Consider the following 72,089-nt stretch of genomic DNA (forward strand, 5'->3'; position numbering starts at 1 on the left):
GATCGAATTTCATCTTTCGTTAATATACTAATGGGTGTACTATTTCTATGTCCGTTTACATGGGGGGTCCAAGATCTCTATATAAGATATTTCTTTTAGATTTTTCTTATGTATTTAATTTTTGAAAATTGTCATTTCCCATAGTATTGGGGGAAAGCTCTCTTGGACCAAAATCCCCAATATAATCTATGTTACCACCATCTAACTGACCATAAACGATTTCTTGCTCCTTAATTCTATCTGGTTGGTCAGCAATTGTATGTCAATCGATTTCGCTACATCTCCGCAGTGGCACATATCTATTGTACAGTAGCATAGACTGAGGCAAATTAGATCTAACATTTGCCATATTACTATCATAATTTGGTCTGTAGAAAAAAAAACAAGGGAACGGCCATTATAAAATTTGTAGCATCTAGACATTCTCCATTTTCACGATGCCAAAGATTTTTTAATATCTCACCCACTAGTTTTTGACTTTGAAAGCTCACCACTATTCAATCTCCGTGACATGATTTCCTAGATGTACCCAGCCAATCAGTTCTCCTTAACATAATTATATCCTGGTATAAAGTATGTGCCCTAACATCAGTATTTATAGAAAACCAATGAACCACTTGTCTCTTCATGGTGTCGTATGTTTCCCTCTGGTTTCTCAGTAGTTTGGGCACATTATTAAAAACTATAACATAAGGTGTCGCTTTGGGCGGGAGATTTAATGTCCCCTTGTCAAAGTCATGTAGTCTTCTATAGCGCAACATATCACCGTTTGGTCTCAGGGCGCTTGCAGACACAGTGAGGCTCAACAGGTCGCTATTAGTTGGGAAATAGCCAGGTTTTTAATTCCTTACGAAAGGACATATGATCTGAGATGGACGAGATATGTGAGGGAAGCTTGTTCCAAAGATGGGGAGAGAGATGAGAAAAAGACCGTCAACCCTGTCTCGCAATGCGCACTCTCAATGGTGTTAAGAGAAATTTAGAGCTAGATCTCAAGGTTCTGGTTGGTTGGTATTTACGCAGTTTATTGCATAGGTACCCTCGGCCAGAGTAGTAGAGGCTCTTATGTATGAGGCAAAGAGCCTTAAATCTGCCTCTCAGCCTGATTGGTAGCCAATGTAGGGATTTCAAATTGGCGCAGGAAGATGCTCTCCTGGGTAGATCCAGAATAAGTCTGGCAGCAGTGTTTTGGAGGGTTTGTAACTTGGCATAGAGATCGTTATTTATGGAAGCCAATAGGGCATTACCATAATCTACTCGACTCATAATTAGGCCCTGGATCAATGGTTTGTGAGATGCGATTGGTAGCCACTTAAAGATCCTACGCAGATTGCATAATAATCCATAGCAAGTGCCCACTACCTGGTTTACATGAGCTTTCATCGACAATTTATTGTCGATCGTGATCCCCAGATTGCAAATAGTTGATTTAGGAGGTGGGCAGGGGCCCAGTGATTGGGGCCACTAGTCACTGGACCAGCTCTGCCAAACAGAATTATCTCAGTTTTGCTCTTGTTCAGTTGCAATTTATTTGGACCCATCCAGTTGTCAATGTAAGTCTTACATTTCTTGAACCGGATAATAGTGTCCATGTTCCTATCCCGCTGCCATAGATTGTGGTCACTATCCCACTGCAGGCTCTAGCAAATTTGGGTTTTCTTTCGCTCTTTTAACCTCTATATGTAGCAATGTACATTGAGTCCACTTTATTACTTTTCGTTTCCATTTAATTAGCCTTGGTCCATATGTTGCCTTCCAACTCATTGCAATGTGTCCTTTCACTAATTCTAATGCTAAGCCAAATCAATAAATTTGCTAGTGACTTTTTTACCCCTTGGGTGTGCATAAACACCCAATATGCTAGTTCCTGCTTTATGTTCTGTGTTTCTGTTAGTAGTTTCAATAACAAACCTCGTGAAACTCTTCCAGTATGCTAACAGTCCAGGGTAGTTCCAGACCATGTGATACTGGTCTGCATCTTCATCTCCACATCCAGGACATTTTGTCTGGGTGCCCAGGTAAAATCTAGTCATCGTCTTCCATATGATGTAAGCTCTGTGTGTGTAAAAATGTACTAAACTAAATCTGGCATTTCAGGAAACGTCTGAGAGATAACTCAGTGTGTCCACAGTCTTCATCTTTCATGGGCTTATCCACGTCATTGCCGATCTGTCTATCAAACTATTTCTCAAACATTTGGACCGGTCACGAAGTGTGCTACACTCAAGTGTTACTGGTTTACTTCTCCCATTAGTTACACATATCATCCTGAACCCTTTGTGTACAGGCTTTCAATTTTTTCTCATTTTCCATATCTTCCGTATTACAGCACTGATTGACCAATATACTCAGAAATACCCCTCACTTATCTAGTAGTCCTTTAATATTTTTATAGATTCCTCGAGGGTGTGCCCCTTTATAGGTCCCTTATCTTCTCTATCTTTTTGTCTATGCATAATAAAGCTCCCCTCCAGTCAACCTTGTGTGGTATGGCCTGGAGCTCCACTAGCTGACATTCAGGGGCATAGGGTACTTGTGTGTGTCCTTTGCAAACTTTGTGCCCTACAAAATCTAAGTACTCTTAATACCCTTGGTGAGTCCTGAGTCCCTACCCTATCTTTCCCTTAGGTTTAAACATATGTTATAGCTCTGGTAAAGTGGGGATTTCAGTGCTTCCCCTTGTTGTGTTAGTCATTTTCTCATCTGGCTGCCCACCAATGGTCACTGGCTTATTAGCTAGTGAGAGAGTAGTCCAGTCCCAGCTGTGTCTGCTGCCTTGTCTGATCCCCTAAAACTCATTTACATTGACACTTATCGGGCCATATTGGCAAAAGTAAACTTACACTTTTGATGTAAGTTTACTATTCATTTTGCTATTCACAAACTATGAGGGTAGTTTTACGTGTTGTATTTTTACGACTACAGAAGCTGTCCTATCTTTTAATGTGCAGAGTTCTCCACACTCATCAAGATACTTCACATGAAACTACACTCATAGTTTGTGAACAGCATAAAAATAGTAAGCTTACACCAAAACAGTAAGTTTACCTTTGTAAATTAGCCCAATTGTGTCTGGTGTAGTCAGGCCCTTTGCCCTGTGAGGTCATCAGCGTGTCTCTTGTTTAAGGGTTTGATGTGCCTCGTTCTTTAACAGTAGATCATCTGCAGTGCTTGGTGTCACCTTAGGTATTAGCAGCTCTTCCCTGCAGCATTGCGACTGGTCTGAATCTGAGTTTGTTCCTTGTCCTGCTGTTTCTATAGACTGGAGAGCTGTTGTCATTCACTACCACAGCTCATTCTGTTGTGTTTTGCTTGTTGGTGCGCTGTACACTTGGGAAGACTTTCCTTCTTCTGGGCCACTTGCAACATTGTGTTTGATATCTAATCTACTTCTCTTATGTTAGGTGTCCATCATCCATACACAGTATTACTCAGCCCAGTTCCACTCTTCTTGAAGATCCATGAAGATGCACCTGTTATAATCTGCCATCACTTTTTTTTAAACCATTTTTATTATTTTTAGAGCTATACAGCCAGGAAAAACATATAACAAGCATGTCAGTATCGAGCAATATCCACACATCCCCCCTCCCCACCCTTTCCACCCCCCTCGTAGTTCAGGATCCACACATGATCATCCCATTGGTCAGCCATCACAGTCCTCTGAGTCCATTTGGGTAACATTCCCTGTTCCTGCAGGCCCATCCCTTCCATGACTATTGCACAGTCCAATGTTTGCATCCTTTTAGAGCCCCCCCCATCCAATCCATGGTACTGTCGCCATTTGCCCCACAACCAGTGAAACTTCCTAGGGCATCCTCTTGCTTTGTAGGTGACCCTTTCGGCTGCCATGTATAGGTCCATCCCCCTCCTCCATTCCTCTAGTTGCGGTATGTCCGCCGCCCCCCATTTCCTAGCGACATCCCGTTTGGCCACTACCAGTGCCAGCCCCAGAAAAATCAGCAAGGGGCGTGTCAAATCCACAGCATTGGTCATCCCCAGGAGTATTAGCTTCGGGTCCAAGGGGATGTCCGTCTCCAGGACCTCTCCCAGTTCAGCGAGGACCGCCCCCAGTACTTTTGAATGTTGGGACAGGACCAAATCGTGTGAAAGAAATCTCCTCTCTCGTGGCTGCAACATAGGCAGCGGGGGTCGGGTACCCTCCCCATTTTATGCAGCCTCACCCTATCGAAGTAGGACCTATGTAAGATCTTGAATTGGATCAAGCGGAGGCGTGATTTAATCGCAACCTCCCTATGGTGCATCAGTACCACACCCCAGTATACCTCATCCATCTCCCCAACTTCCTGCTCCCAAGCGGCCCTGAGGCCCTCTAATTTGTTCGGTCTATTATTCATGATAGTTTTATATGTTAGGGAGACTGCCTTCCCGGGGATCTGTTCCTGTAGCAGACGGCCTTCCAGAGGGGCGTATTCAGGGAGTGCCTCCAACTGCGCCCCTTCTGCCCTCCACGCGTGCCGCAGCTGCATATATTTAAAGAATTGGGAACGGTGGAGGCCAAACTCTTTGTAGTGACGGAAAGGATTGCAGCGCCCCTTTTTTAATGACATCTCCTAACGTGAAGATGCCTATGGCATCCCATCCCTGAAACCCTTTCAGCTTACTAAGTTCCTTCAGCCAAGTGCACTTCCATATTGGAGTTTGCTTTGTTGGTTTGTGCTCCCACTGAATTGCCTTTGTTGCCCTTTTCCATGCTCCCAGCGTGATCCTAGTAGCCGGCAGTAATCTGGTCTGCCCCTTTCCTTCGTTGATGTAGTATGTGCATGTGTGAGTACCCATCTTGTGTCTTTCTAATGCATAGGTGGGGTGTGTGGCAGGTGCATGTCATGTATCCATTCATTAATGGGTGCCAAGTGTTCCGCCCAGTAGTAGGCCTCGAGGTCGGGCAATGAAATGCCTCCATCATATTGGTTACGCTGTAGGGTCGATAGCGCTATTCTAGGTTGTTTACCCAGCCATAGGTAGGACCTTAATTCCGCATGAACATCCCGGAAGACCTTACATTTCAGTAGGAAGTATTCATTCTGGAATGCATATAAGAATCTTGGGAGCGAGACCATTTTAAACATGGCTGCCCACCCAAGGTTTGTCAAAGGGAGCGATTGCCATCTGCTTGCGTCTTCAGTAAAACTACAGAGGGCGCGAAGAATGTTGCGTTCGTAGGAGAGATTGCCGTCTGTTGTGACAAATATCCCCAGATACATAAATCCCTGTCGAGTTGTCTGAAGTCTCTCAGGTAGATTGGGCCATTCATCCCTGCCTTGGAGGTCATAGAGCGTTGATTTGTGCCAGTTGATCTGGTACCCAGATTTGGCTACGTACCTACCTAGTGCGGCAAACAGGGCCAGTATGGTACTGGTTGGTTGTGTAATATAAAGCAGGACATCATCTGCGTATAGGGACAGTTTTTCATCGCTTTCATCCGCTTGCCCTATCCGAAATCCCGTAATCCCTATGTCCTGTCTAACCGCACAAGCCATTACTTCAATAGAGAGGGCAAACAAGAGGGGTGACAGGGGGCATCCCTGCCTGGTTCCCCGCTGTATTGGGAAGGCCTCTGATAGTGTGCCGTTAACCCTGACTCTAGCACTAGGGCCGTTGTATAGTAGACCAACTTTACTCCTATATTTGGGCCCAAATACCATGCGTTCTAGTACTCCTTCCAGAAAAGGCCAATGGACAGCATCGAACGCTTTTTCTGCGTCCAAAGATAAAAACCAAGGCGGTTCCGTCCGGTTCTCCACCTCTTTGAGCCAGTTATGGGTCCGTCTTAAGTTATATCTAGTTGCCCTTTCCGGGATGAACCCCGTTTGGTCCAAGTGGGCCAGCCCTGGTATGACCCGTCTCATGCGAAGAGCCAGAATTGTTGCGTACAGTTTCGCCTCCACAATTAGCAGGGAGATGGGGCGGTAAGACGAGCAGTCATCAGCCGGTTCCCCTGCTTGTGGATTGGGACAATTGTGGCCTGTCTAAGGTCCAGCGGGAACTGCCCCTCCACCTCAGCATCTAGGAAGAGGCGCAGGAAGTGACGGGTCAGTAGATCTGCCGTTTTCTTGAAAAATTCCGCCGGGAAGCCATTGGGTCCCGGGGCCTTCCCCGTGCGGAGCCTGGCCAGAGCTACCCTAATTTCTTCCTCAGTTATATCGGCCTCCAAATCTCTTTGGTCAGCCTCCTCCAGCTCTGGAAGGTTGATATCCGCCATGTATTGCAGTGCATCGTCCTTTGACCCTAAGTCTCGTGCGGCATAGAAGGCCTTATAAAACTCAGCGAAAGTATTTGCTATTCTGTCATCTGTACGGGCCCATCTACCTTGACTATCTTTCACCGTTTCCACCCACCGTTCTTCTCTCTCCTTCCTGCTTAGCCACGCCAAGAGCCTCCCAGATTTGTTCCCTACATCGTATAGCCGGTGCAGAGTCGCTAGCGCCTGCGATTTCACCTCACCCGTCACTAGTTGCCTATACTGAACTTGCAGATCGGAGAGGCACTGAAGTTTTCCCGGGTTAACAGTTGTTCATTTTCAATCGTCAGTATCCGCGTTTCCAGTTCCCTAATCTCGGTCTGGACTTTTTTCTTTTCCTCTGCCAGTCTACATTGTGCCCTGTCTCTGAGAACCACTTTAAGTGCCTCCCATAGGACTACTCGCGAGTCCACCGAGCCTATATTTTCAGCGAGGTACACCTTCACGTCCACTCTCAGGCCCCTCGAAGTTCCATATTCTGCAGGTCCCCTGCCAACAATCTAAGTGTCTTGGGCCCCTCCTTCGTCTTCCTTCCTACCTCTAACAACAGTGGAGAGTGGTCAGACACGCCGCAAGCACAGTATTCAGCTGTGTCTGATACCTGTAGTGTCTGTCATGCCATAAAAATGTAGTCTAGGCGGGAATAGACTTTGTGCGCGCCGGAAAAGAAGGAATATTTCTTGGTGTCCGGGTGGAGCCATCTCCAGACATCAAGGAGACCGAGCGCGGCCATGGATTTGGCTAGAGGTGTCACACTTCGCGGCCTATCACGGTCCCCTGTCCTATCTAGTTGGGGGTTCATTACGTCATTGAAGTCTCCCCCAAGGATTTGTATCGTATCTGCCGGGTTAAGGATAATGTCAGATACTCCCTTTAGTGTGCCTGCCTGAAGTGTAGGTGGGGCATAAGCGGAAATAAACGTGTATTCCTTCCGTCCTCACTTCCCGCGCACTCCTACATACGTTCCCTGTGGGTCTGTCCATACCTGTGCTACAGTCATAGGTGGGTATTTTCTAATCATTATCGCCACTCCTCTGGAGCCGGAGGTAAACCCTGCGTGTGCCAGGACTCTGTATTGCCCCCTCGCCAGAAAGGCACATCTATTGCCCTGCAGGTGTGTTTCCTGAAGTAGTATGACATCCACCTGGACCTTTTCACATAGTTGTTAACCAGTCCCCGTTTGATCCTACAGCCCAATCCATTTACATTCCAAGTCAGGACCTTGAGGCTATCTCTAGACACTAGTGCTCTTTCTGGGGCACCCATGAGTGTATCGTGTGATGAGGTCTGAGGATGACTTGCGTCCTATGGTGGGAATCCCCGTGAGGTGCGTGCGTGTGCTCGACATGACATGATAAAAACAAACTTTTCTTCCCTTCCCCCCTACCATCCCCTCCCAAATAAACGTATTCAACTCCCCAACTGCCCCCCACCCCACCGCCCTCCCCTTTCAGTCCCATCAGCTACCCAATCTGACTCTAGGACTTTCTGGTGAAGGAAGGTCTGTCGCCCTCCCACTCGCACCCCCCCCGTAAAGTACTCCAACAATCTAGGGATAGAACTCAGCCTCCTCCCTAGTAAAACAGTAGAAAACGGAGGTTGTTTATAACTTGCATGCTGTCCGGACATGAGCTGGAATCTTCGTAACCTTTGTCTTCCCGGGTCATGAGTGTGAGTCTTGGGTATCATCCTGCGTGCTCCTAGGTCGACTGGCTTTGTCCTGTTCCATCTCGTGGATGGCTAGTACCAAAGGATGCCGAGACGGAGCATCCAACGCTTCGTCACCAGACGTTTGGTCCTGTAAGTCTTCTTCTCCTTCAGATCTCGTCGTCCTCTCCAAGCAGCGGAATCTGGACCCTCCTGCGCAGTCTCTGTCTAGCGATACCGAGTAATTCCGTTGTCTGTTCGCCGTATCCCGCTGAGGATATGGTGTCAACTGCAGGTGCTTTCCAGTTCTCAAACCTCTTCGCCTTTGAGTATTAGGTTGTCCCCATTGGGACCCGCTAGCGGGAGGTGGGGCAGCCACCACGTGTGTCGTGCCATCTGTTCTCTGGGGTGGAGGGCGTTCTTCCAGCCATTGCCAGGCATCGTCTGGGTGTGTGAAGAAGTGTGCCTTTTCTTCGTAGATTACTTTGAGTTTCGCTGGGGAAAGGAGCATATATTGAAGGTGAAGTTCCCGTAGCTTGGCTTTCACCGGGTCGAAGGAGCGCCTCTGCTTTTGTACCTCTTGACTGTAGTCTGGGAATATCATTATGTGTGCATTCTCAAACCGTATTTCCCCTAGCTTCCTAGCCTCTCTCAGAAGTAAGTCTCGGTCAGCAAAGTTCAAGGATCTTGAGATAACTGGACGTGGCCGTGCCCCCTCCGGTGGTTTTACCAACAGTGCACGTGGGCTCTTTCAATCAGGAAGCAGGTGGAAAATTGCGTCGTTGGGAAGGTTGATTTGATCCACGAGTAAAGGAATGTCACCATGTCGTCCTTCTCGAGCCCTTCTCGAAGCCCACAAAGCGTAAGTTGTTCCGCCGGGCCCTATTCTCCGCATCATCCACCTTCCATTGTAGTTGGCAATGAGAAGCTTGTAGTTCCGCCATGCCCCTCTTGAAGGTAGAGAGAGAGTCCTCGGTCTCACTTACTCTGTTCTCTACCGTAGTCACCCGTTCGGTCCGATTACGAAAGTCTTGTCGAAGCAACGTGACTACGGAGCCCACTTCCCCAATTTCGGGGCTGGCCTCACGCTCCAGCAGCGCCCAGGCCGTGCGGTACCCCCGGGGCGCAGCCAGTACCTCCTTCTCCGTGTGCGGCTCTCAGGCGGGAGCCTCAGCCCTTCCGTCCTTGTTCCGAGGCCCCGGCAGTGTCCTGTCGGCGGACAGTGCGGTCCGGTCCGCTCCGGGAAGGGCGCAGTGAAATACGGGCCGAGCCCGGGGCTTCGCTATGCTTTAGCGTCCCGCCGCCATCTGTGTCCACCAGCGGCAGCTGAGTCGAGAGTCAAGTTGCCTGTTTCTCTCTACCCGCAGACTCGGGGGCTCCAGCAACGATCGCCAGATGGTGTCCGGATCTTCCGCTTCCCGGTAGGCGAGGAATCGGAGTAGTTTTCGGTGATGTAGAAGTCTGATTACGATCAGCACTTCGGAGCTGCGGAGGAATGCATCCTAACCGGCCATACTGTTGGCCACACCCCCCTATCTTCCATCACTTTTAATTTGTTGGGTAGTAGGAGTAGTTATTTTATGCCCATTTCTAAGAGTCCTTATTTCGCATCAATGAAGAAGACTCTCTGCTGCTGGACAGTGCTGTGAAGTCAGGGATTTCATCACTCCTGTTCTCGACTTCAATGTGACTTATCTCTTCTGCCTTCTACAGTAAGATGTCTTGAACGTGTAAATGCAATACCCTTGCCACGGCTAGGTTAGAAGATGGCCTTGGAAGTGGCGATCATGTTGGGGCCCTGGGTTCTCTCCAAAGTGTAAACTAATGGAGAGAATGTAAACTAATGGCAGAGCTTTAGTGGCTACTTCCTGACCTAAATAAATGTGGTTGTGCACACCTCTCTGCAAACCTGTACTCCAATATATAAAACAAACTAAACTAGTATGCAAGTATACCAGAGAGAGGTCGAGGGCCACTTGAATTACACAATGTATGCGAGTGTTAAGGTTTTATTCCAAACTCTCAGGATCGTGCGTTGCTCAATTGGGTCCACCTCTCAATCGCTCCACCCTCTGATACGGTAACAGCACAGAGGGTAAGAATGATTAAGCAAAGGAAGGAAAGGATGGGGACAACGGGGAGGGAGATCTACAACACACAAAAAAAACACAATTAATGGCCTGTTCTACTTCCTAAAAATACATGTACAAAACTCATATACTATACTGAGCAATAACTACCTTAAAGGAAAAAAGAACGTACATTCTTGATGAGGATATCATACATATGATGGCTCTTTTATGCAAAACAAATGAGAAAAAACAATCAACCTCAAGGGTAAATGCACTAGGTGATTATACAACTCACATACTATCACTCACACTGTACCCACCACAATGATTATCGGTACTTACATCACAGAGGGGGTTGAGCAACTCACACCAAAGCCCCTGCTATGAAGAGAAATCACAAGAGCAGATAAAGTAGTTAGGGATACCCATCATCATAATGTAATAATTGATTCCAGTATTAACCTCATGCCAAGCATTCCACTGCTGTTTCAGCACAGCTTACAACATGCACACAATTCCAATGGGAAGGTATGCACTAAGCAAAACATAATATAACCAATACACGTTGGAGGTATAGCTTCTACCTCTATAGTTAGGGCAGCTGTTTGAGACTGAGCACATAGAGCGGTGACAACGTTACTCTTAAGATTGAGCCAATAGTTCCACATCACATCCTTGTGAAGATATCAAGTATGCCCCCAGAGCGGTGACAACGTCACCCTTACCGCCCTTCTAGTAAATGTCCCAATCATTAAGTATCTCTGAGCGGGGTTCGTCCTCAATCCAGCGTCCCAACCGAACGGAATTCGCAGCACTGATCGCCGCTGCCGCCCAGCATAAATGCATTTAAGATGGTGGGTGCTAGACTTCAGAGACCTGGAGGGATGATAAGGAGTAAATTTTTCTGCCAAATATCCGGGCCGAGGTTAAATAGCGCTTTATGAATGATACAGCAGATCTTGAATTTTATCCGCTGGCGTATTGGTAGCCAGTGGAGTTTTAGGAGAAGAGGACTGGAGGGCGATCTAGGGGGCATATTCAGAACCAGACAAACCGCTGTGTTCTGAATCACCTGTAGTTTATTAATTGATGCTTCATTAGCCGAGAGCAGTAGACTATTACAATAGTCTAAGCGACTCAGTTAAGAGCTTGAGTTAAAGTCTTTCCTACAGAGTCTGGAAGAAGAGGAAAGACACGTCACAGTAAGCCCAAAGTGTTGAAGCAGATACCAGCTGTCTGGCCAACATGTTCTTTAAGAGTGAAAGCAGGATCTAGCCGGACTCCCAGGTTTTTGACTGAATTTTTGGGAATGGGAGTTTTGCCAAGATTAATAGGCCACCAATTAGGGGACCATAGCCTGGGGGCATCTCCAAAGAGAAGAAGTTCGGTCTTCCCAACATTACACTGCAAAAAGTTGTTCCTCATCCTTTGCGATATAGTATTCATGCCTGAAGAGAAGGTCTCCTGGATAGCAGGAGTTAGTTTATCAAAAGGGAAGAGTAGCTGCGTGTCGTCTGCATAAGATATTGGAATAAACCCATATTACCTTAGAACATTTGCCAAGGGAGCCACATAGATATTGAATATAGTAGGGCTCAAACAGGAGCCCTGTGGGACTCCCTTGGTAAGTTCAATGGGTGCCGAACAATACGGGTCCAGATTTACTGTCTGAGTGCGACCAGATAGAAAACTTGCCATCCAACGGAAGGCAGAATCTCTTAATCCTACTTCCGTCAGCCATCTGAGTAATATCTGATGGGAAACAGTGTTGAATGCGGCAGATAGATCTAATAGCACCAGAATCATTGAGTGTCGTTTGTCTAGGGTCATTCTGATGTTGTCTGTGACCACTAGCAAGGCTGATTTGGTGCTATATTTAGGCCTAAAACCTGATTGAGAGAGGTCTAGGTTGCCTGACAATTCGACATAACTAGAGAAGTGTGTGTTGACATGCCTCTCTAGTATTTTACTCAGGAATGGCAAAAGTGATATAGGCCGAAGATTGGTCAGCTCAGTCAGAGGGGCCTTCGTGTTTTTCTGAATAGGCATTATCTGAGCTGCTTTCCATTCCGATGGAACATAACCTCCTTCCAAGGAAAGATTCAAAAGGTATCCAATCAATGGAGCAAGTTGAGGAATGAGAGTCTTAACTATTTTTGCAGGAATGATATCACAAGGGGAGCCGGTCTTCACTTGATGCATTAAGGCTTCTACTTCTGTGATAGTAAGTGATGGAAAATTTCCAAGCAACATAGAAGAAGTCAAATCTGCTGTATCTGCTACCACAGTTTGCATCAAAGAAGAGTTCCCTGAAGAAACAATATTATTATAGATAGACTCAATTTTTTGGGTAAGCCCGTCATCGGAATGCTCGCGCGCCTACCCTGAATCAGGAAGCATGGGAATTGTAGTCCGGCTTCAGGACGTGGGCGAACGCTGACTTCGTGCACGCCTTGCTGTTGCTGTGCTCGAGGTGAGTGTAACAGTACATCCCCCTCCCTACAGGGGCCGACGAAGACGCGGTTTATCGGAAAACCGCATATGGAAAGCGTGTATCAATCTGGGAGCATGAACGCTCCTCGCTGGTTCCCAAGAATTTTCCTTCATGCTATAGCCTTTCCAGGAAATTATATACCACAACGAAGATCCCCTCATTTTGCAGTCCAGTATCTTGGAAACCTCATATTCCGGTTCACCATCCACCAACACAGGAGGGGGAGATTTCTTCACCAGTGTTTAGGAGGGTTTCAGCATGGATACATGAAACACTGGGTGTATTCTCATGGCCTTTGGCAAGGCTAAATGGACTGAGACGGGGTTGATGCACTTTAACACCTTGTAGGGCCCCAAGTAGCGAGGGTTAAAGGTACTGTATCTACGAAACCTGATATTCCTCGTGGATAATCAGACCACATCGCCTGGCTTGTATGGGGGACTCTCCCTATGGCGTACATCCGCATGTCTTTTGTAGCTTGTTTTAGCTGTCTGAAGATTCAACTGTGACATTTTTATAGTGTGTTGTATTTGCTTCCCTCTGTCCTGCACTTCAGGTAAGTTACGATCCATCCCAGGGTGGACCAAAGGCAAGAGTCTAGGATGAAACCCATAGTTTCTGTAGTAAGGGATGTGCTTGGTAGACTGGTGGGTCGCACTTTTGTAGGCTGTTTCTTCCACCCACAACAGATCCACCCATTCATCAGTGTTTTCTTTGACATAGCACCGCAGGTATTGTTTTAACATTTGATTTAAACGCTCAGTCTGCCCATCCGTTTGGGGATGGAAACTTGTGAATTTTGCAGATTTTATTTGCGGCGCCTCACACCACACTTTCCAGAAGTGTGCCCTGAATTGGGATCCACGATTGGATAGAATAGTGGAGGGCATGCCATGTAATCGCTCTATCTGGCTACGGTAAGTAGCGCTTTGCAGGCTATAAAATGCCTCATTTTTGTGAGACTGTCAACCACTGCGAAGATCACAGTCTGCCCTTGATCTTTAGGTAACCCTACTATGAAATCTATGGAGTAGTGTTCCATGGGATCGAGGGTCGGGGTAAGGATTGCAACAACCCTTGAGCTTTTCTGTGATCAGTTTTCGCTTTTCCGCACGTTTCACATTTCTGTACAAAAAGTAACACGTCGGACTTTACTGAGGGCCACCAAAAGTATCTCAACATTTTGGCTAGTGTCTTGTCGATGCCATTGTGACCTGCACTAGGAACCATATGGCACCAATAAAGCACGCTTGCTTGTAATGCTTTTGAAGCGATTAACATTTGTTGATTTCTGATTGACACTCCTTGTTTCATCTTTCATTGAGGATGTTCTTTGAGCCATTTCCTCCATTGATAAAGGAGCCCTAATTGTCCCTATCTCCATACGTTCAGCCATCCAGCCATGCTAGGTTTAGAAAACCTTGGTTTCTCGTATCTAGAGAAAACCCTGTCTGGTCTTCTCCTATGAGCCCTATGATCGTTCATTCTATTATCTAACCTCAAGGCCAAATTAATGAGATCAGTGCACACGAATGGTTGGGGATCTACCTGGGCTATCACGTCTTTGAGCTTATCCCATAATCCCTGATGAAACAAAGCTGCTCTCTTATCCTCAGGCCAGTCTCTGATATTAACCACTGAAAGGTATTCAAATACACAACTAGATCTTTATTGCCCTGCCTCAGTTCCAGCAACTCCCTATCTGCTGTGAGACTCTGAGCTCGTCTATCAAAAATATTCTCAAACTCTTTTCTAAAACATCCCAATCATACAATAGCGGATCATCATTTCGAACCAACGGGACAGCCCACAATGCGGCATCTCCAGCCAGGTATGAAATAAGGAAAGCCACCTTCGCTTGATTGGTAGGAAATGCCTTAGGTTTACAGGTAAAGTGCAACAACACCTGTGTCATAAAACCCTGTACCTTGCTCTCATCCCCTGTAAACCTTTCAGGGGCCGCCAAAGGTATAGAAGTAGGAAAGTCCATCGAAAATGGTGGTGCCACTCCAGTAAAGGAACCTGAGGACCACATGACACCGCTACCTCTAACTGTGCCCACATCAAACGGGTTCCTCTGTAACTCGACACGGTCTTGTAAAACAGCGGTTCCTGCCCTAGAGGCAGATAATTCCTGTTAAACCATAACCAAGGTGCCATATTATCTTCTAAGGTGGCCATCATCAACCAAACACTGATCAGGAAAGAATAAATTCTTGGGCTGCGAATTCTGTCAAGGTTTTATTCCAAACTCCCAGGATCGGTGCATTGCTCAATTGGGTCTACCTCTCAATCGCTTCACCCTCTGATGCTATAACAGTGCAAAGGGTAAGAGTGATTAAGCGAGGTAAGGTAAGGATGGGGACAGCGGGGAGGGAAATCTACAACACACAAAAAAAACACAATTAATGGCCTGTTCTACTTCCTAAAAATACATGTACAAAACTCATATACTATACTGAGCAATAACTACCTGTAAAAGAAAAAAGAACATACTTTCTTGTAACCAAGTTCTTGATGAGGATATTATACATATGATGGCGCTTATATGCAAAACAAATGAGAACAAACAATCAATGTCAAGGGTCAATGCACTAGGTGATTACACAACTCACACACTATACACTTACACTGTACCCACCCCAATGATTATCGGTACTTGCAACACAGAGAGGGTTGAGCAACTCACACCAAAGCCCCTGCTATGAAGAGAAATCACAAGAGCATATAAAGTAGTTAGGGATACCCATCATCATAATGTAATAACCGATATCGGACTTTACCTCATGCCAAGCATTCCACTGCTATTTCAGCACAGCTTTCAACATGCACACAATTCCAAGGAGTAGGTATGCACTAGGCGAAACATAATATAACCAATACAAGTTGGAGGTATAGCTTCTACCACTATAGATAGGTCAGCTGTATGAGACTGAGCACATAGAGCGGTGACGGCGTCACCCTTAAGATTGAGCCAATAGTTCCACATCACATCCTTGTGAAGATATCAAGTATGCCCCCAGAGCGGTGACTACGTCACCCTTACCGCCCTTCTAGTAAATGTCCCAATTGTTAAGTATCCCTGAGCGGGGTTTGTCCTCAATCCAGCATCCCAGCCAAACAGAATTCGCAGCACTGATCGCGCTGCCGCCCAGCATAAATGCATTCTGGGTAGGCGCGTCATCAGAATGCTCGCGCGCCTACCCGGAAACAGGAAACATGGGAATTGTAGTCCGACCTCAGGACACGAGCGAACGCTGACTTCGCGCCCTGCTGCTGCTATGCTCCAGGTGAGTGTGACAGCGAGTGACTCTTCACTCGATATTTGGTTGCACAGCGTGAATATGACTAATCACATTATCAAGGTCATGGAAACATACACAATGGGTACACAATTATTTAACCAATCAAAAATTGAATTTAAACATTCATCAATTATTTTAGCAATCTGTTACAAAACTGTGTGTACTGAATCCTAATAGAGGTTCAAGATATCAAACATGATTACAAACAACGAAATGTTCCATCTGACAAACACCATTTCAAAAAGAGAAGAGAAAAGAGAGAAAAGGAGAAAAAAGGGTTAAAGAACATGTACAATTAAATACAAAAGTATAACAAATGTATTCAGTTCTTTAAATATTAAAACATACAGGACAATGGCACTCAAAACAATACACTGGTAACAAAGAAAAAATTTGATGAACAATAAAGTGCATAACCAGACAAGTGGCTGACTGAAGTAATTATACAAACAAGGGGAGTTCTGGACAAAACTGAAACAACACAAAGCAAAACAATGCGTCCTTCTTCAATTTCAGCCACATATGTGCGTTGACGACGTTTCAACCATTGTAAAAATACATGGTCGTCATCAGGACAAAAAAATGAGCATCCAAGAAATCTGTGTACAGTCTCTAAAAATAAGAAAGACATATGTATATACATGTGCATCAAAATGTAAGAATATACATACATTTTGTCAGAAAGAAAAGAAGGAAAGGAAAAAGAGGAGAAAATTGCATTAAAAGAAGATTAGAAATAGAATTGAAAAAAGAGATTAGAAGAAGATTGGAAATTAAATTTAATTAAAAGAAAAAAAGAAAGAAATTAGAAGGACAAAAAATGTCACCACACCCATCGTGTAAAACACAGAAAACAATAGTAACCATCACCGTAATGCAAAATAAGTTATTTTGGTTCACTGTTTCAGTGTTACCATGTTTGTGTGTATTCGTGATGATCAGATAGCTATCCCTGTATATTAAAATGTGACATTGTGTTTTATCAAGAGTATTTCATTTTTTTTTTACAGTGGCCCTCGTGAAGATATCAAGTATGCCCCCAGAGCGGTGACTACGTCACCCTTACCGCCTTTCTAGTAAATGTCCCAATTGTTAAGTATCCCTGAGCGGGGTTTGTCCTCAATCCAGCATCCCAGCCAAACAGAATTCGCAGCACTGATCGCGCTGCCGCCCAGCATAAATGCATTCTGGGTAGGCGCGTCATCAGAATGCTCGCGCGCCTACCCGGAAACAGGAAACATGGGAATTGTAGTCCGACCTCAGGACACGAGCGAACGCTGACTTCGCGCCCTGCTGCTGCTACGCTCCAGGTGAGTGTGACAGCGAGTGACTCTTCACTCGATATTTGGTTGCACAGCGTGAATATGACTAATCACATTATCAAGGTCATGGAAACATACACAATGGGTACACAATTATTTAACCAATCAAAAATTGAAATTAAACAGTCATCAATTATTTTAGCAATCTGTTACAAAACTGTGTGTACTGAATCCTAATAGAGGTTCAAGATATCAAACATGATTACAAACAACGAAATGTTCCATCTGACAAACACCATTTCAAAAAGAGAAGAGAAAAGAGAGAAAAGGAGAAAAAAGGGTTAAAGAACATGTACAAATAAATACAAAAGTCTTACAAATGTATTCAGTTCTTTAAATATTAAAACATACAGGACAATGGCACTCAAAACAATACACTGGTAACAAAGAAAAAATTTGATGAACAATAAAGTGCATAACCAGACAAGTGGCTGACTGAAGTAATTATACAAACAAGGGGAGTTCTGGACAAAACTGAAACAACACAAAGCAAAACAATGCGTCCTTCTTCAATTTCAGCCACATATGTGCGTTGACGACGTTTCAACCATTGTAAAAATACATGGTCGTCATCAGGACAAAAAAATGAGCATCCAAGAAATCTGTGTACAGTCTCTAAAAATAAGAAAGAAATATGTATATACATGTGCATCAAAATGTAAGAATATACATACATTTGGTCAGAAAGAAAAGAAGGAAAGGAAAAAGAGGAGAAAATTGCATTAAAAGAAGATTAGAAATAGAATTGAAAAAAGAGATTAGAAGAAGATTGGAAATTAAATTGAATTAAAAGAAAAAAAGAAAGAAATTAGAAGGACAAAAAATGTCACCACACCCATCGTGTAAAACACAGAAAACAATAGTAACCATCACCGTAATGCAAAATAAGTTATTTTGGTTCACTGTTTCAGTGTTACCATGTTTGTGTGTATTCGTGATGATCAGATAGCTATCCCTGTATATTAAAATGTGACATTGTGTTTTATCAAGAGTATTTAATTTTTTTTTTTACAGTGGCCCTCGAGGAAAGGATTTGACAATCCCAAAATGCATTGGGCATCAGGTTCATGTCACATACAGTTTTGTAACAGATTGCTAAAAGAATTGACAACTGTTTAATTTCAATTTTTGAATGGTTAAATAAATGTTTGAGGATATGCAAAAATGAGCAACTCAACAATTGTATACAAATTGTAACCCATTGTGTATGTTACCGTGTGACCTTGATAATGTGATTAGTCATTATCACGCTTTGCAACCAGATATCAACTGAAGAGTACTTCCTGATTTAGCCAAAACTGTTCTAGAAAGTTAACAATACTATTTCCCTCAGCCATCTCTGGTAGCCTGACCACTCAAATATAGTTCCTCCTAGCTCGCCATATGGAGCCTATGGCTGTATATTCCAAGTAATGTACTTATTTATAGAGGTCCTTCTCTGGCTCCTGAAAGTCTTCTGTTAATTTTTCAGATCTGTTAGCGTGGTCACTGTTCTACTGATTTGATTCACAATTTTCTTCCGGTCATCATGGCAAAAGTCCAGATCTATCACCAACGTACCTATGCTACGTTCCAAAGCACCTTTAGTGGAAGGTATTACTGCAAATATTGTTTCCAATTCATCAATTTCCTCAGTTTTCCCACTATCAATTTGGGGAGCTGTGGAGATTTTCATGAGAATCATGTCTGTCTCTGTGCACTGATCCGTTGTTGTGGTTTCTTTCATTCTGGTGTGCCTCCTCGTCCTGGACAATTCAGGTGAGTCTCACTTGAGTGAAGTTTATGCTCCGGGAACATATGGATAAATCCAGCAGTGGCTGGGTGCACTGAACTAGTTTGGTTCTGCCACTTGTATCTTAATTAGGCAAATGATCCATTTCGCCTACTCAGTTCTCTAGTACACCCTTCTTGGAAATGCAGTTTTCTTGCTTGTTCAGTAGGGTAATATTGGCAGTGTGCTTCCAGTTCTATTCATTGATGCCAGTTCTTTAATTAATGTTCCCACCTTGTGGGCTTAAGCTTCCAGGTGGTAATTAGTGGTCCAATGTCATCCTAGCACTCTTATTCACTTTTTTTTGATTATTTCTTTTAAGGAACTCACAGGTTTCCACATAGCAGAGACTTCATTTATCATTTTCCTTGTAATGAGCCCCCTGGCATGACTGGTACTGTCACTCCTTCTCAATTCTTCTTCCCCCTTGGGTTTCAGTCTGCTTCTTTATTCTGTCCCCAGGTCTCTGAGGTCATGTTGCTGCGTTCTCATTTTATTCCTTGCCTAGATATCTTTGTGTCACCTACAAATAAAGGGGGAATAAAGAAGTTCAGGAGTTTGACTTCCTTTTCCTTCTCATACATTCAACAGAAGAAAACAATGTTGCTGACAAAGCAACAGTCAAAATATCCTGTTCTGCTCCTGCTTCAGGAAACTTTTGCAGTAGACGTGTGTTCCTGTCTGGTTTGCTGGAATGGTATTGTTTGCTGGGATAATCCCCCAGTAAAAGAGGAGCACCAGATTGAAAATTGTGAGCACTGATAAAAAGGGGAGCAGAGAAAACAAAAGCAGCCAGTGTGCATGTATCCTCAAACACAAGAACATATCTCAATCTTCCATCAGTGAAAATGGCAAAAAGCTGATTACAATTAAATGTAACTATGGCCTGCAGACTAACACCAGACTCCATAAATAATAACAGAACATTGAGAAAAAGTCTGTAAAGTGAACAATAATACATGAGGAGCATAATAATTGGCTTACAATTCAAGACATATGACTAGCATGAAAGAATTACAAAGAATGGCACAATTGATGTATATTAAGAACAATTACCATATTTTGGAGACTATCACTGGCCCGAAATAAAGTAGCAATATAATCTGTTAAATGAGTAATAACTTTGCGTGAGACACCCAAGACTCTTGGGACCCCTACTAAAGAAAACAGGAGACTGGAAAAATGAATTAATATTAGAAATAATAACCACCAGCTTCAAACTGCCACTAGGCCTCAAACACATGAGCAGAAAATTTAGAAAAACAAATCAGTTACAATGGGCAATAATATATAGAGGCCATCCATTTCCCGTAGTAGAGCATTGAGTAGTTTGGAAGAATTTTATTCAAATGAATTTTTTTTAATGAAAACACATTTTCCTAACTCCTGTTCCTCTAGGACTACCATAGTAATAAGGGGCAACATACCTACATGAAAAGGTAACATATTAAATTCTAACTTATTTTCATTTTACATTTTTATTTAAATTATTTAAAATTATATTAAAGTATAATTTTCCTGCCACATCCCTCAGAGTATCATTTGCATTGAATGTGGTACATTCATGGATGTAAGTTATATATTGTTTTATTTGTAATTTCATTGCTTAAGAAAGAATATTTAAATGTTTTATTAAAAATGAGAACACAAACTTTTGTTTTTATGAAGTATTACATATTCAACAATAAGCTTAAAATAATTTAAATAAAAAAGAATTTAAAATGCTATTTAATTTAGTTTTTTACATGTTGCTATACGTGTTAGTGTTATTTGCCTGCCTCCACTGTTTTATATGGGTGTGTGTTGTCTTACTCCAAGGCTGGGCTGGAGTACATTTGCACTGTTTGGTCAGTAGCACTACTGTAGTAGATTTAGATGTGGATGTGCTTTTATTATTAGAATGAACCTCACTATCCCCTCCTTCAAATTCTCCTAACCCCACCTTTGTTGGAGTAATTAGTCCCCATTTTTAACCACTACCCCTTTTCCCCCTGACATCTACTACTAAATTCTAGTTGCAGTGGAGATCTCTGAATATAGAATATAAGTGATGAAGACATCCTCGGACAGACATCCATTGAATTAGCCCTTAAACATGTATCGGGCCTGCCACTGCAGAACGTGGGTGTGCAGTTTACACTGCAACATCAACTTGGCATTTAAAACACCATACCAAGCCTGAAACTTCCCTTTTAATATGCATACGTCACCCCTAAGGTAGGCCCTAGGTAGCCCATAGAGCAGGGTGCAGTGTGTAATCAAAAGGTGGGGCAATACATTTTTGCATAGCCTAGTAGTGAAAAACTCCACACTTGTTTATTACTACTGAGAGGCCTGCCCTTCTCATAGGTTAACATTGGTCATTCCTTATTACATTTAATAAGCTGTAATTCCTAATTGAGGGAAGGTAGCGTTATCATAATTAGGACCTCTGGAATGGTAATGACAAATCCCCTTTAATGGTAAAGTTGCAGTTACCATTATGAAAAGCCACTTTTATAAAGGTGGACATTTTCCTGCTTTTAGCCATTTGGTGTCTGCTGCCTAAGACCCTCCCGGGTTAGTAGCCGCACTATACAAACTCCTGGTGACAGTTCACTTTGTGTATTCCCTCTAGACAGTCCCACACAAAGGAAGACTGGGTGTGACTTCATGCATCTTCCTGGGAAGAAGGGAGGGTAGAGCTGGGCACAGCCTCCCAATTATACCTGAATAGCCTGTGCTCTGTCCAAACACAAATGGCTACATACCCCCTTGTAGTGAATTAGGAGCCAGGGTAGGAAGAAAGGACCTATGTGCACTTCAAATACCCTTCTTTGAAGTCACCCCCACTTCAAAGGCACAACTGAGTATAAATACTGGACTTCTGACCCACCAACTCAGTACAGTTCTGGACCTGAAAACCAATATGCCAAGGAGATGAACAGCTGTGCTAAGGGCTGCAACACTGCTGGACAGCTGCCCTGGAAGACTGCGGCATTGCCGTGCTTTCTGCTGCTATCTCTCTGTGACTTCACAGGCTAGCTGACTAGCATCCTGTTCTTCAAAGACTCTGGGACAGCAAAGTTTTTAATCCTGCTTCCTGGCCTGGTCTCCTCTGCCCGGTCTGACCTCTCTCTCAGCAAAAAAAACAGTCCTCTGTTCCAGGCAGGTTGCTCCCCACGCTGCACAGCACCACCTATGTGCCCTTGTCCCTACTGCTGATCGCTGCTGCTGCCGCAAGTTCAAGGCCCTCCTCCACTCACAGGCTGCAACCGGCACCTCATCCATGGTGGCCCAGTATTGCGTGGTCGCTCTGCCCCTTTTTGCCATCTTTCTGTTTTACATCTGTCAGCTGTTTTTTATTCCTGAGTGTACTGTACTCTGTACCATTTTATATTCTGTATTTCCACCCGTTTTTGCCCTTGTGTTTTGTATTCCCACCCGTCCTGCTCTCCCCTTCCTGCTGCTGCGTCCCCTGCGGCCCTGCCCCGCTCGCCCATTCGTTCCGCTCCCGCCCCCAGCTGCTCCTCCCTCCCATCTCCCCTTCTTATGGCGGCCGCGCCGGTCCATGCCTGGACAGACCCCAGCGCCAGACCCCCTGCCCCCGCATACGCCACGACAACCAATGCCACTACGATGCCAGCACCCTCCACGCACTCAACGCCGGCCGATCTCACACCTGCTTCCTGGCCACCCTGAAGCGCACCCAAGGGCCCTTCTCCTGCCAGAGCTACAGCTTCACCAGCCTCTGAGCCACCAAATCGCCCACTGAGACAAGACGCAACCACCTCATATGCATACTTCTCAACACACGCTCTGCCCGCAAGCACGCCATAGAATTCTGGGACCTACTCGACTCCTCCTCCTCCTCCCCGGACGTCGCCTTACTGACGGAGACCTGGATGAACCCATCCTCGGCACCCGACATCACCATAGCCATCCCTAACGGCTACAAGATCACCTGCAGGAACCGCACCAATGTAGCTGGAGGAGGAATTGCCATCGTCCACAAAAACACCCTCAGAATCTCGACCAGCACCGACGACACCCTCAGCGCCACCGAACACCTGCACTTCCAGATCCACATCGATTCCAACGCCACCCTCAGAGGAACCCTCATCTACAGACCCCCCGGCCACAATTCAGTGACTCCATCGCCAACTTCGTCAGCACGCCCTTGCATCCACGGACTACATCCTCCTCGGAGACCTGAACTTCCACCTTGAGAACTCCACCACCCTAGTTGACAACCTCGCCAACCTCGGACTCAAACGTTCGACCCCATCTTCTCCACCAACAACCATGTCACCTTTAGCCACACCACCGAACTCCACTGGACCAACCACCGCTGCATCCACTTCACCTTTGAGAAGCCCACTACACACCACCAGGTACAATGGGCCACCCACCGCAGCCGGAGCAAAGTCACCACAGACCAGCTAATCACCACCCTCGCCCGAAACCTACCAACTGACACCACTGACACCGCCACCCACAACCTCAGGCATTGGATTGACGACTGCGTCAACACTCACCCCGATCAAGAAACCCTCTAACAGATGCACTGACAAAAAAGCCACCTGGTTCACCTCTGACCTCCAAGCATCCAAGCAGGCCTGCCGTAGGCTCGAGAACAAGTGGCACCCCGAACAGACACTGGACAGCAATGCAGCCTACAAGAGCGCCATCCGCAGACACCACCAACTCATCCGTTCTGCCAAAGGAACCTCCTTCAAAGAATGCATCAACAACAACGCACACAACTGCAAAGAGCTCTTCAACATTGTGAAGGAACTATCTAACCCCAGCTCCAACGACATCCTGTCATCGCAAGACCTCTGCGACTCCCTACCCACTTTTTTCCACTGCATGATCGCAGACATCCACGACAGCTTCAACAACCAGTCCCCCACCGACAGCCACCGACAACTCAGACTCACCGCCCCCAGCCACACCGAATCCCTACTCTCCTGCACCCACGTCAACGACAACATCAAAATCATGAACACCACCCACTCCGGCTCACCATCAGACCCCTGCCTGCACCACATCTTCAACAAAGCAAGCTCCACCATCGCACCCCTTCTCCGCAAGATCATGAACAGCTTCTTCAAGACCGCCACCTTTCTGGAGAGCTGGAAGCACGCCGAGATCAACGCCTTACTCAGGAAACCCAAGGCGGACCCCAAGGACCTCAAAAACTTACGAACCCATCTCCCTATACCCGTTCCCAGCGAAAGTCATAAAGAAGATTGTCAACAGGCAACTGACCACCTTCCTCGAAGAGAGCAACATCCTGGACACATCCCAATCCGGATTCCGCAGCAACCACAGCACCGAAACAGCCCTTATCGCCGCAACCGACGACATCAGGGCCCTACTGGACAACGGAGAAACTGCGGCCCTCATCCTCCTGGACCTTTCGGCCGCCTTCGACACCGTCTGTCACTACACCCTACGCACACGCCTCCACAATGCAGGTATCCACTGCAACACCCTCGACTGGATCACCTCCTTCCTCACCGGCAGAACCCAGAGTGTTCGCCTCCCTCCATTCTGATCTAAAGACACCAAGATCATCTGCGGCATACCCCAAGGATCCTCCCTCAGTCCGACACTCTTCAACGTCTACATGGTACCGCTCGCCAACATCGTCTGATCGCATGACCTCAACATCATCTCAGACGCCGACAACACCCAGCTGATCCTCTCCCTCACCAAGGCCCCCACCACCGTCAAAACCAACCTCCACGAAGGAATGAAGGCCATCGTCGAATGGAGGAAGATCAGCCACCTGAAACTGAACTCGGACAAGACGATGGTCCTCATCATCGGATCCACCCCCTCCGCCTAAGACTATTCATGGTGGCCAGCCACGCTGGGAGCTGCACCGATGCCCACTGACCACGCACGCAACCTGGGGGTCATCCTGGACTCATCACGGTCTATGACCCAGCAAGTCAACGCCGTCTCCTACTCCTGCTTCAACACCCTCTGCATGCTCCGCAAGAGCCACAGATGGATCCCATTGGAACCAGAAGGTCGGTCACCCAGGCCCTTGTCAACAGCAGGCTGGACTACGGCAACGCCCTCTATGCGGGAACCTCAGCCAAACTCCAGAATGGACTGCAACGCATACAGAACGCCTCTGCACGCCTCATCCTCGACATCCCCTGCCAAAGCCTCATCACAGCCCACCTGAAAGACCTGCACTGGCTCCCTGTCAACAAGAGGATCACCTTTAAGCTCCTCACCCACGCTCACAAAGCACTCCACACGCCGGACCAGCATACCTCAACGAACGCCTCACCTTCTACATCCTGAACCGCCAGCTTTGCTCAGCTGACCTCACCCTCGCCACTGTCCCCTGCATCTGACGAGCAACCGCCAGCGGCAGATCATTCTCCCACCTTGCCGCCAAGACTTGGAACACCCTCCCCATCTGCCTGCGACAGACCCAGGACCTGCTGACGTTTAGAAGACTTCTCAAGACCTGGCTGTCCGAGCTGTAGCAGCACCCCCACGCCTTGAGGCCCTCACGGGTGAGTAGTGCACTCTACAAATGGATTGATTGATTGATTGTAAGTGCTGTGATATAATGCATGACCGGGGGATTCTGGGCCTCGGTCTAGGAGATTGCAGACAAAGCACCGGGCCCCGGTCAATGCCCAGGGTCTCTCCCCTTTACACAGGGGTGTCTCTCTGTTCACCCCCAACAGCATGCTTCCAAATCGCTCGGGCCTCTGCCATGCCAGTCGGTGTCCACAGTTCAAAGCGGGCCCAGGCGCGAAAGCTCTGGACCAGGCCCACACGCTGTTTCTATAATGTCCAGCAAAGGAATTTACAGGGGCGCAGCTCTCACCCCCGATTGGAAGCCAGAAACTACACCTACCTGGCTGAGTGCGTCTTGCAGGGCCAGGTTCTGCCTCGCACTGTTGGCCCGCTGCTGCTTGCTGGAGTCCGTCTTAGGTATGTCTGGGCCCCCTTCACTCCCCCCAACTCCAGCGATCTCTCTCTGCTCCAGCTGCCAGCAGATCTGTCTGGTTCCTCTGGGTGGACAGCAGGGGGATTGAGTAGGCTGTTCTCCTCTGTATCATTCCAGAGTGCTCCCCCCAATTCACCCGTCTGTTCATTGACCCTACTGGCCGTAATTCGCTCCACCATTCCACTCGGCATCGGGTCTCTGCCTATCGCTGCATAGAGGTATTGGGGACTGTTTTGCTCGTTTTTCTTTCGTGTTGGCGCCCACCTTGTCTGGTGCCTGTGTTTCATCTTCAAAAAGGTGAGGATCTGGGCCCGATAAAACAGGATAAAGAATGGGTCAGCTTGTAGCGGCAGGGACTCGCCTATGCCATCCTGGGCGGTCAAGCCACACACACCCATCTTGAATTCTACTTATTGGAATTTTTTTAGTTTTGGTCTCTTTTTTTCTAAACTGTTGTGGAGTGTTTTTGTGGTACTTTCACAGTGTTACTATTTGAAGTGATGCACAAATACTTTACACACTGCCTTTTCAGTTAAGCCTGCCTGCTATGCTCCAAACTTCACTAGGGTGCACATGTTAATTTTTGGTGTGTATCTGGCTTACCCTGACCAGGATTGTGGTTTCTGTTTGGACAGGGTGCATACCTCTGCCAACCAGGACCCCCATTTCAACAGTGTGCAAAGAGCAACATTTTGTGCAGGGACACAGAATAAAGTGCAATTCATTGGCGGTTTTCAATCTGTATCTGTATTGATTTTAGCAGTAGAAACCTCTAAGACTGTGTGTCCACGCTGTGCCCAGATTTAAGATGGCAAACTCGGATTTGTTATCCTTACCACTGTGGTGTAGAGGATGAGACATTCACATCCTCTGAGCTAGTTTTAAAATGCTGAGGACATGAGTGTCTCATCCTCTCACTGAGCGAGAAAATCCCTCTGGTGCTTACATGAGAGGGATTTCCCATGAATAATTGTGAAAAGAGCTCCCTTAGATGCCTCAGATTGTTTTGGGTGAGCAGTAATGTTCAGCATGCCAGACATAGGTCCATCAACACAAGTGTGGTTCTGGTTTTATCTTGAGAAGCATAGAAACACAGAATAGTATAAAATGTGTTACTATCAATTGAATTTAAGTCCATTTTTGTCCTCCACGTGTATGCCAATTCACAAAAAAGAAAAACTTTTGCAAAATGCCCTCTGAATGACATGATAATATGGATAAACGTCAAACTCACGATTGTACAAATAACCAATATTCCTAAACTCGCAATTTGAGGCACATTTCAGAAATGCTAAGGTTTCCTTAAAATCAATTTCATTCGTTGGAGATTTTACCATATGAATTCATGAATGGTAGGTACAGAGTGAAAAATCATTATAAGCTGTAGCTCAGTTGAAGGCTCCGAGTATCAAGCATTTTTGGACACTCAGCAAGCACTATATATCCCGGTGAACAGAGGAACCTGGCGGAATAATATTATATTTGTTGGTAGATTAACCACCAGTGCAAACAATTGCAGTTATAATCATGGTCACCTACTTTCATTTTTTCCAACTTATTTTCAAACGTTCTTTGGGGGAAAAACAAGAGCGAGCTACACAAATGACCCCTTGCTGAATTAAGATTTTTTTTTAGTTTTAGAAATGTACAGCATGTGGACTCACCCATTAGTGTCATGCCTCTTTTCTCCCACAAAATGCAAGTAGGTATAAACCCGATATGTAGGAAAAATTGACCACCACCAATGTTCCCTCTAATTTTTTTCCTTTATGTGCGGCAGAGTAAGGTCTCTGTGCACTGCAACCAAGGCTAAGTGCGCCGAAAACCAGACCACGCGTTTGCGCCGCAATTAACATGAATACCCCAGCCCTGCCAAGTAGTACGTATTAGGCGTGGTCCACAACACTGCACTAAAATGCATTAATCACTCATTTTAGCACCTTGACAATGCCTGTGTAATAGGAGTCAGTGACCGCGAGTGTTGGAGCTGAATTTACAGAAGTGAGGCAAGTGTTGGCCATGTGGTGCTAAAGAACGATGATGGATTAAACCCAGATCTTTTGACTGGGTGTGAGTGTTTGATTGATTCAGATGCTCCGTCCATCACCACCCCCTTTTGTACCGCATGTAGTGCTATAGGCAGGACACTGGAGAATTGAACGAGGTGCTTCCTGCTTGCGTCATTGTTTCAAGTAAGCATTTTACGTACTGTCCGATTACGCAGCTCTGGTGTCGTGAGGCTGAGCGTGGGAAGCGCTGAACTGCGCATGTCTGCCTTGGAGAGGGTTCCTGGTAAATGCTGCACTCACTCACAGGTAAAAGCATGTGATTTGCACACGAGCCCCCGGTAGCCCTTGAAGTACTGAAATTTACAAACCCCAATGGATTATACTCACAATTACCAAATATCATTCATCAATAATCAGTCGATTGGCAGTGTATAAAGTTCAAGCGTTTATTAAACAAATAATACTCTGCCAGAGGAGCTCCCTACGACCTCACACCCCGAGGACCGCAGAGAGACTGCTGGCACATTGTCAGGTCTTCACAGATATACCATCACAATTTGCAACCGTTACCTAAGATGGAAAAGTACAAGTTGGTACAGGAGGTGGCAAAGGATATGCCCATATATGGCACACAAAGCGTCTATCTGAGCTCAGTATAGCAAGGTCACGCTGATCGACTCCCTTCAGCTTGCAAGAATGTACTTATCTGGCCGGCCCCCTCCTACAACCTTGACGGGCCCAAAAGCAGAAGCAGCTGCTCGCTACATGTGTCTAGCTATTTCTCATGAGGACGGGGAGATGCGAAAATGCAGGGCCATGGAGGGTTTTCTACGATTTGGCTAAACAAAATGGCGCCGGTCCTGCTGACCGACACTAACCTATTTACAAGGAGAGCTGAGAAAATGATTATAAGGAGAAAGGACAGAATGTAACGAAAAGGGTGTCTTATGCCATAGGGGCGTTCTCAGTATGTTAATTAGTTGCATCGCGCTGAACACTGACGGAGAAATTACAGTCTATTTCCCCGTGCGAGGCCTAATGTAATTCTAGTTCTTCAAACCCTACTTTTAGCGTGATGAAGCTAATAACTGAGGTCACTAATCATCAAAGAGATCTTCGTCCATTCTCATGAGTTCACGGACCTCCTGCTGGAGCATCTGGGCTTTGGTGGGGGTTGCTGAAGGGGTGACTGCCGCTGTTAATCTAGAGGCACAATATGAACAGCACGCAGGACCGCACTGCAGACAGAGACAGCAGACAAAAACGATACCTGCCGCTCCACCCAAAATCAGTAATATCTTCCAACCCCAAGTACCCAGGAGACCCCAGAACCACCCAGACAGTGACCAGGACCCATTATCTACATGCATTTCTGCAGCTATGCGATGGAGCTTCTGGATGGCCAAATGAACAGTAGGGGCGGAGTCTTGAATGTAAACGCAGCAAGAACTGCCGATCACCCGGCATTCTCCGCCTCGATCGGCCAAGATAATGTCCAAAACCATACGGTTCTGAAGCGCCTCGAGTCTGGTCACCTGAAGCTCAACCGTTAGATTGGCCATGATGTCAGTAGTGATGTTAATCACATTTTCTACTATTCTAGACAACCGTCTTATTGCTCTGCTGTTAAAGATCGGTGCCTAGAATGGGACCAAGCCTTTGCTGAAGTCTGTGAACTGTTCCAGGGAGGTATCAGTCTGATCAACTTCGGTTGCTATGAGCTGCCTACGTGGCCTATTGGGCACTGTTCTCGTTGAGTGCAACTGGTGGGTTCTCTGATAATCAGACGGTGCTATATATACAGGCGGGTACAGAAAGGACAGATAGCAGTGCCCGGCCCAACCACGGGGTAACCAAGTGTAAGCATTTTCCCCACATACGAAATACACATTGGGTGGCGTCAGCAAAGGTGGACTGCTGAGTATATTCATCTGATAGGTATAATTACAAACACTGTCACCAACCTGTACATGCCCCATTCCCTGTACACAGAAATCAGAAGAAGTATTCAAAATAGGAATAGGTACAATGCGTTCACTTGTATCATTTCGATCAACAAAAAGCTGGAAATATTGCGTGGAATTAAATTGATTAAAATCATAGAGTTCATCCTGCAGCCAAGTACTATTCCGAACTTCCATATACATGTTCATGCAAGCCTGACGGTCTAAAGATCCCCGTCCCCAATTGCCTTGCGGATCAAACCCCTGATGAGCCCTAATGTACGCCAAAATCATATTATAGTCTTTATCAGTGTAAACGAACTGCTTGTAATTTTCTATATAATGATTGTACATGGCGGAAAACAGTTTGAACCAAGCCTCACAACTTCCTAAATAGGAGAGGGGTAATGAGAGGAACGGATCATGATTGTGTACCACAGAGGGCAGAAGTCCACAGGCCCAGCAGTCAGTGGCGTTGGTGGTGCTGTGCGTTTGGTGCAGCATTTCTACAAATAAATTTTTCGCATAGGTCTGGCGATGTCGTTCTTTGTGGGGTGCTAAAGTATACATAAAATGCTCAGGGGGAAACAGTCGACATCATCATTGATTGCATTGGGTGTTTATATTCTAAGTATATAAAAACCCCCATAAAGATGGCTAAAATGACTGCAATTGTAACTACAAAAGCTATTTTCACACGCATGGTCCAACTGGAAAACATTGGTTCGTAAAAAGGCAAATACCTAGGAGCAAAAGGTAATTCTTCCTCAAGTACAAGACGACCAAAAGGGTACATTCCTAGCTAAAAGTCCAGATTAAATATGTGGGGTCAGAACAACCTTCCTGAAGATTTTGCTCAAACAACCTGGCCGGTGATAAGAACAGAGTCTTTCTTTCTGAACAGAGCACAATATCAATGTTCCAGCTCTCAACTAGTTAAGTCCAGTGTCTCGCTCAGTACCCCAGATTAGAAACTAGCAAACCCTACTTTTATCCAAGTCTTTCCTTATCTCCTAACAGTGTCATCTGAGGTACTGTGATGCTTTCTTGGCCGCAGGTTGTAACGGACATGACCGGGCACTTCCTGATCAGGGAATAACACAGAGGAAGGTACAACACCTTCGTCAGAACTGCTGCCAACCAAATCAACATGGACAGGGCCAGGGGTGATTGCTGATTCTCCAGAGACTGCCCCGTCCAGCCCTATTTCTCCTTCAGCTCCAATTTCACGAGCGTCGTAAAACGGAACAAGGGCAACAGCTCTCTCACTTTCCTGAGTCAGGATTCCCTCAGGGTGTCGCTGGTCATAGGGAAGTGGAAGAGGAACTCTTTTTAGGTGCAACACATGGATCCAGTGTCGTTTCCCCTCCACTTTCACAGCCGTCCGTGTGGCAAACAAGATCTGGTGTGGCTTAGACCATCTCGATCGTACTTCTTGACCAGAACCCACTGGCCGGGTTCCAGGCGATGTCCGGGGCCCTCTGGCAGGGGTTGCAGTACAGATGCTACCTGCTGATGAATAGAACGAAGATCTTTAGTCAAAGTATACAGGTAATCGATCAACATAGGGTATTCAACATCAGTAAATGACCTCGGCCTAGGCACGCCCCACACACTAGCGGGTCACCCGAAAACTATCTCGTAAGGAGATAAGCCAGAGCATGAATGTGGGGTGACCCGCAGGGACATAAGAGCTAATGGGAGGGTGTCAGGCCATTTTAAACCAGTGCTCTCTTGAGTTTTTGCCATCTTCAGCTTCAATATCCCATTATATTTTTCCACCAGCCCTGCTGACTGTGGGTGTCTGGCCGCATGGAATTTCTGTTTTATCTGGAGCCCATTGCATATACTCTGCACAAGGGCCCCATGGAAATGTCCGCCGTTATCAGACCAGATCAAACGGGGCAATCCGAAGCGTGGGATGAACTCTTTTATAAGCGCCTTTGCGGTGGCTAGGGCAGTATTTTCTTTCGTAGGGTACACCTCAACCCATTTGCTGAAGGCGCATACCACCACTAGTACATACTTTAAGTTATTGACCCGCTCCATATGGATGTAGTCCATCTGGAGCACCTCAAATGGCAATGTCGGAGGGGGCAAAGTTCCCACTCAGAACTGGTTCTCCTTTCCCCGGGTTATGTTGCAAACAAACCATACAATATTGGACCAGACGTACAGCGGTTCTTTGTATATTGGGGTTATTCCAAACGGGGTCCAACAAGGCACAAATGCCTTTAGCTCCGACATGAGCTGGTCCATGGGCCATAGTGACAACAGCTTGTACCATTGCGCAGCAACCATCTCTGTTTGTCTGTTAAATCCACCCAACAGTTATTCTCATCCAGTCGTCCTACTTCCTGTTCCCACCTGTCTACCTCCGCTGTTGTTGCTTCTTTCTGAATTTCTTGCACACTTTCAATAGTATTATTAAACAAGTCGGACTCCCTCACCCATCTGGCAGAGGAGCTTACATACATAGAGGACACCATTGACTGAGCTGTTTGTTTAGCTACCTGATCTGCAAACGCATTGCCCTCTCCAACTTCATCCACCACTGTTTTGTGAGCACTACATTTTATGATTGCTACTTTCTTGGGGAGAGTCAATGCTTCAAGTAATCGTAATACCAAGGGTCCATTCTGTATCTTTGACCATGTGAGGTGAGAAACCCCCACTCCCTCTATAACCTCCCAAAACTATGGGCAACGCCGAAGGCGTATTGGCTGTCCGTGAATATGTTGTCCTCTAATCCCTCACTTAGCTCACAGGCCCGTAGTAAAGCCATCAACTCAGCAGCTTGGGCTGATCGATGGGGTATTCGGAATGTTTCAACTACTGTTTTTAGAGTGGTAATTGCATATGCAGCTGTCGTTGTGCGATCTGCTAATTTAAAACAAGAACCGTCCACATACAATTCCCCTTGGGGTTCAGATAAGGGAACATCTGTGAGATCGATTCTTCCCTTCGTTTCCTCTTCTGTCCTGAAGATACAATCATGGACATCATTCGCCTGTTCCTCCGAAGGGAGAGGTAACAGTGTAGCCGGATTTAATGTGGCACAACGCTTAATGGTCACATGTGGGGCAAACAAAGTCAATTAATAACCCGTGAGGCGCGCGCTTGTCAGATGCTGTTTTTGTTTTATTTAATAATGCATCCACAGCATGCGGCACCATCACGGTCAAATTAGAATTAGAATTTAGAACAAGCCCTTCTGATTGCCTGATGGCCGCCGCCACAGCCGCCGTGGCCCTCAGGCAACTGGGAAGTGCTCTAGCCACATTATCCAATGTGGATGAAAAATAAGCACACGGTCTTTGCTTACCACTTGTGTCAACACTGAAAGTGAGCAGCCGTCGACCTCGTGCACATATAGTACAAAAGGTTTACGGTAGTCAGGAGTTCCAAGGACAGGAGCAGAACACAGAGCAGATTTCAGAGAAGCAAAGGCAGACTGGCATTCATCAGTCCAAGGGAGGGGTTCATGCACATCTTTAGTGGTTAAGTGTAGCAGAGGTTTAGCAAGAAGGTAAAAATTAGGAATCCATTGACGACAATAAGAGGTAATGCCAAGAAAAGCACGGACTTCATGTTGAGTACAAGGTACAGGCATGTTAGAAATGGTAGTAATTCGTTCAGGTGATAAACGCCTACCCTCCTTCGATAGTAAGTGGCCTGGGTAGGTCACTTCCTGTCGACAATATTGGAACTTGGACAGGGAAACCTTATTACCTCTGTCTGCCAGATGGTGCAACAACCTAACCGTGGCCTCTTTACAGCCCTCTTCAGTGTCAGACGCTATTAGTAAATCATCAACGTACTGCAAGAGCACGCTACCATCTGGCAAGGACAGGTCATCCAAGACCGCCTTAAGGGCTTGGCTATAGATGCTGGGGCTTTCGGTATAACCTTGAGGAGCGCGACAAAATCTGAAGCTTCGGCCAGATAATGAGAATCCGAAGATCTGTCTGCTATCAGGATGGATAGGGATACTGAAGAAGGCATTCTTCAGATCGATGACAGAGAAATACTTGGCGGTGGGAGGTATCATAGTAAGGATGGTAGTGATGTCCGAAACCACCGGGAATTGGGGTACCACAATTTTATTAACTTCCCGTAAATCGATCACAAAACAATATACATCAGCATTTTCAGAGGTCCCCGTCTCAGGAGCCTTTTTCAAAATAGGCAGGATAGGACTATTACAGATGTTCGACGCAGTTTCCTCCACCACCCCTTTATCAATTAAATCCTGTATGGTGGACAGCAATGCTCGCCCTCCCGCTGGGGAGATCTTATACTGGGGTATGCGAGGTTATCTAGCACCAGGTTTCAACGTAATCCGGACAGGAGAGATGTCTAGCTTCCCGACATCCGCATCTCCTGTCGCCCATAAACTGGGCGATATGTCCGCAAATTCAGGTGGCAATGGGTCATTTTTAGCAAAACATTGTCTCGTACTTACATCGGGATTTTGAATAGTCAAATAAACACCATCGGGAGAGCAATGTATTTTAGCATTCAATATTTTCAACATATCCAAACCCAAAAGATTCTCTCCGCAACTGGAAGTTAAAAGGAATGGAGAGTTCATATTGAACGGGCCAATCGTGAAAGGGAGAGGCTGAGAGATGGGGCTGATTACAGGAACTCCTGAAAATCCAACTGAAACATTATTTTGCCCGGACAGAGCGGCCCCTGGGACCAACGAGCGAGCGACCAAACTATTCATTGCCCCTGTGTCAATTAAGAATTTATCTGTGGTCCCCATCAACTCCCCTGTCACATAGGGTCCCTGCTGATTGACCGGTATCAACACTTGGCCCCCACTCTGTCCTTGGCTGTCCTATACATCTCTGAATTTATCCTGATCCTCAAAACCATAATCTTCATTGTAGTACTGCCTACCTGTGCCTCGTGCTTTATCGAAATGATTTCGCTCGTGTTCCCCCTGCACTGCCTCTTCTCTGTGCATATCACTACGGTCCGTGCCGCCGCGTCCTCTACCCCTTCCTCGGACAGCGCCGTTCTGTGCTAACAGCCACGGACACGGATCTTTCCAATGGCCTTCCTCTCTACAATACGCACACTGATTGGGTCCCCATCGGGAGGGCTGGCCCCCTCCTCCCCCTCTGGAGACCGGCCCACTGGACCCGGGCCCTCTGCCGCCTCTTCCTGTGCCTCGACCCCTCATAACTTGCTGCAACAACACTCGAGTTTTAAGATCCTTAGTCTTCTTTTCATCCTTATCCTTGCTCTCATTCTCCCTGTGCTCGTAATACTGGGCAAACTCAATATGATAGAAGGGGAGGACGTAGTCCAGATGGTTCGGCAGCTTGCAGTCGAGTCGAAATCTCAGGTATCAGATTGGTCATAAATCTATTCACAAATAATCGTATTCCACCCTCGCTAGCGAGGTCCTGACCACTAAAATCGATGAAAGTTCCCTCAAATCTGGTAAAGAAATCGGAGACACTTTCATCTTTCTTTTGCTTACAAGCAGTCCGTTTATCCCAATCCACCTTTCGTGGAGGGATCAATATGTGCCTATAAGCTATAATCTTTGCTGGTAAGGCAATTATTTCAGCCTTCGGCTTATCTCCCGGCTTACGGTCTTTATCCAACGCTCTAAGCTCATCCCAGGTACCCCCCAACTCGGCCGCGTGGGGAGTATCATGGACCTGCCGCCATATATCTATGGGAACCAATAATCCGAAAAACAACTCAATATCTGCTAGAGTCTTGACAGCGGAAGACGCTGCCTCTGTTAATTCCTTATAGTAGGCAGTGGGATTCTTACGGGGGTCGGGAAGTTGTGCTTTTAAAGCCAACACTTCACTTCGTTTCCATGGTGTGTACACCCATTGTTCTTGAAACCTGGCTTCTACCCGGTCGCGTGTTATTGCATTCTGATCATTGCGCAGTTCAGGAATTTCGGGATGATAAATAGGGTGTACCTCCCTCATGGGGTGCTGGGAACCTAACTCAGGGAACTGTGAAAAAGTCTACCTCAATAACCCACCAGAGTATCAACATTCTTATCGACTTCTTCCGGGCTTAACTCAAACCTATGGGCACGGTCCTTAATGTCGTACAAAATTTGTGGAGCTAATCCTCTCTCCCCAAAACTCTGTTCCCAGATTTCAATAAGGAATCGGAACATGTGTTGCAAGGCAGTCTGCTGCATCACCGGCTCAAAATCTTTCATGGTACTCCATATGTCCGCCAAAGTGTATATGTCTTTATACATTCATCTAACTGATTGGTCAGCTTTTGCTTCTTTTTCTCCATAGCCTACAGACCCTCTCGTAAATAACCGTCTAATATGCGAGCCCTCTGGATCCCCAATTGGAGCCCAACCCCGGCACTCGGGTGTCGTGCTAGCTGACTGGGAAGTTCCTACGGGGCTAGACAAGGGTAATAGCGTTGGGGAGGCACCCGCCGCCCCCAAGGGGTGGCGCGTGTCTGAGAGCAAGGTGGCTAAGTTCCTAGCAAAGGAAGCAACGGTGCCTGGCACATTGGTGGGAGCCCGGTGCGGGGCTCCCTCCTAAGCCGATGCCACAGGGGCTGTGGGCGCCGTTAGAGGCACCGCTGGATATATCCGCTGTGGAGCATATGGTGGAGGGGGCGAACATCCAGCAGATCCTCTATCTCATCTTCGGCTTCCTTACGGACAACATAGCTCTTATCTACCTCCAACCAAAATTGTCTATCTAGGTGCTCGATGTTCTGCTCGGTCTGGTTTTTGTCATGCGCAATTGCTTTCTGAGTAACGGTCTGTCCCTGCTTCATTTTTACTAATTTCTCGGCTCTTACTCTTCTGCGGGTGGCCTCTTTCTGCCATGTCCTCAGCGTATCGAACATGGACTGTCTGCTGCGTTTTGCGAACAGGCGTTCCTGCAAATAATTGATCTTTTTCTCATCGAAGGACCCGGTTAATGGCCACTGTAGCTCTACATTATCCTTGGTGTACTTGTGCCATACACGATTAAATATATAGGGGCCAATCCCGTGCTTACAGTATAAATCATGGCTGGGAGTACCTTCCGGAGGGGCTGGCTGGCTTTCATCTAATTTAGTACTATTTGGGCTGGTACAGCCAAAACATAACCTACTGAAGCACGGCATTGTTTTACTACTGTTCTAACTGTAGCTGTAGGAAGGAAAAGGCAAGTTATTATTTACAATACTTTCACACAGACATGGCCATGTTCAGTTATTCGTTCAGTCACTCATTCATAACCAAAAATCATATGACCATCCGGAATACTAATAAATGAACACAGAACACAGATCGAAATACAGACAAGATAAACCAATATGAACCAATGCTAGCTCAAATCAAAAGACGGAGCCCGTCGACTCTCGTCTGCGGAGAACCGGTATGTTCCAAAGTCAAATAACCAAAGATCAAAACAGCCTCACCATAGGGGCTGCCTAGAGATAGCCACACAGGCTTTTCACCACCACAGACCGACCTACCGACCATCCAACGGCCTCCTTGGTTCACCTCCCGGACTATGCTGGCTTAGCCCGCTTTTTCAAGCACCGCTCCAGATCGGTCCGAGTGCTACCCAAGTCTGACCATCAGCATTTCAGAGGGCGGTCCGGCCAAGTGTGAACGTTTCACAATTCGCACTTAGGCGTGTTAGTCATATCTCTATCAAATACAAAATAGAGGCGTCCGCCCGTGCAGTCTCACTACTGCTCCGTCAGACCCCCTTTCCAAAATACCGCGATCTCCGTGGTCCATGACCACCCAATTCCAAAACCAACATGCAGAAGGATATCCAACATGGAACGAGACAAAAACACTCACCTGGTGCACTCAGGTTCGATTGCAAATTTCTCCACTGCCAATCGATCTGTTCTTCCGGGTTTCACCCGTAGGGCTCCGGCGTGGGGCCACTAGCAGCCAAGGCTCTTCCCGATCGGAAAAGCGGAGCAACCCTTTTTCTTTGGTCAGTCCACCCCCCCGACCAAGAATTCCCCTCGTAATGTCCCGTTGTTTTCCAGATACGGAGGGACGACCCCAACGCGGAGTTTCGGCGGAGTCGCCAACTGAAGTACCGAAATTTACAAACCCCAATGGATTATACTCACAATTACCAAATATCATTCATCAATAATCAGTCGATTGGCAGTGTAGAAATTTCAAGCGTTTATTAAACAAATAATACTCTGCCAGAGGAGCTCCCTACGACCTCACACCCCGAGGACCGCAGAGAAACTGTTGGCACATTGTCAGGTCTTCACATATATACCATCACAATTTGCAACCGTTACCTAAGATTGAAAAGTACAAGTTGGTACAGGAGGTGGCAAAGGATATGCCCATATATGGCACACAAAGCGTCTATCTGAGCTCAGTATAGCAAGTTCACGCTGATCGACTCCCTTCTGGTAGTTTCGGTGAGAGTCCGCACAGCGCTTGCAAGAATGTGCTTATCTGGCCGGCCCCCTCTTACAACCTTGACGGGCCCAAAAGCAGAAGCAGCTGCTCGCTACATGTGTCTAGCTATTTCTCATGAGGACGGGGAGATGCGAAAATGCAGGGCCATGGAGGGTTTTCTACGATTTGGCTAAACAAAATGGCGCCGGTCCTGCTGACCGACACTAACCTATTTACAAGGAGAGCAGACAAAATGATTATAAGAAGAAAGGACAGAATGTAACGAAAAGGGTGTCTTATGCCATAGGGGCGTTCTCAGTATGTTAATTAGTTGCATCGCGCTGAACACTGACGGAGAAATTACAGTCTATTTCCCCGTGCTAGGCCTAATCTAATTCTAGTTCCTCACCCTGTTTGGCATCAGTCACTGACAGGTGTGCGTTGGTGCATAAGCCCCGAGAATCGGCGGGAACCAAAGTAATAGACAAGTCCCTATCTCCGCTTCTATCGCTCGTCCTGTCGCATGATTGAGACACGCCACCACATCCTGCCAGTAGGACTCCAGCCCCGTACAAGACCAGAACATGTGACTGAAATCAGCTTCGTCGGCGCTACACCTTGGGCAAGGTGACTGGGAGCCCCCGAAATACTGTAGGATTTTGACCGGCGTCAAATAGGCCCTATGCAATGTAAAGAATTGAACTAATTGGAACCTGACGTTGCGCGTACCCTTCCAAGCGCATCGCAGCAATTGAGGCCACGTCGTCTCCGGTATGGGTTTACCAATATCTGCCTCCCATCACTTTCTCTTACTCTCTTGCTGTCTTCCTGAAAGGTAAGAGTCTTGCAGCAAATGCCAGACTAATTGTCTTTTTTAGGTATGCATTAGCCAGAAAACTGATCCAGCGGCTTACCAGCAACAGGTACTCTAATACCATATACTCACCTGGGCCCATAAAGACACATGCACATTACCTGGTAATAAACTACTGGGGTCAATTATTTATGATTCTTTATCATTCAAGATTAGTCACTTCTTATTCTGCATTGGCCAAGTCCTTTTGATTCTACAAAAATTATGTGTATAATATAGTTACTTTTAGTGGTTTTAGCCAGACTATATCCATTAGTCCATTATTTTGCTATTCACATTTTTCTTCCACCTGCTGCTCCAGCATGTATTAAGGGGCAATGTATCAGCCCGCTTCAGCCATTGGTTAAATTCACTATGAGTTGTGGCATGCTGCCCTTTCACAAGGAACATAACACACAAAGTAGTTCCCCTCAGTGCAGTGAGTACTATGCAAATGTGTAGGTTTTTTTTTTAGACCTAAAAACATTTTTTGCCTGGAGATTGAGGCAGGCTTGGCGTATTTACAATCAACAAAGCTTTGCAAAAACTATGACAAGCCAGAATTGCCAGAAGGCTGGCTGCCAACGCCAGACCTAATGGCTTTGCCAATGCTGGTTTATAAACTGTCCTCCCAGGACAGCTATAGCCCTCAGTCGTTCATTCGCTTTAAAGACACTCGACAATACTTCAATCCTGCCACTAGTATCGGTGGAAAGAGGAAAGGTGTGTTTATCCTGCTTAAGTCCTTGCAACCGATTGAGTGTCACTGCTGCATACTTTTTAAAACCACATTATTAGCCAGTCATCAATTTGTAAAGAATTGAGTGCCAGGGCCCAAGAGATTTCACAGGAAACCAGTTCTGCTTGCACCACCCAGAGCCACAGACAGTGCTGTTAAATGCCAGTGTCATCGATACCTACTACCATCACACACCAATAATTTCGACGATTCAATCTCATCCAATGAAAATGCAAGGTCGCTGAGGCCGTGAGAATGGTCTGGACACCCTGATATCTAGCTTTTCTTTTTTTTATATGTACATTGATTTGTTACATGTGCTCTGTTACAAAAAAGACAGAGAGCTCCATCATATGCTGGCCTGCCAAAAATAAGTGCAGATGCTGAGCACTGGCAAACAATCGCACAAATTAAGCACTGATATTATTAGCCCCTCACCCCTGTCCTTGTTACATACGAAGAGCTCCACCTGTCCTGAGCACTTCTAATCTTATCAAGAAGCTACAGACCCGGGGAATGCAAACGTCCCATTTGTTAGAAGTTCAGTCCTGAAAGTGGCGGCACTCTCAGGCGGGCGCATCTGGTGGAATGATTTGTAGAAAACAGTAAATGCGCTTGAAACTTTTAGTCAAACTTGTTACCTCCAAGTTTAGCCTGATCTCACCCCATAACTGCCCTTCTCCAGAAATGAGACTAAAGATCTGGACAGCTCATCCTATACATATCAGACTGCCACTTTAACCTCTCAGCAATCTCACAGACCTCACCTCACGTAAACTGCCCCATGGCCTGGGTACATACAGGGTCAAACTGCCCTCAGTGCTGCAGAATTGTCCTGTACACTCTTACACCTGACCACAATTTTAACTGTGTTATGCCATATGTGCGATGTATCATCGCACCTTGTAAAGCGCTCTGAAGTCCAGAGTTTGAAACTCTGCATTTCTTTTTTTAATAGCGCACGGTTGTGGAGTTGATTGTGGGCCATTTAGATTGTATTCATGTTGATTGCAACCCCCGCCCCCCCGTGTGCGCTGCAATTAACATGAATTCCATTTCAGAGGCACACATTCAACCTCGCAGCTGTGCACTATTACGAAAAGGAATGCAGTGTCTAAAACACAACGTGTGCTTTCAGATTCTGAAAGCACACGTCGTGTTTTAGACTCTGCATTCCTTTTCGTAATAGTGCGGGGCTGATTGTGGACCTTTGTAAAAGTATTCATATTAATTGCAGTGCATGATGGCACTGCGATTAACACGAATACTTTCACAAAGGCCCACGATCTGCCCCGCAGACTCGCACTATTAAGAAAATAAATGAGCAAGTGCCAGAGCCACTTGCTGTTGAACGCGAGCCCTAGTGGGAAGTGGTGTGTGCGCGCTAATTATGAGTCACTGCGCACTCGGGAAGACTTTAGTGAGCGCGTGCACAAGCGCGCACGTTAGGGGGAACAGTGACCACTACTTAGAAAATTCCAAAAACTGTGGTGATTATTTTTCCTTTTTTTCCACAACTCTTTCTCTATTTTTTCACACCTTTGCCTGTTCCTCATAGCTGGAAAGAGCGGGATCTTAGCACAGCAAACCTTTTGTGGATGCCATTCTAAGTAAAAACAAAAAAAACACATTCTTTCTGTCAGAGCACATTTAAAAAAAATCACTCAAAATATATCCATTATGGCTGTTTTCTCAGTACCTTCTTGGCAAATCCGCTACCCAGCATGTGAGTATAAAAGGACACACATTTGGCCGGAATACTTTTTGTTGAAAACAAAGTTGTGAAAGCTAAGTTACTCCGCACTGGCGGGAAAAAGCCTCATTACTTAAGGGTTAAGATTACAAACGCTTTTTTTCCACTTTGTTTATTTTCATCAAGAGTCGTCATTAGAATTAATAACTCTAACGCACTTGTCATTCCACCGGGGAGTCATTCGTTTGAATTACAAACTAATTATGCGCTATATTATTGTCTTTATACATTTCTGCCTAACTTAGAACTTGATTTCAATGCAATGCTTTCATAGAGAAATCCGTGGAACCATTTTGCCATTGTAATGTTGTTAGACATGTATGAAATGAAGACATAGATAATAGCGACTATTTGGTCATCCAAAGTAAGACAAATTGTAATATTGACTAATGTTTTTCATCTTACAATTGCCAACCAGTAATGCTAAATGTAAGCTGAACCACAGAGAGTTATTGCTTAACATTGAAGGTAGCTCACATTTGCTGGCAGCATAGTGTTTTTGCAGATGCCAATTTCCATTTCACTACAGCTCAGAAATTATTGGGTTTTAATTCTTAAATAGGGAGTGCGAAATACAGAAATTGGTATTGGGCATGATGAACAGTATCAGAAGCTAACTCACAGGGTCAACACTATAACCATACAAAAAGTATTTCTTGTTCCAGTTTTCAGCCTGTAGTGCAGATTACACCGGAGTGTGCAACCAGCCAGTGTTATGATATCCAGTATCTCTGTTTCTCTCACTTGCTGCATTTCCCTTTCCCCTGGTCTGCTGTTAGCCTACAAGGCAATAGTGCAAGATGGACTGTGGTTTCAGCGACCCGTGGAAGCTTCTCTCATTTCTGTTGGATCTCAGTTGTAAAGTTAATGCCTCCTGAAAGGAGGAAAGGGAAAATACTTCACTTGACACCTGATGAGAGGGTACTGGACTTCAGGCATGGCCCGTGGTGCAGTACCCTCTGGGCGCAACTACAGGTCACACCCAGTGACTACAGAGGGCATGGGTAATTGACAGGGGCAGGGCACTCTGAAGAAGCAACCCTGGATCTGCATTACAGGCACTCAAAGGGATGATATTCAAATTACCATTTTTTTTTAGTTTTTTCTCATGGATAATTTTTAATGTATCATCCAAACATATTCTTTTAGGCAAGATATTATATTGATGAATGCATTTCATCTTACAATTGTAAATCAGCTATATTGAATGCAAGCTGAATCACAGAAACTTATTGCAATCAAAAGGAAGGTAGATCACGTTAGCACCCAGCGTATAGTAATTCATGAAATTATACGCATGAATAATTGTTAATGTACCATAGAAAAATTCTATCATTATACATTCGACCTTGAAGTCCTCTGTGGTGCCAGTGCCAGTGCAGGGTAATCGGCAGCTCCTCCGCTAATGCGGAGGAGCATCGCCCCACTGCTACACAGCAGGAACGAAAAAACCGATACAATGATAATAACTCGAGGGCATTATCATTGTATTTGTTCCTGATGCGCAGCTTTGCGGGGTGGACGAGGCTGCTCTGCTCTGCTCTCAGAGCAGGGGAGGAGTGGTTTAGAGCAGAGGAGGGGTGGTTTGTCCACTCCAAAGTGCACTTGACTGTTGGCTGGCCCTCAGGGCCAGTCAAACAGTCTTGTGCACTTCGCATGTTCTCGTGTAGGCTGCATTACAGCCTGCCGGGAGAACATGCCCAAGCCCTCATTCCCTGGCTGAGCACCAATTCAGACTAATCAAAAAGATTGGCTTAAGGGAGGGAGCCTTGCTGCTTCCTGTTCCAGTCCAGAGAGGAGAGACTGAGATGGCCCAGGAGAGTGGGAAGCAGGTACGATTATTTCAATTTTTAAACCCATGTCCACCTGCCACTGCTGATCTGTGTGGCCGCTACTGACTACAAGGGCAAAGTTAGATTCCGACCAGTAATTCCTCCCTTGTGCCATGCATTTTCCTGTTCCCAGAATAAGAAATAATACTGACCCAAGAATAATTGGTTTTCTGCATTGTTGTTTGTGATTCAGAGGACTTTTCACTATCATTTGCAATCTTTAAGCAGGTGATACATGGGAAGAGTAGCCAAAGAGAATTAATAAGGTGCGAGGCGTCAAAGCTGTAACCCTGGTGAAGAGAAGGGTGTTTAATGCACCTTCTCCCCATAGCGAACGAAGGGGTCTGAAGTGCACCTCTGTGCACAGTCCCTGGCTTGGACTCCCAAAGTGGTTTTACCAGGTGCAGAATCCCACCCAGTAAAATTGTGGCCATGTTCCCAGTTCCAGTCATTTCTGGTGCAGGTTGACTGAGCCACATGATAAGCTGGGCCGGTTTTACGGAACTCATGGGTTACCCGGGTGTGGCCTTGGCGCCAGAGAAGACGCAGGGTCCCAGTACAGTGCTGTCATTCCTGGGCATAGAGCTCGACGCCATGGCCATGGAAGCACGCCTGCCGGTGGACAAGAAGGTGCTTATGGTGGCATTGGTGGATGGCAGGGGCGGTGGTGTGCGGAGGAATGGCCGCCACATTGGCAAGGCGGGGGACGGAGCATTGCTTTCTTGGAGCTCTTCCCGCTTGTGGTGGCAGTGACGGTGTGGGCGCAGGAATTGGCGCACAAGCGGGTGATTTTTAAGGTAGACAACATGGCAGTAGTACAGGTCGTTAACAGACCGTCTGCCAGGGACCCAGAGGTGCTCAAGTTGATGAGGGTGTTTATTATGAGGTGTTTGGAGAATTATATTTTGTTTCAAGCTCTGCATGTTCCCGGGGTGGACAATGACATTGCGGATGCTTTGTCTCAGAAACAGTGGCAGAGGTTCCATGGGCTAGCCATGGAGGCGGACGAACACAAGACGCCGGTGCCGCTGGGGCTGTGGCACATGGGAGAAACCGGGTCGTACAGCTGGTAAGAGCATCGGTGGCGGTTTCTACCTGGAGAGTGTACGAACAGGCATGGTGGGAATTTCAGGACGGTGGGGCGGTGCAGCCGGACGATCGCTGGCGGCGGTGCAAGCAGGTGGTGCAGTTTATGCTGCGAATGATGGACAAAAGGATGTCAAAGGTGACGATTGCTGGTAAATTGGCGGGTGTCACCTTCATGGGGAAGTTGTAGTGGGGATATGCACCGTCTGCGGGGAACTGGGTGCGCGTTTGGTGGAAGGTTGGGCGCGGGAGAAGGGTGCCAGAGTGTGTCGCCGCCAGCCCCTCACTGTGTGTCTACTTGGCACTTTGATTCAGCTATTGCCGTCCATCTGCCACAATCGGGAGGAGACTGTGCTGTTTTCCACACATGTTGTGGATGTATTTTGGAGCGTTTCGGAGCTGGTGGGGATCAGGGGGGGCCTGAGATCCTGTGGGGGTGAAGGACTGGGCTTCTTAAGGCCCAGCGGTGCCAGGGGACAACACCTAAAACCTTCGTGGGATACCTGTTCTGGCGTACAATTTGACAGAGACACGGGAGACTTCCTTCGGCGTCAAAGATCAGAGTTTTATTACTGCAGGGATACAGAAGTCACTCGAAGTACAACATCGTGTAGGTTCTGAGAGTCTGCTTCAAATTGCATATGTGGATCGCTCCTTTTATACAAGTTTTCGTCATAGAATAACATTACGAACAAAAGGTTACAACTCGGTTCCCACAGTAAACTTTAAAAGGCTTCATTCATGGTGTCGGAAACCCGGAACATAATTACAGTAACATTTTCCGGTTCCCAACTGTAAAAGTACATTATCCCTCCGCTAGGCACATTCCGCTCTGGTTGTAAACAGACAAGAGAGGGAGAGACAGGAACAGGTGCAAGGAAGGCAGACAACAGTAGAGGAAAGAATGTGGGGGTAATATCGGAAGCATGATCACAGGATCAAAGGATTCAAACTTAGCATATGCAAGGCTGAATCAATAGCCCGCCGTGGCACGATTACCCTCGAGCGGAGCCATCTGCCTTTGCAGTGTCATCCTCCAGTGTCATAAAGGACGCACCAAAGGGATATGCTTCATCCGCAAAGCTTGGGAATCCCAAGGTCATAAAGCGAACATTTTCACTTCGCTGGCTACGTGAGGGCAAGAAACAAAATGGATGCCATATCTAAATTGGAACCCAAGGGTTCAAATAAAGAAAACATGGAAATAAGACGAACCCTTCCAAGTAGTGTAGTGAAAATGCGTACACTCACTAAACTCGTCATTTACGGTTCGTAGATACCAAACTCGTCCACATTCGTACTTGCCCAAAACATCGTATCGGTCCTTACGGAACCTCAGACGCTCCTTTTGCCCTCATGTAGGCAAGCACTAGTCGAAATCAGAATCAATTTCGATATTCATCAGATCATTTAGGTGTTGCTGAAACATCATCCTATCCATCAATGTCTCTTTGGTAACAAATGGCCTTCTTATACACGCTGTAGCGCAAAGGCCACATAAGGCAGGACCACACTGTACACAAAGACAACACGTGAACAGAAACGCCACAACAACTCCCATAATCATCAGAATCTTCCAACCCCAAGTTGACATTAGGCCCCAAAACCATCCTAGAAGCGTCCAATCTCCCTTGTCCACGTGTATGGACTCCGAGATTTTATGCAACTTCGAAATGGCTTGATAAACAGTTGGAGAATTATCAGGTATGAAAATGCAGCAGCTCGAATGGATTACCCTGCACACACCACCTCTATCTGCAAGTATAACATCTAGAACCATACGGTTCTGAAGCGTCATAAGTCTATCCGCTTGCAGCTCTGCCGTCAGGTTACCAAGGGCGCTTGCAGTGATATTAGCAGTCGATTCCACCACACGAGTCAACTGTCTCAAGTTCCTACTGTTAACCATAGGACCCCAAAACGGTAGGAAACCCTTAAAGAAGTCTCCTGTCTCTTGACTCGCAGTGTCCTCTTTGCTAACGACGCCTCTCACAACTCTAGTCTTGTGATAGTCTGAGGCAACTGTAAAAGTAGGCGGTAAAAGATTCGCGATATAACATGTGCCTGAAAAATCACGGGGCAACCATGTATAAGCACGATCGTAACACACAAAATAAGTACCCTTGGCAGTCAAAAAGACGGGGGAAGAGAGCATTGGTAAGACATACGTCTCAGTACAAGCACTCTTCCCAAGCTGAGCTCTCGGATTTCGACCCAAACCTTGCAGACAGAAATTACCAAGATGGGGTACAATCCAGATCGGAGACGAGCTCTTCAGCTGTCTATCGCTCACTAACATACCATACTCAACCTCACTCAGATCCTTGTAAGCTCGCAACTCTTCTTCTGGAATGATTGTTGAATCAAAAATATCTTTATTCAAATCAGCAATAGCCATCGCCAGAGACTTGTGATACGGGCCAGGACCAAGGTCTGTGGAGCGAGGCTCTCGACTGGGGTAGGAATCTAGTGCACTACGAAACACTGCTTGGAATGCTCGAGCTGACCCTTGGGAGCTATAGGGAAGAACTAAATATGGAATACCCTTATCCATGGTATGTGGCATCAACCCACACACCCAACAATTGGTAGTATTCATCACCAACTGATGCTGATGTAGAAGTTGAATAAAGGAGTTGTTCATAAATTCCGCACGTCTAACCTGTTCATGTTGAGGCAAAGGATGAAAGGAATGTGGTGAAATAGTGGAGACAGAATTTAGGGCAAATGTAGAAGAAGTAGGTGAAATGGAAGGCAACAATAATTGAATCCCAAAGTACACTCCACCCACTAGTAGCATAGAAACAGTTAAGAATAACATGAATACCTGTAACAAAAAACTTTTTGTTCGAAACATCTTGTGCAATTTGGATCTTTGCGCCGCCATTTTCTCCATTTCTAACAGCTTAGAAGACTCCATCCTCTAAAAACCGTCCGTGACGTTCTTGACGCACTTCGTTCTGAGTAGCGATTATCAATTCCCAGGAGTTCCCAGAAATTGACAAAGGGTAATCGACCTAGTGTCAGATACCTGCTAAACAGAAGGAGGTACCCGCACGGCCCTACGGTCAACCCAGATGATAAAAAAATTGATTTTATTAGTCTTTTTTATGTGAGCGGAGAAAATATCGACGGCTCCCAGGTCGAGTCTGCTCTTCGAACAACGGTCCAGATGGCAACACAGTGTCCGATTGTTCAGGTAACAGTTCAGGACTTAAATTCTCCAATGTTGCAGACAAAGGTGCTGTCACAGGTGTATCAACAGGAATGTCCGATTGAATTAGATCATTCTCTACAGGCTGAGCGTCGCTAAACGGTAGATAGCAAAGGGGGGACTCGGTTTCACATGAGCCAACTCCCCTCTTTATCCATGTATCAGCTGGCAAAGGAAGCGGAACCTTTTTGGTGTGGGTGGCGTGCACCCAGTGTTTTCTGCCTCCCAGCCGAACCGCAGTCCTCGTTGCCAATAGCACTTGGTAGGGTCCTACGAATCTCGGCTCAAGGTTGCGCTTTCGTCCAAAATTTCGGGTGACCACCCAGTCACCCGGTTGCAGCCGATGACCAGGGCCCTCTGTTTGTGCCGGTAGTGCGTCGTAAACCTGTTGATGAATCAAACTCAATTTAGCAGTCAGATCATAAAGATAATCGATCAACATTGGATATTCAAGTCTGTTAAACTCTTTAGGCCTCGGAACTCCCCAAACGTTTGCAGGACGGCCGAACACAATCTCATATGGGCTAAGCCCTACTCGAGAGTGCACAGTCGCCCTGGTCGATAAAAGGGCTAGAGGCAAAGCATCAGGCCATGCTAAACCAGTCGTTGCCTGGATCTTGGCAAGTTTTAATTTCAGGGTGCCATTGTATCCTTCCACCAAACCCGCAGACTGAGGATGATTAGCACTATGAAATTTTTGCCTTATGCCAAGGCCACTACACACACTCTTCATCACACTACCCACAAATTCACTTCCGTTATCTGACCATACAATCCGTGGCATTCCGTACCTGGGAAAATATTCTTTGAGTAGAATTTTTGCTGTGGACAGGGCAGTATTATCTTTAAGGGGGTAAGCCTCAATCCATCTGGAGAACGCACAAACTACAACCAGGACATACTTCAGATTATTACATCTCTCCATGTGGATAAAGTCTAACTGAATAATTTCAAAGGGATATGTGGGAGGAGCGAAATGGCCAGGTGGAGTGGGGGTGCCCTTGCCAGGATTATACATCAAACATACCATGCAATTCTTAACTACTCTCTCCGCACACTTCCTAATTCCATCATTCTTCCACACAGGCGACAACAACTTACATATGCCTTTCGTGCTAATGTGCGATGTACCGTGTGCCATAGTAACAACAGCAAGCACATACGCATCTGGTAACATCCATCTCTGTTTTTCTGACAAATCAATCCAACATCCATTCTCGTCTAACTTCCCCGTATTTTCTTTCCACTGCGTCTTTTCCATATTAGTAGCCGCATTCTGTATCTCCTTCACACTCTCTATTGTGTCTTCACACATACTAGTTTCCGCCGTCCATCTTACTGCACTCGCAACATACATTCGATTTGTCAGATTTCGGGCTGTCTCCTTAGCAATCTCATCCGCAAGCGCATTACCACGACCAACATCATCCGTCACTTTCCGATGCGCACTGCATTTAATTATTGCCACCTCTTTAGGTAATGTAAGTGCATCCAAAAGGTCATTCACAAGCTGTCCATGCTGAATCTTCGCACCATGCGATGTGAAAAACCCTCGTTCTCTCCACAGTCGTCCAAAACTATGCGCTACGCCAAAGGCATACTGACTATCGGTAAACACATTCACCCGCTTTCCTCTAGACAACACACATGCTCTCGTCAATGCGATCAACTCAGCCGCCTGGGCCGAATTCTGACTCAATCTCGCAGTTTCCACAACCGTACTCAACGTCACTACAGCATACGCAGTCATCACATCACCATTCGGCAACTTGAAACACGAACCATCAACATACAGAGTACCATCGGGATCTATCAATGGAATATTTTTCAGGTCAACACGACCCTTCGTCTCTTCTTCAGTTCTTAAGTAACAATCATGTGGTGCTACATCACCTAATTCCGTGCTGATCGGCAACAGCGTTGCTGGGTTCAACACATTACAGCGTTTTATCCATATATGACTTGCCAAGAGCGTCAATTCATACCCAGACAACCTCGCGCTCGTTAAGTGTTGAGTTTTGGTTCGATTCAAAAGAGTGTCTACTGCATGCGGGACCATCACTGTGAGCATATTATCCATGACCAAACCTGCGGACTGTCGAATGGACACCGCAGCTGCCGCTGTTGCTTTTAAACAACTCTGTAAGGCTCTAGCCACTGGATCCAAGGTCGAGGAAAAATATGCACATGGCTGTTGTTTGTCGCCAAACTGTTGCGTCAAAACACTCAACGCACAACCATCCTTCTCGTGAACGTAAAGTGTGAACGGTTTACTGTAGTCGGGAGTACCTAAAACAGGAGCTGAACACAACGAATCATGTAATTCCGAAAAACTTTTCTGACACTCTTCAGTCCAAGGCAAAGGAGTAGGAACATCCTTGCACGTGAGAGCTAACAATGGCTTCGCCAACAATGAAAAATTTGGAATCCATTGTCTGCAGTATGACGTAATACCTAGAAAGGCACGTACATCTCTCTGAGTTTTTGGCACAGTCATTCGAGCAATTGCTGCTATTCTTTCTGGGGTCAACCTTCTCCCTTCTTTTGACAATAAGTGACCCAAGTAAGTTACTTCTTGGCAACAATATTGCAGCTTAGAAGGTGACACCTTGTGATGTAGGTCACATAAATGTTGCAATAACGACACTGTAGTAGTCTTACAAATAACCTCGGTATCAGCAGCCACCAATAAGTCGTCAACGTACTGAATCAAAGCCGCACCCGTCGGTAACTCAAACGCATCAAGTTGACTCTTAAGGGCTTGACTGTAGATGGAAGGACTCTCACAGTAGCCCTGTGGTGCGCGTTTAAATCTAAAACTGCGACCACCCAATGAGAATCCGAATATGTCTCTGCTTTCTGCAGCGATCGGAATACTAAAGAAAGCATTCTTTAGATCGATCACCGTAAACCAGGAGGCAGAAGCTGGAATTAGGGTCAACAAAGCCGTGATGTCGGGAACCACAGGAAACTGTGGGACCACAATTTTATTCACCTCTCGCAAATCAATCACGAAACGATACAGGAGGTTTAGATGGATCAGTTTGTTTCAAAATCGGTAACACAGGACTATTACACACATTACCCCTAGTTTCTTCAATGACATCTTTCTCGATTAGATCATAAATGATCGCTAATAGCGCACGCTCACCATCAAGAGAAATACGATACTGAGGTATACGTGGTAAGCGCACATTGGTTTTCAACTGGACCACATAAGGTGGAATGTTTAGCAGTCCCACATCATTGGGACCCGTGGCCCACAGAGACACAGGAAGAGAACTCAATTCCGGTGGGAGCTTATCGATCGCCACGTACATAGGTGAGATTACTCTCTGACCTAGTGTAAGCTCCACTCCCGCAGGAGAGCAGTACAAAGTCGCATATAACCGTTTTAACAAATCCAAACCCAAAAGATTCTCACCACAACCAGTGGATAAAATCAATGGGGCCTCTAGCTCACATGGACCAATCGTAAGGGACAAAGGGCTAGAGACAGGATTGCTAACAGGGGCGCCAGAGAATCCAATGGAAACATTCGTTAAGCCAGACAAAGGTGCGCCAGGGAGTTTAGAATGCATGATGGAACTTTTTGCTGCACCAGTGTCCAACAGAAAAGGCTCAACTACGCCAGATGTAGCAACTGCGACGTAAGGCCCCTTCTGATCAACCGGAACTGACACTACTCCCTCTCTTTGTCGGTGGCTGTCCTAGTATCGGTCATCTGCAACAATCTCATGTTCAACGTAATAGTCGTCCACATGATACTGTGCAGATCTATCGGACCTCGTGTTTCGCTGGTCAAAACAATTATTCACATCCGATGAAACAGGAGTGTGCTCATTTTGATTTCGAGGGGCGCCGCGACCTCTACCTCGAGACGTCTGTTGGGAACCACCACGACCACCTTGTGCCAAAACATGGTTATAGCGGTCACGTAAAGCAGGACAATTAAATTTAATATGGCCTTCTCCCCTACAATATGCACATTGATTATACCCAAGCATAGATCTAAAGTCAGAGGAGTCAGAACGTGACTGTATCCTAGAGGACGGTGCCTGCGGTCGATATTGATGTTGCGAATCATTCTGATTCGAACGCGGAGGATACGCTTGTTGCAACAAAACCTTAGTTTTAAGCTCTTTCGTTTTCTTATCTGAACGATCACTTTCTTCTTTTTCCCTATTTTCGTAGTACTGAGCCGTCGCTAGAATTTGAGCAGTGGTTGAAACAGCCCATGCACTTTCTGAATTTTTCAATTTGTTGCATAGCTCAGGCACCAAATTTAACACGAACTTATCAACGAATAACCGCTGACCTCCCTCAGTGCTCATGTCCTGACCACTATGATCGATGAATGCTTCCTCAAATCTAGTAAAGAAATCCGAGACACTCTCGTCTTTCTTTTGCTTACAAGCCGATAGTTTGTCCCAATTCACCCTCATTGCTGGCATAAGTGTTTTCATGAGCATGATTATTCTTTGGGGCAGATCCGTAATTAACTGCTCAGGCTTAGCCCCACCAACTTGTCGTCCATCAGACACAATTATTGTAGCCCAGTCGCCGCCTAATTCAATTAAATGATTCTCTTGGCGAATTTTCGCCCAAATTGGTTGTGGCACAACATTACCAAACAGCATGTCGATATCAGCAAGGTTCATAATAGAAGCATCCACCAATTGGGACAACTCCTTATAATAACCTGCCGGATTCTTGCGCGGATCAGGCAAGGATTGCTTCACCTGCAAAACTTCTGATCGTTTCCATGGGAGGTGTATCCAAACTCTTTGGAAGTATGGCGGAACCACAGGATTAGCTTGCGGATCACCTGGCATCCAAACTGGCGGAACCTCTCTCATAGGATACTGACCAGCGCTTGCTTTCGGGGTATCGGAATCATCATCAAACGACACTCGAGAAGGCACTGTGGACCTAAAAGCCAATAATCGCTCTAATGCACGTCGCACATCTCCATCTACTATCATACCATTCGAGAATTGACTCTGAAGTTCAGCCATATCAGACGGTACATCATCTAAATCATCATTATCCCACTCTTCTCTCAAGGAGTTGCACATTTCTTCAAATACAAATCTCTGTGTTGGCTCATTAAACTGAGAAAATGTATCGAAAACTATGCGTGGGGTATATTTAGCCGGATGTCTAACCCATTTACGCGCCATATTTTCCAACGTCGCTCTCTCTCTCCCACAAGGGATTTGACTTCGTCTTTGAGAAACGTCAGAGATATCGGATGGAAATAACGATCCAGAAAGTGGAGAATAGAGGTTAGCAACAGAGTTAGGAATACGATTACAAACGGAAGGAGAAGAAGAAAGAAGAACGGGAGCTACAACATTAGAAGTAATTGTAGAAACAGTTGGAGTAGCAGCAAGAACATTAGACTGAGAAGATACAGGCAAAGAAACAGGAGGAAGAGGAGCAGGTAGAGGAACAATAACAGGACCAACAACAGGCTGACCAGCAGCCGCTAAAACAACAGGAGGAACTACAGGAGCGGTAGCACCCTGTGCATAAGGAGGTGGTGATTTCAACAGATACGCTAACAAAGGATCCTCTTTGAAATCATCATCCTTTTCATCAGAATTTGAAGATAAAACCGGATAACATTTATCCCCCCACATGTGATGCAGCCTAGTCGAAACTTCCCTATCTCTTTCTGCGTTATCTTGACGGTGGTGCTCTGCATCTCGCATTATCGTAACGATACTACTGTCCTTCTTATTTTTCTTATGCTGTTTGATTTCTTTCTGCCTGGCTTCTTTACGCCATAACCGAAAGGAATCGAACATAGCTGGCCTAGCTTTCTTTTTAAATAATTTCGCCTCAAGATTATCTAAAATCTCTGTTTCATAACTTCCATGTGGTGGCCAACTGAGCACACCATCATTCTTTGTATAATGAATCCAGTATTCGTTATATATAATAGGGCCCACACCATGTCGACTATAGAGCTCATATATCGGAGTTCCAACTGGGGGTATCGGACACGAGTCCTCCAACCGGGAGTCCATACTGTGACATTTAAAGAAACCAAGGAAACCACTATGGCCAGGCATCCTGCACGCTAACCTAGTATCAAACTTCAAGGGTTATCGAAGTACAAAATCTTCGTGAAATACAAAACCCTCGGTTTTTGGCAATTGCAACTGTCAAATAACAACTAAGAACCAACAACTAAGAACCACAAATGCAATGGAACCATGCAAAAACGACTAAGCACCAACAACAACCAAGGATACTGGGAGCGACCCACAAATACTTAACTGAGAGCTCAATGGCGTCACCACGAAGGCCCGTCTATCGTCTCGCCATACAAAGGACTACGCCAGGCGCCAAAACAGGTCGACAGTCAGAGCATCGGTCCGTCGCAGCCGTCAGGAGGCGGGAATCTTCGCAGGAAAAGTCTTCGGACCACTTATTTCGACAACTGGATCGATGAAGCGGGGTGCACCTTCCCTCGGAGATTTCACACGAAGTTCCTCACGATCGTCAGGCTTTGGACCGGTAACACTGATGTCGCCCTACGTTGGGCGCCAACTGAAGGACTGGGCTTCTTAAGTCCCAGCGGTGCCAGGGGACAACACCTAAAACCTTCGTGGGATACCTGTTCTGGCGTACAATTTGACAGAGACACGGGAGACTTCCTTCGGCGTCAAAGATCAGAGTTTTATTACTGCAGGGATACAGAAGTCACTCGAAGTACAACATCGTGTAGGTTCTGAGAGTCTGCTTCAAATTGCATATGAGGATCGCTCCTTTTATACAAGTTTTCGTCATAGAATAACATTACGAACAAAAGGTTACAACTCGGTTCCCACAGTAAACTTTAAAAGGCTTCATTCATGGTGTCGGAAACCCGGAACATAATTACAGTAACATTTGCCGGTTCCCAACTGTAAAAGCACATTATCCCTCCGCTAGGCACATTCCGCTCTGGTTGTAAAGAGACAAGAGAGGGAGAGACAGGAACAGGTGCAAGGAAGGCAGACAACAGTAGAGGAAAGAATGTGGGGGTAATATCGGAAGCATGATCACAGGATCACAGGATTCAAACTTAGCATATGCAAGGCTGAATCAATAGCCCGCCGTGGCACGATTACCCTCGAGCGGAGCCATCTGCCTTTGCAGTGTCATCCTCCAGTGTCATAAAGGACGCACCAAAGGGATATGCTTCATCCGCAAAGCTTGGGAATCCCAGGGTCATAAAGCGAACATTTTCACTTCGCTGGCTACGTGAGGGCAAGAAACAAAATGGATGCCGTATCTAAATTGGAACCCAAGGGTTCAAATAAAGAAAACATGGAAATAAGACGAACCCTTCCAAGTAGTGTAGTGAAAATGCGTACACTCACTAAACTCGTCATTTACGGTTCGTAGATACCAAACTCGTCCACATTCGTACTTGCCCAAAACATCGTATCGGTCCTTACGGAACCTCAGGGGGACCTGGGATCCTGTGGGGGGATGTGGAACTGAGGATCCGGGAAGTGGCGTTAAATTTGCGATGTTCTAAGACCGACCAACGGGGGAGCGGGGACGTGGGACGTGCTGGGTCCGATGGAGTCAAGTGCAGTGTGCCCGCCGGTTTGGGGTAGGTTGTTTGTGTCAGGCGAAGTTTTCTGTCGGGGTGACCATAACAGGGTGACGGCATCTCAGCTGTCAGGGGACCTGCGGCATGCCCTACGCGCCATGGGTAAGGACCGGAGGGTTTTTGGGACACACTTGTTCCGTATTGGGGCGGCGACGGATGTAGCATGACAGGGTTGGGGGCGGGAGGAACTCATGCACTTAGGGCGTTGGAAGTCGGACTGCTATTAGACGTATATTAGGCTGCGGGGAGTGGGGTTGGAGGACTGCGCTTAATGCCATTTTTTCCGGTGGCTCACATATGTGTCTTTGCAGGTGCAGTGTGGGTCATTCCTTCGCAAAACGGGCGGAACAGCAGAATGGATAAAGGAATGGAGTTTGAATCTCGGATTGGACCCAGGGTTGTTTGTTTGTCACTGGCAGGGAAAAGGGGTTTGCGGTGGCATGAGCTATTGACAGCGTTGCGTAAGGTGGTCAGGAGAAGAGTGTGTCCAGATGTGCTGATTATACACCTAGGGGAGAATGATTTAGTACAGTGCAAGGGCCTGGCTTTAGTCAAGCAAATGAAGAGGGATATGTTGGCGGCGCCAGTGGTCAGATTGCCATGTTATGTGGTCGGAATTGGTACAGAGGCGGATATGGAGAGGAGCGGAACGGCCGGTGGCCAGAGATAGGGCCATAGGAGTATGCGGATACCCTAAGAGACAGGTGGCCTAAGGGGGGTCGAAAGCCGTTAGGACAACTTTCGAGTGGTGGTTTTTCCTAAAAGTGCAGGGGGGAGTTATGAGGTCTGGGTTTACAGTTGGGTATATATAAGAAGTAATATAGTTAGGTAGGTAGGAAAGTTGGAAATTGCAAGTTGATGTTTATAATTGTTGCAGGGGGGATCACATTTTAGGGGTGGGGGAGCGGGGTATGTTAGGAAGTATATATTTAGTGAGGCTTAGTTTTGTTCGGCACAGGCCAAGGGCAATGTTCCCTCTAATTTTTTTCCTCTGTGTGCGGCAGTGTAAGGTCTCTGTGCGCTGCAACCAAGACTATGTGCGCCAGGAACCAGACCTCGCGTGGGGGTGCAGCGCCCAAATATCACTCCAAACTTTTTCTTAGAAAAGTGAAAAGACAGTGCATTTCCACACATCTAGCACCACATGAATGGTCTTAAAGCAGGTTTTCAATGTAGATATACATGCCAAGACATGAATTGGTTACACAGGCAAGTACACTTCAGGTTCAGAATAGCACAGGGCTCCAATGGTGGTACCATAATACGATTTTACTAAAGACCCTCAACCCAAGCACTGTTCATAGGGTGGGGAAATGTTAGGAGCCTATTCAAGATCGCACATATACACAATTACATAACATATTTATAATTTGATGTGCAAGATATGGAGTAATGTGTAAACATCCCGTCAGAGATAGTTTGTGAAATGTGTGACATCCAGGAAAAAATGTAGTGTGGAAGAGGGCCATTCACACAAGTCAAGTGCCATCACTGTTAACAGGAGCATGGCTGCGGGGAGGTTGTTAGCCTTTTGAAAGTATTTATGCTATTTGCTGCAGCAGTTATGCATGTACAAGGCGCTGCACATGAATACTTTGGAAAGGCACACAATCAGCCCAGCAGCCGCGTTCTATTAACAAAAGAAATGCAGAGTCTCAAACATGACGTGTGCTTTCAAAATCCTGAGTTTTTAACCAACCAAAAGGCTGAGGACTTTTTTCTTGCTGAATTTTTATGGTGCCTAAGATTACTCTAATACACACGTACTCAAAGTACGGCCCGCGGGCAGCCAGCAGCCCGGCAAGCCTTCTTTGGCGGCCCGCGGACCTTACAGATATCGTACCGGTGTTTTTTTTTAATTGTCAGCAAACACCGCCGGTACTGCTCTGTGGGGGCCGGGCGATTCCAGCCACAGTCAGAGTGGAGCTGCAGGGGCGCTAAGAAGAGGTGAACAAAGCCTCATTAACATGTAAATGGTATTTAAGACCTGTGAAATACTGGGGTGCGGCTGTGTGTGTGCCCGGGAAGCTGTGTCAGCCCGGGCTGACACACGCACACGCGAGGGGGGGGGGACAGCAGGAGAGGTGACAGAGGACAGCAGGAACTGAGAGCCCGGTGAGGTGGGAGGGCAGCAGGAACTGAGAGCCCGGTGAGGTGGGAGGGCAGCAGGGAGTGAGAGCCCGGTGAGGTGGGAGGGCAGGAGGGATTGAGAGCCCGGTGAGGTGAGACAGATAGAGATAGAGACAGATAAAGACATATTGAGACAGAGACAGATAGAGGCAGAGTAAAATAGAGGCAGAGACAGATAGAGGCAGAGACAGACAGAGCTGGATAGGGTCAGAGACAGGGACAGGCAGAGACAGACAGAGATAGAGACAAAGAGAGATAGAGGTAGAGACAGAGACACTGACAGACCGACCCAGATAGAGGCAGAGATGGGCAGAGACAGAGAGACGGAGAGGGAGACAGAGACAGTCCGACCTGCGCATGACCCAAGACCACCTCTCCTTCAGGAAGAAGCTCAAGACCTGGCTGTTCGAGCAGTAACGGCACCCCCCCCTCCCAGCGCCTTGAGACCCTACGGGTGAGTAGTGCGCTCTATAAATGTCTTGATTGATTGATTGATTGAGACAGTGACAGACAGAGACAGATAGAGGCAGGGACAGGAACAGACAGATAGAGGCAGAGTGACAGGGAGAGGAAGACAGGGTGAGGGAGACAGAGGGAGGGAGATAGGGGGAGGAAGACAGAGAGAGCGGGAAACAGAGAGAGAGATGGAGAGGGAGACGGAGAGGGAGATGGAGGGAGGGAGAGGAAGAGAAAGGGAGACGGAGGGAGGGAGGGAGGGAGAAGGAGAGAAAGGAGACAGAGGGAGGAAGGGGGAGGAAGAGGGAGACGGAGGGAGTCAGGGGGGAGACGCTGAGGGAGAGGGAGACAGGGTGAGGGAGATAGGGGGAGGGAGAGAGACAGAGAGAGAGGGGAGACAGAGAGAGAGGGAGACAGAGAGGGAGGGAGACAGAGAGAGGGAATCGGAGGTAGGGAGGCAGAGGGAGCGTGTCATGGAGAGACAGAGGGAGGGAGAGGGAGACAGAGGGAGGGAGACAGACAGGGGGAGGAAGACGGACAGGGGGAGGGAGGCAGAGGGAGGGAGTCAGGGAGAGATAGAGGGAGACAGAGGTAGGGACGCAGACGGAGGGAGGGAGACAGATAGAGGGAGGGAGACAGATAGAGGGAGGGAGACAGATAGAGGGAGGGAGGGAGACAGAGGGAGGGAGACAGGGGGAGGGAGACAGACAGAGGGAGGGAGATATAGGGAGGGAGGGAGATATAGGGAGGGAGGGAGATATAGAGAGGGAGGGAGATAGAGGGAGGGAGGGAGATGGAGGGAGGGAGATGGAGGGAGGGAGGGAGGAAGATAGAGGGAGGGAGACAGAGAGAGGGAGACAGACAAAGGTCTGCATTTGCTCTGGCTCGGACCACTGCATCCACCCCGTGGCATACTTTTGTGATGTATTTTTAAGTTTCTCTCCTTCTGTTAACATCCCCGTGTGAGAGAGTTGCGCTGTTCCGAGGGCCGGCCACAGCCCGAGAGAGCGTGCGTGGCGCTGCGGCTGACACGTCTGCAATCAGGAAGCCACACGTACAGGCAACACGAGGCCCACAGATAGGAACAGAGTGATGCAGCATGTGCCAGCTGCCTTTCAAAGCGGGCGCACGCTTGCCAAGGGACTCCAAACCTTCCCTCTCTCCACACGCCCGCCTCCGCCACTGGTCAATAATAGTAAAACCTAAGCAAAGAGAGTTAAATCTAGGCAGTGACATAAAATCCTGCCCAGGTAAGCCTGCAGATACATTAAAAACAGGGCAGTAAGACAAGAAGGGTGTATAGCAAGTGACCATTGTCGGATTGGCCCACAGGGGAACCAAAAGCAGCACTGGGAAAATGCTCAAACCAGCCCCACTCTTTTTGTTTCCTCTTGCAACCTCTCTCTTTCCATCCATCCATCCAACCATCCTTTAACTCTCCTTCTCTCAGGGCCGTAGCAGAGCTAGTCCACATTTTTATCTGGAGCCACTAAAACTGATGGTCACTCCGTAGAATGTTTCGTTCTGCCAAAGTATTGTCATCTTCATGGAGGGTGTGGTATAAAGGCGTATCCAAGCTCTTTGTTTGCGGCTACTCAGGGCAAAGCTTTTAAGTTCCTCAGGCCCATACAAGATTAGGTCATCCATTCCAGGTTTATTCATTTCATTCTGGGGCTTGCAGTTTTGTTTTCATAATGGGATAAACAGGCCTACACACCCCAGATTAAACAACAAAAATCTGAACTGGGCGAGCTATTCATGCAATGCCCTAGGAAACTTGAAACCTCTGTAAAAGAGAAGTGCTGGCACTGAAGACCTTCGATTACACTGCTGGTGCCACTGTTGTGTAGCATCTGCCCCTGCAGTATAGAGTGGAATTGTTGAGTATAGCCTCTTTATCACCTCTGTGTGGCAAACCTATGTGTGCACTGAACTCACTGATGTGATCTAGTGGCTTGTTTTACATATATGGCACCCGGAGACCAGTATCTTAATTTTGGCTTTCCCAGGTGCACAAACTGTGTGATCCTGGATTAATCATTTGACTCTTATACACTTCAAATAATGTCTCTCCCTAAATGGGGAGCATTTAAAAATAGGATTAGCAGACCAATGTAGTGTTATATTAAAAGTGGACCTTGACGTTTGCATATACTCATGCACACACACAGATCTTTTCCCCAACAAACCCTTCGTGCAAAGACCAGACAAACGAGCATGTACTTGAACACTCACACACACTTTTTACATAGCTTTTGATCTAACGGGTATTTCTAAACCATTTATTTGTAAAGAGCACGTTCACCCGTGGCCGTGGGTATCTTGGCGCTGAACAACAGATATTTATTTTCGCCCAACTTAATGGTACTCACTCTATTGACCTCAGAAGGATGAACGTGAGTGGACCCGCCGGGGTTTGAACTTGTGACCTTGAGGTCAAACACGGCCCCTACAGCCACGCATTAGTCCACTAGGCCACCAGACCCTGCTCTGTTGGAGCCAACATTTCTGTTTAAATCTGCTAATTATGTAGCAGATGGTAGACTATGCATCAAAATCGCGAATAGCATAAGTATGTGGAATTTTTCATGTTAGAATAATCACATAATTCCCGTGAAGGGCTGTGGGTGGGTGGGTAATGTGGGTGGGGGGGCAGGGAAAGAATGTTAATGCAATATCTCCAGTTTAATATTACAAACACTCACAGGAACAGTGCAAAATGTAAGTACAATTAATAGGATAGCAAGTACACATTTGGAATAGTAGAGGATGCAAAGGAGGAGAAAGTAATATATTATCCTGATGCAGAAAAAAACATTTTCCATGTAAAAGTATGTAGCTTCTCCTAAGGGTGACAAAGACCGATTCATCACCCTTCACTTCATTAGTCACGGGATGGCATCGGGAAGCATTGATGGCTATCATCTTTTTATCACTCCACTCCGCCTTGTCTTTTCTTTAGTTCAAGCTGCGGAGCTGATTGTGACCCTTTGAGGTAGTATTCAAGTTAATTCCAGTGCACAGGGGTGCCAAAATTAACATGAATACTAACACAAAGGGTCACAATCGGCCCGTAGCTGTGCACAATTAAGAAAAGCAGAGTCTCCAACACAGCGTGTGCTAAAGCACACGTCGTGTTGGAGACACTGTTTTTCCTTTCATTAGTGCAAGCTGCGGGGCTGATTGTGACCCTTTGAGGACGGTAGTTTTCATGTTAATTGCAGCTCACACGGGGGCAGCAATTAACATGAATACGGTCTTGCAGGATTAGATGTGGTTAACCCTCATTTACAGGCCCCCAGGCACCCGATCTCAATTCAGCGACAACATCACTGACTTCGTCAGCCCGCACGCCCTCGCCTCCGAGAACTACATTCTTCTAGGAGACCTCAACTACCACCTTGACAACATTCTCGACAACAACACCACCACCCTTCTGGACAACCTGTCCAATCTCGGACTCAAACAACTTGTTGACACCCCCACTCACATAGCCGGACACACGCTCGACCCTATCTTCACCTCCAGCAAGCACATCTCCTTCGATCATACTACAGCTCTCCACTGGACGGATCATAGCTGTGTTCACTTCAGCTACATAACAACCCTGACCCACAACCGTCCACAACCCATTCCCCGAAGAAAATGGAACAAAATCACCACCGAACAACTCCTCACATCACTCAGCCAAAACACTCCCACCCTAGCAACGGACCCAGACCTAGCGGCCACCAACCTCAGGCAATGGATTACCCACAGTGCGGACGAACTAGCACCCCTGAAAAAACACCAGTCGAAATCATCCAGCAAAAAAGCTCCCTGGTTCAATGATGACCTTAAAAAATCCAAGAAGACATGCCGCACCCTGGAGAAGAATTGGAGAAAAGAACCAACCTCAGACAACATGACCTCCCTCAAGACAGCCACCCGCAAACACCACCAACTGATTCGATCCGCCAAGAAATCAGCATTTAAGGACCGTCTCGACAACAATTCTCATAACAGCAAGGAACTCTTCAATATCGTCAAAGAATTCACCAACTCTCCCGCAGCATCCAACGACATCACTAACTCCCAAGACCTCTGCGATGCGCTATCCTCCTTCTTCTACAACAAAATTGCCGACATCCACAACAGCTTCAAGAATACTCCCAATGACCAACTCACCCCACCCCCTTCAGATCCCACCCCTCCAACTAACTACCTCAACTCCTGGAACCCAATCACCATTGAAGACACCATTCGCCTCATGAACTCAATCCACTCTGGCTCACCTTCTGACCCCTGTCCCCACTACATCTTCAACAAAGCTGTCTCCATCATCGCTCCCCAACTCCGCGATGTCATCAACTGCTCCTTCGACTCCGCCACCTTTCCAGAAATATGGAAACACGCCGAACTCAGCGCCCTTCTGAAAAAACCAACAGCAGACCCCTCAGATCTGAAAAACTACCGACCCATTTCCCTCCTCCCTTTCCCGGCCAAAGTCATCGAGAAAGCCGTCAATAGCCAACTAGCAGCCTTCCTTGAATCCAACAACTCCCTGGATCCCTCACAGAACGGCTTTCGAGCCAAACACAGCACCGAAACCGCCCTCATTGCGGCGACCGACGACATCCGAGCACTCCTGGACAACGGTGAAACAGTGGCCCTCATTCTACTCGACCTCTCCGCCGCCTTCGACACTGTCTGTCACAACACCCTCATACAACGCCTCAACAACATCGGCATACAAGGAAAAGCCTTGGACTGGATCATCTCGTTCCTAGCCGGGAGAACCCAGAGAGTCCGACTCCCCCCATTCTACTCAGAGCCCACCGAAGTCATCTGCGGCGTACCTCAAGGCTCCTCACTCAGTCCCACCCTCTTCAACGTCTACATGAGTCCCCTCGCCTCCATCGCACGTCACGACAACCTCAACATCATCTCCTACGCCGACGACACCCAGCTAATCCTTTCCCTCACTAAAGACCCCAACACCGCCAAAAACAACCTTCACGAAGGTATGAAAGAAGTAGCCGAATGGATGAAACAGAGCCGCTTAAAACTCAACTCAGACAAAACGGAGGTGCTCATCCTAGGATCCTCCCCCTCAGCTTGGGACGACTCCTGGTGGCCTTCCGCTTTGGGATCTGCGCCCACACCCACAGACCATGCACGTAACCTTGGCTTCATTCTAGACTCCTCCCTCTCAATGTCCAGACAAGTCAACGCCGTATCGTCCTCCTGCTTCAACGTCCTTCGCATTCTCAAAAAGATCTTCCGCTGGATCCCCCTCGAAACAAGAAAGACTGTCACCCATGCACTGGTCACGAGTCGACTGGACTATGGCAACACACTCTACGCCAGAATTACAACAAAATTGCAGAAAAAGCTCCAGCGCATCCAAAACGCATCAGCGAGACTCATATTAGACATCCCGCGCCAAGAGCACATCACCGGTCACTTAAAAAACCTCCACTGGCTTCCCGTCAACAAAAGAATTACTTTCCGCCTTCTTACCCACGCACACAAGGCCCTTTATAATCTAGGACCTGAATGCCTCAACACCCGACTGTCCTTCTACTATCCCACCCGCCAACTAAGATCATCCAATCAAGCCCTCGCCGCAGTCCCGCGCATCCGAAAAACCACCATGGGTGGCAGATCCTTCTCCTTCCTGGCTGCCAAGACCTGGAACTCACTCCCCACCCACCTCCGCCTTACTCAGAATCACATCTCCTTCAGAAAAGAACTGAAAACATGGCTATTCGATAAAAAGTAAACCCCTCCCTCCAGCGCCTTGAGACCCTCTGGGTGAGTAGTGCGCTTTATAAATGCATGAACTTGAACTTGCGCGCTAAATTCAGCACACTGCGTGCTTCAGGTGATTTAGGTGCGCGCCCTGCCCGCCTGCCCGGCCTATTGGGAACTGTGGCCAAGGGTATGTATTTGTAAGGTGCACCTGTTTCCAATACAGCGGCCTTTTGCACACCAACAAGCTGGTTTGTGGTATGTCTACCCCTCCCCACCCCATTATGGGCACAATGGGATGCCACGTTATGGAATACTCTACCTTTGGCATTGAGGAGTAGCCATGATCTGCCCACGTTTAAAAGGGATTTTAAGACTTTCTTGTTCCCAAGAGTAATGTAGCCTACCTAATAGATGTTTAGATCGGTCTCAGCGCCAGGATACCCTTTGGGTGACAGCCGCGCTTAATAAACAATAAATACATACATACATACATACATACAATAGGGCTTTGGGAGGGGCGGCCGACCAGCGGGAGGCCTGGCCCTCCCGGGAAATTTTGGCCCGGGGGTGGGGAAGGGGCAGCCAGCACCTCAGTTGGGCTTTGTGGGCTCCTTTGGAGCTGGTTGGGCTGGTCTTGGGCTATCTGGGCAGCCAGCACCTCAGTTGGGCTAGTTGGGCTTTGTGGGTTCCTTTTGGGCTGGTTGGGCTGGTCTTGGGCTACCTTTGGGCTAGTGGCATATTTAGCCAGACATTTTGGGAAACTACCCACCATTTTGGTGGTAGTGACCCAGCAGCCGGCTGTAGGTGTCCTGGGGGTTTATCTGTTTCCCGCCCGCCCTTTGTTTCTTTTAATGGGGGGCGGTTACTGGGTTGTAGGATTGTGTAGGATGGGGGTTTTATGAGGTGGTCTTGTTGGGACCAGGTGCATCGGGGGTTCTATTGTATGGGGCTTTCGTCGCTGGAACAGGTGCTGGTGTGTTTTTTCTGTAGTCCTTTGTGTTGGCGGTTTTTCCTAAAAGTTCAGGGGGGAGTTATGAGGTCTGAGTTTACAGTTGGGTAGATATAAGAAGTTATATAGTTAGGTAGGTAGGAAAGTTGGAAATTGCAAGTTGGTGTTTATAATTGTTGCAGGGGGATCCAATTTTAGGGGTGGGGGAGCGGGGTATGTTAGGAAGTATATATTTAGTGAGGCTTAGTTTTGTTCGGCACAGGCCAAGGGTATGTATTTGTAAGGTGCACCTGTTTCCAATAAAGCAGCCTTTTGCAAACCAACAAATTTGATGTTTAGGGAGTGGGGGGATTGGTGGAGGGGAGATTAATTTCTAGACAAGACACTTTTAGTAAGCAGTGTAAATTGGACATATGAGGTCAGCTGCAGGGTGATGGGATACCTTTCATCATGAATGCAGCCGGGCAGTGTCCCTCAAAGAGTTTAGACGTTTGGTCAAATTGATCGAATATCCTTCTGACAAATGTTTGAATGAGGAATAGGTGGAATGATGAGGTGGCAGTGTCAATGGTTCTACTAGAACACATTGAACTATTGGAAATGGATACAAAGAAAAGGATGCTACTTTACTAATCCATATATGAATTACATTATCAAAACAGAGTACTCAAATCCTAGTATGTCCTACTGAAATGAATCTCAAATATGGCAGTAGTTATTTAAATCAAGTTCGATACAAATACTTTCCTGCAGACCCCATGTTTAATGAGAATGTGAAAAACTCCATACATGGGGGAGAGTGCCTATCTTACCAGTTTTAGCTGGACATACCTCATCGCTCTCTGAGTTAACCTGTTGTAGACAAAGAATGCCAGATCCATGTGTCCTTTGTACATGGCGTGTCACCGAACAGGGCGATGCAAGGCCACATTGTTGTATGTGAGACCTAGTGTGGGCAAGGCATACCTGCATCATTGCATGAAAAATGACAATTGTGGGTAAAAGGGTAATGCGCTTTTTAGCAGTGCATCCTATAGTATATGTTATCCTGATAAACTATAAAACAAAAGCCATGCTGTGCTGTTTTGGTAAAGACGGCTTAAAAACCTATGTTAGTCTGATTTGCATTCTTGATTTATTAATCTAGTAATTAAATGACTGGCACTTGCAGGGGCTACCCATACTATTTCCGTTTAAAAAGATAGTAAGGGAAAATAGGGAAAACAAGCCAACGTATGATGTACGATTACTTCATGGCACTAGGTCACTCTTGGTATCAGAAAAAAACATTGAAAGACTTTTCATATGGCACACGCTAATCAGAACCGATGCTGTAGATGTCCTTATAGCTGTAGTGAATATTCTAGTAAGTATTCATTTCGATATGTGCATTGTGGACCATACAAGTGATGAGTGTTTTTAAAAGCCAAGGTATAGTAATGTCAGTTCCATCCAGCCCCACTTAAAGTCATCGTTAAGCCCCTGTTTATGGACAGCCATGTTGTACACCTAATGTTGTTTTTTTACATGTACGCTATGTAACCTTTGGTTTGGAGTTGGGTATTAGCCAATCTTTTCGATAACTATCCAGAATAGGCCATCTTCTGGGTTATCTTTTGCTTAGAAATGTATTATAAGCTTGGTTGTCAGATTGCCACAGGTAATACTGCTGAAGTGTTCTCTTAGGTCCTGGATTTGACCTGTTATGAAGTCATTCATATATATCTAAGCCCAAAGGGAAATGTAAAACAACATCTACTCACACTCACCCACAGGCTAGTCAGTTATTTTTAGCACCTACTGATGGAGCGAGATAGAAAACAAAATTTTGTTTAAACTCGCAAAGTCACATTTCCATAACATGAATAAAAATATTAATGATTTGTGATATGTCGTGCTAATACAACTTAGATTAAACTTTACACGTGGGGGGACTAACATGTGTGCTCATAAACGTGCATATTTGTTGCATCTTTTTGTTCGTGCAAAATAATAAAATAATTTATTGTTTTCGTTTTTGTCATTACTAACTGCTACAAACTTAGAATAAGCATGTGCTTGTTTTGCTTTTCCTTGTCTGTGTGATGTCATTTCTACTATTCTAGGTGCATATGGGTCTCATAGATAAACGGAGACTGGTAAATATAAACGCTGCTTTATTTGTTTGCAATGGCTAGGTAACATTTTTATTAATCGGGTGGGTTAACTAATTAGTAAACCATGGGGTGGATACAGAATATACTTTATTTCTTACATTAATACTTTTCTTGTGTTTGTTTCATACTAGAAAACATAAGTTGCCTGCTTTTGGGCCTAGCTAATTGAGCCGCACAAAAAGAGCTGATCCATAATTCTGCAGAAAGTCACGAGACGCCCATTCTGAATTAAAACGTTTATTGAAGCTGCATTCACAAAGCAAAAAACTGATGAGCTGACATCATTCTGTCGGACATGGCCAAGGTCGAAAGTGAACTTTTTGTCAGTCCTTAACTTGGCATCCGCGGAAGTCGTGCTGAAAGACTATGGAAGCTGCGAGGATGACTTAATACAAAGTTGCAATCGCAGGAAGCCTCTGGCTTCACGTGGAAGAGACAATGGTCTTTGTAAGACATGATTTTGTGGAACTTTTTAAGAAACGGGTGACATGTCACTTGTCACTCTCAGCCAATGGGACGTCGTAGATTTCTGAAAACTTTCCTTTGCTAGTTTAGTTAGCGTAGAAAGGTATAAAAAGTCATGCCCTTAGGGTTGGGCTGGCTGCTGCTTTCTGACTTTCCGATGAGGGTGATGTGCTGTTGGACTTTGCGTGGAGCACGTAAGAATCCTCAAAGATCTTTACTTTAATTTCTGTTTATTTAGCTCAGATAGGGAAATAGGTTTTAGAAATGCTAAACTTTATATAATTTCTTTTAAACTGATTCAATTGCTTAAATTGTATTTTTCTCAATTTCCTTACCATCATGCTTGCTTTATTGCAAATAAATTTCATTTATAAAGCTTACAACTTAAATACCATAATTTAGAAAATAAAATCTTACTTTTGACAAACAAGCTGGTCTTGATTATTTAGAAGTATAGGTTACCATTAGCTAGATCATGTCGCCTATGGTGGTCGTTTAAATGATTAAGTTTTATTCTAATGACAATATTCTTTCTGCAAATGTATAAATATGTATATAGTGTGTAGATAATGTGCATATAGATTTATTCTGACCACCTGATTCAGTAGGCCCAAAATATATCAGGTTTATAAATGGGTCCATATTTAGTATAGAATTTTGTTTATAGGTTATGAAGTTGGGTAGCGTAGTTTATGATATATTTTCTATAGCCCGCTGGATCAATTCTCTGGTAGCAGAAATTGATGGTTGCTAAGGGGTAACCAAGGTAACATGTTGGTTGCTAAGAGTTGCGTCATGGTATGCAAATAGGATCAATGTTTTAACACTTGTTTAGTTCGTTTTTCGTGCCTATCTGTAAGCTATACCGGTATAGATTGTGTGGCGAGAAATTAGTCACGCAAGCCATCTGTTCAGTTTGTAGTGATATCGCCGAGTATCACAAGAGGTATCGCCGTGTACCATAGTGTTGTCGCCGAGCAGCACAGTTTTAGGGCTAGGTCTGAATCTTGTATAGTGAGGATTTTCTAAGAAATTAGAGCAGCATGAGAATAGGGACAAAGCGCCTTCCATAAAACTCACTGTGATGAGAGTATTAGTTATATCCGAACTTGAGTGAAGGGTAAATTTAGCGTCGGTACATGATTATCTATAAACAGGTTAGAGTCCTGTACGGGTACATGTTTCATATCTATAAACAGGTGAGAGCCCTGTACGGATAACGTCGTTATTTTGCTAACGGTGCATGATTTCTATAAACAGGTGAGAGTCCTGTACGGATTTCATGTGTGTTTGAATTTAGGGAATTTTCCGTGTAAAAGTGTGAGTTTGAATTGTATTTTATGTTCAAGTGGAACTCTTAGAACTTTCACTTCGCGGTGGGTTCAGAGCAAAGCGAGTTCATAATTATACGTGTTAGAAGGGTGGGGTAAGGTTACTCTACTGACAATTGAATATTATCCTTAGTGTGAATAGCGCCGTCTATTCCGAAGTGTGGATACTTGAATGTATGTAAACTATCCTAATTAGTGAAACGAACAGATGTTGTCTTTATAAGTCATTGTTAAGAATTAATTTACACTGAAAAGTGTTCTTAAAATGGCGCTGTGAAAAGATTTTGTGAAGGAGGGGTAAGCGCCAAGAGTGAGAAGCGAGAAACCGCAGCTGCTGTGTACGTCACAGAGCCGCGCTGGGATTGGGTGACCTACGTCACAAACTGTATTCTGATTGGCTCTTGAGTCTCTGACGGCCTGTGAGCAGATTGGTCGTTGGGAAAATCTCCAAATTTATTGGTTGAGCAGGAAACTGACGTAGCTCAACTGCCATTGGCTTGTTGGTGTGTTTCGCGCACGGATTGGTTGTTTTGCGGAACATCCCGGAAATATTTTACGAACGATTTTGTGAATTAAATTTTACTTTTGAAAATGAGTTATCATTTTAAACATGTTGAGAAAAAGACAACATTATTTCAGAAATTTAAGAATTTATTTTCACCTGACAAGAAAATCGAAACGCGAGGTGGTAAACTACTTCATAAGTATAAAACACCTGCAGCGTACATGGAAGGTGAATACGGATATCATACTGTCTTATGGTTCGACAGTTGGAAACGCTATACTAAAAACGATGGTGTTTTGGCTTGGCCTGATGATGGTTCATTTAATGTAAGGGTTTTAAGAAATTTACGAGAGAAAATGAATGCTCTTGTTCCAAAACCGAGACCAACTCAATTTGAAGCTTTAGTTGAATGGGAAGACGAGATGTATCAGTTACAAAGAGAAGCTAGTGGAATTAAAAGACCTTCTAAAAATCCATCATGGAAAAGAGAAACTCATGAAGATAGATTGCGAATGTGGAGACAGGGAAACATGAGTGAAGGATTATATTTAATTCATGAAATGGTAATGGGTTCTCCTACAGGAAAATCTATGGAAAGTGAATCTGAGGATGCAATTATGGAAGAAATATATACAACTGCTAGAAATAAACAGCCTAATCAGCCTTTGAGACCTCCTAGATCATGGTCTACTCCGGTGGTTTCTACTGAAACTTCACCGAGTGCACCTCCAATTAGTGAAGCTCCTAAACTTTATCCAAATAATTGTGAAATCACTGAAACTCCTAGAAGACCAGAATTCGAGAATGCTCGAAATGAGGGTAGACATTTTTCAATGACTCCAAGAGCAAGGGAACCTCCAAAAGATTATGCAAGAGAGACAAGAAATGTTGAGGATGATGATTATAATGAATATTTAAGGTCTAAAGAAGAATTAATTAAAAGAATGACAAAAGGCATGGAAGCTGTCACAGTTCCAGTAACAATAGGTCCTGTTCAGCCTGTATTTGATCAAAGAAATACAAACAAAACTGGATTAACTATTCCTTTAAATACAGAAATTCAAAAGCCTGCTGAAAAATTTTATTCAGACTTGACTGAATTAAACACTTCTAGATCGAGAATGCCTGATTTAACGTTTAATGAGGATTTATCTCCAAAAACACCAATGGGTGCTATGTCAGATGTAGGAAGTCCTGAAGTTAGGGTAACCACACCAAAACTTGATGTGGCCAAATTAAAAGCGAATATAGAAGAATTAATAATTGGAACAATTGGCCCAGATAGTTTAAATTACTATCGAGATGATGAACTACTATTCATTTGCAAAAGTATTCAGTGGAAAACGAAAAATAAATATGATCAATTAGAGGATTTAGCTGCAGAACTTGAAATCGATGTAAGTAAACAAAAGAATTTTGCAAAACATTACAGATTAGATTTCTCAGAAAGTGACATTGAGAGTTTGAACTCAATGGGAAGAATAGTTCACATTAAAGATTTGATTGTCTATATCAAAAAGCTAGGAGAACTGAACAAATGGAGAGTGAAATGGACCAAAAGGAAGGAAGATGAAAGATTGGAAAAATTGTCAAAACAATTTCCAATGAGGGAAGTTGCAGGTGGAGGATATGTTCATGTCCCATGGTCAAGACAGGACATTCTGTTATTTACAAATGACTTTCCAAAATTAAGAGAGAAACCTGTTGAGTGGTACAGGCAAGTCGACAGATTTATCAAAGTGTCAAAAGTTCTGTGGATTGATTTGGATGGATTTTTTGACATTGTTGTTCCATCTGATCTTTGGACAGAATGCAAAATATCTATTAGTTGGCCAAAAGCAGAACCTGAGCGAATTAAAGAAACAGGTGCCCCAAATCCACTTGTAATGGATTTTTATGAGAAAGTAATTGTTTGGATGAAAAACAAAATTCCACCCAAAGAAGTTGATTGGGTTAAAATAGAAAGAACAGAGCAGGAAACAAAAGAATCAGTTCATTCTTTTTATGAAAGACTACTGTTAATCTTTAAACAATACAGTGGTTATGAAAAATTAGATGAAAAAGACATGAGTCATTTTATCTATAGATTTGTTTATGGATTAAAACCTGAAATTGGAGAAATGATCAGAACTAGTATTGTCGGATGGCAAGCACTATCTATAGATGATATTCTGAGAAAAGCAAAATATTGTAGCGATGAATTAGAAGTAAAACAGAAGAAGCTGAAGGAGAAAGCCATGTGGGCTCAGGTAAAGGTGGCTGAGCAACAGATTGCCAGCATGGGAAATAAGAACACTAATTTTGTTCAAACTGGAAATACAAACCAAATACAAGGAAAGTTTAAAGGTAATAATTTCCCAAAGAAATTTAGCCCAAAGATAGAAGAACTGAAACAAAGATTACCTTGTTTTAATTGTGGCGAAATTGGACATTGGAGGGACGAGTGTCCTCATCCTCCTAGAAACTTAAAGAATCCCTTATTGAATCCACAGATGCAGAATGGTGTTAACGTGCAGCAACAGCTACAGATGCAACAGGGGTTAAATGAATTTAATATTCAGCGACAGTTACAACAACAGCAACAACAACAGGTGAATAATCGTCAAGACCAATTGCCACAACCACCTTTTCCGAATTGTGGGGGAGTTCAAAAATATAATCCAAACGTGGGATTTCAGGGATGTGAACAGGTAATAAAACCACAAAAACAGCAAAAGCAGCAAAAGGTTCAAATGCAAAATGCTTCACAACAATTTTTATTAACAGAAAGCCAAGACAGTGATTCTGATGATTATTGCTGACGGTGCCCGAGAGAGGAGGAAGAGTGTGTTGTTGGAGCCACTCTTGAGGTTGACCAGTCCGGTCCTTATGTAAACGGGAAAGTTAATGATGTAGACATCACTTTTCTAGTGGACACTGGTGCTACCCGTTCTACTGTTAGATCAGTGGAAATTGAAAACCTACCTCTCTCTGGGGATACCATCCAAGTTGTCGGAGTAAGTAATCAGCAAATTAAAACAGACTTAACTGATCCAGTACCAGTTGAAATTGGAAATTACAGAGACAAACACAGATTTGTGGTTTG

The sequence above is a fragment of the Lissotriton helveticus genome, chromosome 12 (genome assembly GCF_964261635.1).
Source record: "Lissotriton helveticus chromosome 12, aLisHel1.1, whole genome shotgun sequence".
NCBI classification, from domain to species: domain Eukaryota; kingdom Metazoa; phylum Chordata; class Amphibia; order Caudata; family Salamandridae; genus Lissotriton; species Lissotriton helveticus.